The 72,089-nt window shown below is 31.7% G+C and overlaps 3 protein-coding genes across 3 annotated transcripts; all 3 read right to left on the reverse strand.

Moving 5' to 3' along the window:
- Positions 1-1,900: 1,900 nt before the first annotated feature.
- LOC124925749 (probable cinnamyl alcohol dehydrogenase 1) lies at positions 1,901-3,605 on the reverse strand. The gene is made up of 4 exons (XM_047465829.1): positions 3,356-3,605; positions 3,051-3,278; positions 2,521-2,960; positions 1,901-2,437 (listed from the first exon to the last, which is right to left on the reverse strand). The coding sequence occupies exons 1-4, from the start codon at positions 3,544-3,546 to the stop codon at positions 2,235-2,237; spliced, it is 1,062 nt and encodes a 353-aa protein (XP_047321785.1). The 5' UTR covers positions 3,547-3,605; the 3' UTR covers positions 1,901-2,234.
- Positions 3,606-19,434: 15,829 nt separating this feature from the next.
- Positions 19,435-28,701, reverse strand: LOC124923902 (probable phospholipid-transporting ATPase 4). Its single transcript, XM_047463897.1, has 11 exons — positions 28,379-28,701; positions 25,603-27,548; positions 25,404-25,514; positions 22,201-22,477; positions 22,034-22,122; positions 21,863-21,950; positions 21,565-21,774; positions 21,305-21,430; positions 20,742-20,840; positions 20,436-20,627; positions 19,435-20,343 (listed from the first exon to the last, which is right to left on the reverse strand). The coding sequence occupies exons 2-11, from the start codon at positions 27,396-27,398 to the stop codon at positions 19,678-19,680; spliced, it is 3,654 nt and encodes a 1,217-aa protein (XP_047319853.1). The 5' UTR covers positions 27,399-27,548; positions 28,379-28,701; the 3' UTR covers positions 19,435-19,677.
- A 28,767-nt stretch (positions 28,702-57,468) lies between these two features.
- LOC124924474 lies at positions 57,469-58,892 on the reverse strand. The gene is made up of 4 exons (XM_047464508.1): positions 58,703-58,892; positions 58,581-58,594; positions 58,301-58,465; positions 57,469-58,143 (listed from the first exon to the last, which is right to left on the reverse strand). The coding sequence occupies exons 1-4, from the start codon at positions 58,890-58,892 to the stop codon at positions 57,469-57,471; spliced, it is 1,044 nt and encodes a 347-aa protein (XP_047320464.1).
- Positions 58,893-72,089: the final 13,197 nt, after the last annotated feature.

Raw genomic sequence — 72,089 nt, forward strand, 5'->3', positions numbered from 1 at the left:
AGTAAGGGCATTGTGGACTTTTCACAATGCACTCGGGTGCGTCACGCAACTGGAGGATGCGTGACGCAATAGGAGCATTTTCGTCAGAAAAAAAGAGGGTCACCAACGCAATTTAATTTATGCCCTCACACTTTCCGCATTTCCCTTTTGTGGAGGCTAATGAGTCTCCAAGTTTGATTGTCACAAATAAACTGTTCATTTGGTATTTGGTTCTCTTGATATTCTTATTTAAATTTTTTATCTATACTTTATTTGGAAGTCTTTTAATTTTGAAAATCATTTTGTTAAAAGAAGTTTGGAATAAAATTATTTTTTATTTTATTTTTTTTTATAATCAATTCTTATATCATTAATTAGACTAAAGAATTAAAAAAAGTTAATATAATATTTTTTTCAACACATATATAAGATGAAAAATCTATTAATAACAATATTAATGTCTAACAATATAATTCTAATTAGTACACCACTTTTTATTCATTAATTCATATTATTGATTAGTAAAACACTCTTTATTCATTAATTCATTGATTCATATTGTTTTATAAATACATGACATCATGGTCATTATTATTTTACAATTTTACTAAGACTGTGTTAAATAAATTATATTCCAAAAATATCATATCATTCTTTCTCTTCTTCGTCGTATTATTTAATTCAATTTATTATCCAAAATACTAAAATATCTTATATTTTAAGTTTTTATTTTTATTTTATTATTATATATTAATATAAATCTTTTTACTAAAATTATACCACCTCAAAATAAACTTCAACCATTTTAATAACCAAATTATTTAAATAACCTGAAATTTGAACCAAATTATTTATATAACCTGAATTTGAACCAAGTCTTAATTGATTTAAATAATTTATTATCATAAATGTACTTTTTTTTTATTCATTGAAAAAATAGAAAGAGAGAGATAAATCTTTGAATAAAAATATCAATGGTACAACTCTTCAAATCCCATTATATAGTCTTATTGTACAAGTAATCCAAAGGAAATGAACTAGTCATGCCAAACTTTTACATAAACAAAAGATAAATGAAGAAACAAAAATGTAATCATAGATGTGAGGTGTGAGATCGTGATAAATGAGATATTTGTGGTTAAAAAAGTATGAATGAAATTTTAATTAATCAAAATGTGAAAATGTGTGAACTCATTATACTAGATATCGATAGAGATTAGTAGTTGGTTTTCCGAGTGTGATAAGAGACATGTGAAAAATGTGAGGTCATGATATGAGAGGTCGATTGAGATTGGTGGTTGATTTGACGAGAGATAATAGGTGTATGAAAGTGTGTAAAGTCATGACATGAGATGTGGGTTGTGTGATTGGTTTGTCGAAGTGGTGGTAAAAAAAGGTCGCGATAATAGATAAGAGGTCGGTAATAGTGTAAAACACGTCTAAAATTACTATAGATAAGACCAAAATATATGACAAACTTTAAGTAAAATATCTGAATCGATCTATATAATAACTAAAAAGATAAATGGTGTAATTGACCGGATCTTATTAAGAATAAATCAAAAAAAAAATTAAGTGTTTTCAAACTCGTAAATTTTTTTATTTTTTTTATTTTAGATATTTTAAATATTTAAAATGTAGGTTAATATTAAATTTTAAATTAACTTAATTTTTATAAATTAAAAATAATTTTAAATTAATTTATCTAAAATATTTATAAATAAATAATATTTTATTTATATTTTTACCCGTGCAAATGCAACCATCTCTACATAAAAAGAGAATATGAGATTCATGTTAGTTTCTTTTAAAACCTCACTTTGACTTGAATTTGAATGTAAAATATTTTGAATAATTTATTATCATAAACATTCTTTTTCTAAATTCATTGAAAAAATAGAATGTCGAAAAAATAGAATGAGAGAAGATAAATCTTATGAATAAAAATACATCAATGGTACAACTCTTCAAATCCCATTATACAGTCATATTGTACAAGTAATCCAAAGGAAATGAAACAGTCATGCCAAACTCTTACATAATAAAACAAAGATAAATGTAGAAACAAAAAAGTAAACATAGATTAATGACCCAAATGATAAATTAAGGACAAGTTTCCAAATAATATCATCATAAGTCCTTGTTGATAGATACATCAAACCATTTATTCTCATTTAAATTAGGTTACATGAGCCAAATTATTAAAGGTGGATTGGTCCACAGCCCATACCCAACAAATAAGTGACATCCAAGTCTTATGGTTGGTCCACACTGCCTGCAACATCAATGACAAATCGATAACGGACATCGTTCTTCTCTAACCTCTCAAGAGCTGTATTGACATAGTCCAATTTAACAACTTCAACCATTGATGTCACATCTTTCTCTTTACATAGTTCCAACATCTCCTCAGCCTCCTTCATGCTCCCCACCAATGTTCCCACTATGCTTTTCCTCTCTGTTAATTAGTCATCGGTCATTACTAAAATGTCATAAATTTTTAAGATTTAAAATAGGATATGGGTATGGATATGGTGGTACCAGAAATGAGATGGGGAGAGTAAAACTCAAGTGGTTTTCCAACTACACCAATCAATATCAACTTTCCATCATGGGCCAAGAGAGAAAGATAAGGATGTATCTGATGAAAGGCAGGGACCGTATCAATAATGTAATCCAATGACTCGGCAGCCTCTTTCAACCGAGTTGTGTCTGAGCTAACCAGGTAATCATCTGCACCAAGATGTTCAATCGCTTCCTGCCTCTTCTTCTCTGATGAACTTATCACTGTCACATGATGACCTAAAGCCTTAGCAATCTTCACACCCATATGACCCAATCCTCCAAGTCCCGCTATCCCCCCTCTCAACCCACTTTTTTTCAGACCGAAGTGACTCAGTGGACTGTACACTGTCACTCCGGCACATAGTAGAGGGGCTACCTGGTAACCCTCCATCCCATCCGGTATCTTTACCACGAACCTGAACAAGTAATCAACAGTTAACTTCATTTATATGTTGATCAAGTAAGAGATCAATCTATTGGAATCTAGTGAAAGGTAATAAATTTACTTTTGATCAACAACCATGTGGTGGGAAAATCCACCTCGGGTTGGTGTTCCATCAGGGTGGAAATCATTGAAGGTTAAGATCTTCTTCTTGCAGTATTGTTCTTCTTCAGTTATGCAGGGTTTACACTGTCGGCAACAGTCGATGATGTAACCAACTCCGATTATCTGACCTGTATGGTATTTGGTGACATTGGATCCAACCTCCAAGACTTGACCGACAACTTCATGGCTTTGAGAGATCAGAACAATTCAAATCATGATCAGAAACTAAATTATATGAACATAGAAATACATAAGATTTCATACCCAGGGACCATGGGGTAATTGGTCATGCCGAAATCATTTTTGGCCTGGTGAAGATCAGTGTGGCAGATTCCACAATAGAGTACTTTGATGTATACATCTTCAACTCCAGTCTTCCTGAGAGTGTAACTATATGGTGCTAGAACTCCAGATGAATCTCTTACAGCCCATCCAGTTGTTGTTCTTTCTGCCATTTCTTTTCTTCCTTCACTAGATGTATGTTTACAATAGTAGAATCAGTCAAGTAAGAGAGAGGAGCTGAGATGGATGTGGCTAATAATAGGAGGATGAAAAGGCATGTAAGTTCTAGAAAGAAGACCAATCACATTATTTTTATTTTTATTTTTGTAATTCTTTTATAAAAAAATAGTGGTTGAAAATTTGAATTGTGTATACCGAACTCCAACTACCAACCATTATCATTTTAATTCAATTTAAGATTTTGTCTTCTATATTATTATTTTTTACATTTGTAAAAGAGTTAGTTCATTTTTTTCTAACTATTCTCCATTAACAAACCATCTCTAAGCCATTTAAATTTCATTTGAAAGTTGAAACACATATATTTCAAAAAAGCACTAAATTTATAACATAATACAACCAAATTAGTAAACATTAAGTTATATTGTTATAAATTAATGTAAAGGATAAAATAAAATCGATATATTTTTAAATTGGCCAGATACACATTTTTTTAGTCATCTAAATATTTATGAACAATTTTAAATGTATAAATTAAAAAAAAAACACTTTATTTTAAAAAATTAGAATACATCCTAAATGTTTGTAGATATCATTTATAAACATGTCAAATTAATTTAAAAAATGATATATTAGAATTAAAAGAATGACATTTATACATTTAATAAAAACATGAAATGATTAATAGTTTGAATCATATCAATTCAAAATTCGAATTTCGTCTAATAAAATTACTAAAGTTCGAAGTTCAAATAAATAATTAAGTCTCTAGTTGAAATGAATTAGTTTTCAAAAAATTGTGTATAATTTGATGTCTTAATTTTTTATTTAAAAATTTGATTCTATATGAGTGAGGTATCCAACCTCATATTTTATAGGACATAATGGTCCATGACTCTTTAATTTCAGATTTGCGTAAACCTAAACTTGACTAAGTCAATAAAGCTAAAATATCTGCTAAAGAAAATGATTGATTAGAAATTAAAAAAGTATGTTTTAAATGTGCGTTAATTGAAAGTTTGAACTACTAAATAAGTTAGGAAAGTGTTATTATGTATTTAATAAAATTGAAAGTTAAGTGTAAATCAAATTATATAGTTGAAATATTAATTCTAGAATGAGACCTGCACAAGTTAAGATTTGAGATATTTGAATAATTCAAAAGATTATTCAGATAAGATTGTTACAAATAAATAGACTTAAAAATATTAATATTATAAATAAAAATATTTTTATATATTTTATTTATAAATTAAATGGTATCTATATATATAATGATACTTAATTTTTAAAGTGTCCGGATTACCGGGTCGAGAGCTGTGGATAATTTGGATATATATGTGAAAGTAATGGATACTTGGGTCGGATTGTAGGTTGACCCGTCTATAAACTTAAAACGGTTAAAAATAAAATAAAAAAATGTTATAGGTATATTTTGAACTTGCAACCTAATAAAATAAGTACAACAATTTAACCAACTAGACTAATAACACTTTATATTTTAAATTCAACACCAAATTAGATAAACACAAGACATTTTAACAATACAAGTTCAACTTTTTAACTAACTAATCTATATATATATATAATTATGCTTAATTTTTAAAGTGTTCGGATTGCCGGATCGAAAGTTGTGGTTAATTTGGATATATATATGTGAGAGTAAATAAATACTTAGGAACACCTAGTGATTCATGTGAATTATCTTTCTTGTCAACTCCCATTTGAAGGACTCTTGACAAAGAATTTTTTTTGCGTAAACTTATCAATCGAATGAGCGATTAGATAAGTGATCACATTTTTAGACAAATAAACTTATCGATCAAATGAGTGATTGGATAAATATCAAGTCAAATTTTACGATTAAACGAGTGATCGAGTTTTTGTGAGGACGACCACCAAGGTGCATCCATGTTGATAGAAATGATAAACCAAAGGCTTATTGATCAAGTGAATGATCGAATTTAGCCAATCAAATGAGTGATTGGAGTGATCAAGTGAGTGATCAAGTTTCGCCAATCAAATGAGTGATTTGGGTTCTTGCCAATCAAATGAGTGATTGAATTTTATCAACCAAGTGAATGATCGAAGATTTATCAATCAAATGAGTGACTGAGGTTTTTCCAATCAAATGAGTGATTGAATTTATCAAGTGAATAATTGAGTTTAGGCAATCAAATGAGTGATTGGGTTTTAGCCAATCGGATGAGCGATTGAATTTTTATTGATCAAGCGAGTGATCGAGTTTGTCCAATCAAATGAGTGATTGGATTTTTAACAATCAAATGAGTGATTGGATTTTTAACAACCAATTGAGTGATCGAAAATTTGTCAATCAAATGAGTGATTGGATTGATCAAGTGAGTGATTGGGTTTAGCCAATTAAATGAGTGATTGGATTGATCAAGTGAGTGATCGGGTGTTAGCCAATCGAATGATCGATTGAATTATTATCAATCAAGCGAGTGATCAAGTTTATCCAATCAAATGAGTGATTAGGTTTTGTCAATCAAACAAATGATTGAAGTTTACCAACAGACTACGACCCTATGGGAGATTTAGAGTTAAAGATTGTGATTCAAGAAATGAACTAACTACGATCCTATGGATGATCCAAACTAGATAGTTGTGGAGAAATACAAACCAACTATGATCCTATAGGGATCTAGAGTAGAAGGTTGTGATTACAGAAATGAACTAACTACGATTTTGTGGGGGACTCAAAGTAGATAGTTGTGAAGAAATACAAATCAACTACGATCATATGCGACTTCTAGAGTTAAAGGTTATATCTAGATGATAAGATAAATGAACTTCACTACGATCCTATTGGGGATCCTGAGTAGAGAGTTACATCTTTAATGTGTAGAATTACGGGCATATCAATCAAGTGAATGATCGGATAGAGAATCTTGATTAATCAGAAAATTTGTTTATCAATCAAGAGAGTGATCATATAGGGGATTGTGGTTAACTAGAACAGTTGGTAATCGATCAAGTGAGTGACCAGTTAGGGAATCATGGAAAAATTGAACAACTATCTATCAATCAATCAATCAGATAGGGAATCATGGATAAACTAGAACAACTACCCATCGATCAAGCGAGCGATCATATAGTAAATTGTGGAAACTACAACAGTTTCTTATCAATCAAGCGAGTGATCTCATATGGGATTGTGGTTAACTAGAACAATTTTCAATTGATCAAACGAGTGATTAGATAGAGGATTGTGGAAACTAGAAATTTTGTTTATTGATCGAGTGAGTGATCAGATAGGGAATCATGGATAAACTAGAACAACTACATATCAATCAAGCGAGCAATCATATAGAGAACCGTGGAAACTTGAATAGTTGCTTATCGATCAAGCGAGTGATCACATAGGGGAGATTGGATTGGTGTTCTGTGTACTAGTGGTACAAGATCAAGTATTTCCCATGTCTTGTGGTTAAATAGAACAATTGTTTATCGATCAAGCGAGTGATTATATAAGAGTTCGTGATGAAAAATGATCATCTAATCGTAGAGCCTAGGATTTAAGTTGTGAATTTATAATCCAACGAGAATTTAGAGCATGATAATTTCCTAAAGAGTGATTACATGAACATCCTCCGAATGATATTAATGATGAAACAGAACAAACAATACCTCGTATATCTTATAAAAAATCAATGAGGTCCAAGAAACACACATTAACGTATGGCACTAAAAAGGAAGTAAATATTTTATATCACGAGTGCCCTAGTATCAAAAGGCTAAGTTTATGCTCCTTGAAATGGCAAGGTTGTAGCCTAATTCTTGAGAATTAAGTCTTAAACGATGGGTTTAAAGAGCTGTCATGAAATTCTGATAAATGCCCCTAGTATGAACTAGGGCATTGCCATTCACAAAGCTCTAGGATGATCTCTTAATGCCTAGAGATATCGCGATAAATTATGATGTACTCTACCTTGAACTAGGAAAATGGTTTTGTAAGCCTTGAATGACTGAACATATCTTAAAAATGCCCCCTAATATAATTAAGGTATTTAAATTCCATAATGCATGGACGTATCGTTAGTTTATGGCTAAAAGAGGATGAATGCATGCTCGAAAAATGCCCTTAGTATAGACTAGGGCGTTTGATTTCTAGATGCAATTAATGTGTGAATTGTTAGTTCAAGGTTAATCATGATGGAATGCATTTTCAGAAAATCCCCCTAATAAAGACTAAGATATTTCGATTTTGCATGATGCAAGGATACAAGAGTGAGTTACTAGCTTTGGGCTAAAATAATTAAATGCATTGCTCGAAAATGCCCCTAGTAAAGACTAGGGTATTTTAATTTTGTATGATGCATAAGTACAAGAGTGGGTTGTTAGCTCTAGGCTAAAATGATTGAATGCATTTTCATAAAATGCCACAAGTAAAGACGAAGGTGTTTCGATTTTGCATGATGCAAAGATGCAATAAGATCTTGATATCGTCATCACGTAACTAGAAATCGAAACGTCTTCAACATTTAAGACTCGTGAAAAGTTTTGGATGATCATTGTGAATTGGTCATTGGATGACCGAGTTTTAGGATTATGACTAGTTCTATTTTGGTGGGGGGGGGGGGAACCACCTTAAGCCAAATGTTTCAGAGATTCATCTACTTCCGACATGTTGTTTTTTAGAAAGAAATTTTTGAAAACTCTAGGTTTGAGTGAGTTTATACTTAGGGTATATCTAATAGAATTGATATCTTTGCGCTATAGAGACAATGTCTATGTAAAAGACAAAGGGTGATTTCAATATCTCAACCTTGAGAAGTATTTATGACTACCGGGGTGTATGTAGAAGAATCGGTACACCTAGAGAGATTTCCCAATGATTTCAATACCTCAACCTGCACAGAAGCATCTAACAAAATCGGTACACGTAACTCCTAGGTTGGCAACCTGAACACGCATCACTTTGTTTTGTATGGTGTAAATTCTTAACATAAGTCTGGGAGATTTTCACTGGGGCCATTAGAATTAGAAGAGTATGGGTGTTCGCTTGCACCACAAACTGGAATCACCTACTTTTATCAATCACAACCTCGGAAAATAAGTTTATTAGTGAAGCCTAGTCAGTTTGGATCTCAGTTGGGAAGCCTTCATTGTTTTTAAATTTTGTTCAGTTCTAAAACTCGAATTTATGATCCATTTTCACATGGAGATAGAGGACTCTCATATCTTTCCAACCCAACTGGAATCACTCAAAAATGTTAGGAATTGAGCCCTAGGGAGAATTTTTAATAAAGGCTAACATTTTTCCATTTTATAAACGTTTGAACGTTTTCAAATAACCCAAATGAAGAACATGCTCTTCCCATCTTCAAACAAACCAGATTCTAGTGGCTGAGCGCGGAGACTCCGATGACCGACGACGACGTGGCCTGTGGTGGGAAATCCACATTGGCGCCAAAACTTGAAATTTCAAATTTTTTAAAAAAATTAAAAAAATGATATTATAGTCAATTTTTTGTTTCTTCGACATTCCGAACATCATACACATTAATTTTTGCGGATTTCGCGTTTTACGAAAAATGTTGCGTTTAGGTTAAATTTCAAAGAATGACCATCGGGGAGGCCTTTTCGTTGAAAATGTCTAATAATAATATTATACTCAAAATTCTACATTTTTCGAGCGGTCGTTGTAGAAGCGTCAAAATGCTAAATTTTTTATTAGTTTTGAATAGTGACGTTTGAATCAACCCGGAATAGACCAAAAATGGTCGATTTGCGAATTAATTATGTATTTTAAATATTATGGTTTATCAATCAAGTATGATCATCATGTTAGACCGAGTATATTTATTTTAATTATTTGTGTATAAAGTGGGGTGTTTACACCCTCATACTCACTTTCTTCACTACCACTCTATAAATATGTCCCTGGTTCACTTTCATCAAAATGTTCAAAAAAACTTCATCTTCATATTTTTCATCATCTATATCATTTTCTTCATATATATTAGTAGTATAATCTCACTCAACTTGAACTTCCTCTTCATAAGTAGGGTAATCTTCTTCACCCTCATCTTCACCTTCAAACTCACTTTCAACCTCACATTTATCCTCAACACTGTATTGAATTGGGACATCTTCTATACTTATCTCAATTTTAATATCTTCTTCAAAATATTTTTCTTCATCATCTACATATTCATTCTCCACATCTTCAATATCGACATTTTCAACATCCATCTCTATAACTTGTAGAGGTATAGGAGAACAATTTGATTGAATTTCATAATCTTGGAGCATAGAATCATATTTCATCCCCTCTTCTAGCCTAGTGGCAACAAGAGGTGGATATTCCCCAGGCCTCCATGAGGTCCTGGGTTCGAGCCCGTCAGGCGGCAAGTTCTGCGCCTAGTTAATTGGTTAAGTATGTTTGCGGGCTATGTACTTAACCAGCGGGGATTAGTCGCACTCCATAGGAGCAGCGGAACTCAGCGTTCTCAAAAAAAAAAAAAAAAAAATATCAACCTCAAGGCACGTCTCAAAAAGAACTTTAATATATTTAGCAAATGTTGATCATTGTTAAAAGCCATTAATTGTTTATTTGGTGGAAGATACCAAAACTCCATTTTTTCTTTATTCCTATATTAGAGAGGAACTGTAAAGTCTATTAAATCACAAGAAAATCGATCAACATTTTTAATTGGCGTGAGATGTTATTTACCATAGTGCAAAACTCGAAAAAATCGGCAAAACATTAATAAAAATGTAATATTAAGCTAAAAAAATTTACAACTTTTAATGCAAATGAATTTTAAGAATATATTATCGATCTAGAATTTGAGAGAGTTTCTTTAGAGTAAGATTGTATTCTTAGAATGACGGCCTTTAGAACTTTCACTTGAATTTTTTTTCATTTTTCTTAATATGGATAATCTCCATGAGTAAGTTTTCCAAAATATTTGAAACAAAATGTGCATAATCATACTTATAAAAATTATTCATGCTATATTATGAAGTTAGTTTTATTTGCAGTCAATATATGAGAAATTTTAAATGAATAAGAGGCCAATAACAACTAAAAAACAAACCAATATAAATCATGAAGGTCCAACCAAATAAATATTATATTTACAAAAACTTCATGATTTAAATTGAGGAAAAACCTGAATAACAAAAGACAAACAGATTATTCATGATCACCAACCCATTTGGGAGCAGACTAGAAAGAGATCAAGATTAATATGAGATATTGATTCATCTTCTTTTTTAATAGAAGTCAATGATAATAAGCCCATTCTTACTTAGACCTTACCTTTAAAGGCATTGCATTAACTTTTTCATCATTTGACACGTGTCAATTATTTTTTCAGTGTTCTAAATGACGGTCGAGGCAGCCGCCTAGGCGGTAGACGATCCTATACCGCCTTATCTATACATGAGGCGGTCAGTTAATTATTAAATTATTAATTATTTATTTGTAATATTAATATATATATATATATATATATAATAAAAAGACTATTTACCTTTCACTACATTTCTCTTATTCACTTGTCTTCTTCATTTCTTATCTAGTTTTTCTCCTTCTAGTTGTTTCTCATTCACCTGGTTTGGTCATCTACCTCTTTCTTCAAGTCATCTACATCTTTTTTCAGGTCATCTATCTCTTCTTCAGGTCATCAATCTAATAACATTAATATTTTATAAATATTTTTTTATATACTTGCTTTTTCAGCTTTTGATTATTTATATTATGTTATTTAAATTTATTTATACTTATATAGTGAAAATATTTCAACCGCCTAGGCACCCGAGGTAGTAGGCAGACACTTACTGCCTCGCCACCCTCTACCGACATTTAAAACATTGTATTTTTTTAGGGTAATTTGTTAGAGTAAAAGTATGTTCTAATTTCTGGAAAAAAATCTCGCTGATCTTCTTTGTGGATCTTCTTCAACGTCGCCTATCTTTTCGAATCATCACTGATCTTCTTCGTTGTCGCAGATTATTATTTTTATATTGTTTGAATCGCTCGCTGATCTTTCTTTTTGGGGGGATATTTGAGTTTTCAGAATCGGCAACTACAGAAGCGATAAAAGATAAGGCTTCAACATTTGTCGATGATTCAGTATTTAAAGGAGTATACTTTATCTTCCACTTTCTTTGATATTGATTCTTTAAACTTTACAAATATATATATATAACAAGAAAATTCAATGCCGCTACTTCAAATGAGAGTGTTTGTACAGAAATGATGTGACCAATTTAACTAGACGAGCACTACTTATCGTCTGACAGGCTCGAACCGAGTACCTCAAAGAGACTGGGGACCTAGGGTATCCACCTCCTTTTGTCGTTAGGCTAGAAGGGGGTGATATTATTGTATTTGTTGTTGTTTGTTTCCTAAATATTACCTCCCATTAAGTAAAGATTTTTGCGAGCTACAGAGCTTTTTTCTGACAAAGATTCGTGAAATTTTGCGAGTTATAGAGCTTGTTTTTGACATAAATTTATGAAATAGGTTTGGAATAAAGATTCATGAAATAGGTTTATGGAAAAATATCGTGAATCGTCTAGAGAGAGATATTATAAACTTAATAAATAGTGTAATTAGAAGAGATTGAGACTAATGTGAAATGATTATGGAAGATGAAATGACATAGTAGAAAAACATTTGGATTACAAACGAAACGGGTCAGGTTTTATTTCAATTTTTTTAACCCAACTCAATTTAAATAATAAAAAAAATGAAAACATTTTGATTGGATGGAAACAGAGGAACATGGATCTTCCGTGTTGTGCGGAATGCAAGAAAGTGATGAATAATGAAGTATAATAAAAAAGATGAAGAAAATTTTCTTATTGTCAAAGATAAAAAAAAAAGAATACAACTATAAAAATGTTGAAAACAAGAAAACGTAAACACCTAACTTAATTAAGCGTAACTGTAGAATAAATGTGATGTAACAGAATTAATATTAACCACGGACAATCAATGGTTGATATTAATTCCTATACTAAAGTCAGATCGTTACAAATCTTCATCTTTCCTTAGTATCACCTAACAAGAAGAGCTTGATCAAACTACTTCCAACTGTCAATATTTAGCAAGTCTGTTGAGTGGGACTGACTTCATGAACATGTCAGCAAAATTATGATGCGTGTTGATCTTCTTTAACATGATTCTCCTCTCAGTACGAAGAAAATGATAATGAACATCAATATGTTTGGTTCTATCATGATGCACTTGATCTTTGGCCAAACATATAACACTTAAGCTATCACAAAAAATAATTTCCTAATCATGATGGATACCAAGGTCACTGATTAATCCTTTCAACCATATACCCACTTAGTTGATTCAGTTAGCGCCATATACTCAGTCTCGGTAGTGGACAATGTCATAGTCGACTGTAATGTTGTCTTCCAACTAGTCACAGAGTCACCAAGGGTGTAAACATAACTAGTCATTTATCTTCTACTATCGATATCTGCAGCATAATCTGAGTCTGAATAACCAGTTATGAGACACTGGTTATTACTCCCATAAATGAGACCAACATCTGATGTGCCTATCAAATAGTGAAATATTTGTTTTATCGCTTGTTAGTGTTCCTTACCAGGTCGAGACATAAACCTGCTAACAATACTAAATGAATACGCAATATCAGATCTAGTGCATACCATGACATACATTAAACTACCCACCACACTAGCATACGATAGATGAGACATGTATAACTTCTCAGCTTCAGACTGGGGTGTGAATGCAGACAAATGATCAGTAATAGTTGCAGGAGTATTTAGAGTCTTTGATGTACTCATCCCAAAACGAGACAACATTTTCAAAATATAACTCTTCTGTGAAAAATATAACTACTTTTGAACTCGATCTCTTACTATTTCCATGCCGGAATTTTTTGTGCTCCACCTAGATCTTACATATCAAACTCGAAACTGAGAAGGTCTTACAACTTTTGAATCTCCGACATTTTTTTGGCTGCGATTAACATGTCGTCTACATACAGGAGTAAATAAATCAAAGAACCATCACCGATTTTGTTGTGATAACACCACAATCATATGCACTCCTATTATAACCATGTTCAATCATGAAATTGTCAAACCGCTTATACCATTGTCGAGGAGACTGTTTAAGTCCATACAAAGACTTCTTCAAACTACAAACATATGTTTCCTTACAAGAACAAGAAACCCTTCAATATGACTCAATAATATATCTTTCTCAATCTCACCATGTAAGAAAGTTGTCTTCATGTCTAATTGCTTGAGTTTCAGATTTTGATGTGCTACTATAGCTAGTAGTACCCTGATAGACGTGTGTCGGACTATAGGTGAGAAAATATCGTTGTAGTCTACGCCTTCCTTTTGACTGAATCCCTTTATAACTAATCGTGCTTTATATTTGGTCCCTTTAGTAATAGAGGTTCCATCTTTATTTTTGAAAATCCATTTGCACCCAATGACTCTTCTCCCTTTAGGTAAAGTAATCAGCTCCCATGTATTATTCTTGTGAAGTGATTTCATTTCCTCACACATGGCAGCAATCCATTGCGTAGAATCACCACCGTTAACAGCTTCACTGTAAGAAGATAGTTCATTATGTATGACATCTTTAGCTACCTGAAGTGCATAACTTATCATTTCTTCAGTATCATTCATAGAGGGACTGATTGTCCTACTTCTAGGACCAGATGAGATTTTTCTTCCCTCGATTGAATGAATTAACGTGTCAGGAGCTTTAATTTGCCTTCTAGGTCGTGTTGCAATGTTAGATTGACTTTCAGGTACTCCAAATTGATAAACTTCCTCAGATGGTTTATCAGTATCGTGTGTCATGTCAGTTCTCCCTTAAATTGGAGTCACCTCAAGTTCCACCAATTTCTCGGTACTATCATTTTCTCTAGAAAGTGATGGCTTGATAGAGGAGTTAAGTATAAAAATCTCATTAAATGTGACATCCCTACTGAGGATTCCTCTACCTTTAGAAGACGACCATATTCTATATCCCTTGACTCCATCTCCATAGCCCATGAAAATACCTTGTTTTGCCCTTGGTTCCAACTTCCCTTCATTAACATGATAGTGAGATGTGCACCCAAAAACCTTCAAGTGAGAATAATCAACTACGTTACTAGACCATACCTCATAAGGGATTTTGCAATCAATCCTAGTATGTGGTGCACGATTTATCAGATAGCAAGCTGTTAAGACAGCCTCGCTCTAGTACTTTCTAGTCAATCCAACATTAGAGAGAATGCTTCTAACACTCTATAGTAGTGTTTTATTCACCATTTCTGCTACACCATTCTTCCGTGGTGTATCTCGGACAATGTGATGTCTTGCAATCCCCATATCCCTGCAGAACTCATTAAGCTCAGATGAACAGAATTCAAGTCTATTATTTGTTCGCAGACTCTTAACCTTCTTTCTAGTTTGATTCTCCACTAGTGCCTTCCAGTGTTTGAAGGTTTTAAATACCTCTCTCTTATGTCTTAGAAGGTACAACCAGGTCATCCTTGAGTAATCATCTATGAATGTTATAAAATAGCTATAACCTCCTACACCTTCAACTTGAGTAGGACCCCAACAGTCAGAGTGGATATAATCTAGTGTGCCCTTAGTTTTGTGAACTCCCTTACTAAACTTATTGCGATGCTTTTTCCCGAAAATGCAATGTTCACACAACTCAAGGTTGGTAACCTTATGGCCATATAGAAGATCCCGTTTGGACGGAATTTGCATCCCCCTTTTCCCCATATGTCCAGTCGCATATGCCACAACTTGGTTACATCAGGGTGCTGATTCACAGATTTAGATACGACCGCAGCGAAACCTGTCAGCGTCTAACCTTGTAGTATATATACAAGGTATTCTGTTTAATATCTTTCAGTATTACTTTTACTGGTGCACAATGTTACTTCTTCACCGCTAAACTTGAAACCTTTAGCATCTAAAATGCCTAAGGATATTAAGTTCTTCTTTAGTTGAGGAAAATTTCGAACGCTAATTAAGGTCCGTATTTTTCAATCATCAGTTAGAATCTTGATAGTCCCAATACCCATAGTTCTACATATGGCATTGTTTCCCATGACAACGTTTCCACCATCATAATCTTCATAGGTATCGAATCATTCTTTGTTCGGAGTCATATGATATGAACAACTAGAATCCAACACCCACATATCAATAAGATGTAGAGAAGTGTTAGCTACAAGGGCAATGTCCTCCTTATAGTCGGTGTCTCTATCTTTATGTGCTATAGCCGCTGTGGAATATTTGCCCCTTTTCTTAGGACAATTGTTCTTCCAATGACCTGGTTCTTTACAGTAATTTCATATGTCTTTAGCACTAGGGCATTTAGCTTTGTACTTTTGATCCTTCTTCTTTCCAGACCCTTTGTAGTTGACTGTGCTGGAAATTAACCCAGATGCTTGATTGTCTACAATTTCACCACTTGCCTTATGGCGCAGTTCTCTAGAATGAAGTGATGACCGAACTTCCTCTAGAGTCACAGAGTTTTTACCCACAACAAACGATTGAACAAAATTTTTAAATGAGTTGGGTAAAGATACCAACAGAATTAATGCAACATCTTCGAAACATCGATATTTCTCAATTCAAATAATATAGTGTTTAATTTATCAAGATATTCACGAAGAGACTTATCTTCAAGCATACTAAGATTGAACAGACGTTGCTTTAATAACAACTTGTTAGTTAGTGACATTGTCATGTACAAAGCCTCTAACTTCGACCACAGACCGATTGCGGTATCTTCATCTGATACCTTAGTAATCACTTCATCAGCCAAACATAGTAAAATCGTTGAGTGTGCCTTCTCTTCCAAGACCATAAGCTCAGTAGTGATTTTACCAAAGGTAGACTCCTTTGTAGTTGTAGGACCTACAACAACTTTCACCTTTTCCTTCGCCAATGGTGTCAAGACGCCTTGTTGTTTAAGCAAGACTCGAATTTTGATCTGCCATAGACTAAAACTGTTTTGCCCTGTGAATTTTTCGGTTTTCAAATTAATTGAAGACATCTTCTCGCCAGAATACAAATATTGATAAACTAATTGAATCTAACCCGCTCTGATACCAATTATTGTGAGGAATGCACAAAAGTGATGAATAATGAAGTATGGAAAAACAAATGAAAAGAGATTTCTTATTGTCAAAAATAAAAAAGATTACAGCGAATAACAAATGAAAAAATAATACAACTATAAAATGCTGAAAACAAGAAAACGTAAACACCTAACTTAATTAAGCGTAACTGTAGAATAAATTTGATGTAACAAAATTAATATAAACTACGAACAATCAATGATTGATATTAATTCTTATATTAAAGGCATATCGTTATATTCCCCAACATAAGATCCAGACTAGACAATGACACCCCATTTTGTCAATTCTGACGGTTTAGGTTTAGTTGACATTGATAGTCAAAATATTTTCATTGACTGTCTTTTAGTCTATCGGTTTATGTTGTATTTTTACTCCGTGGTAGGTATCGTGTACAATGAGACAAGTAGGAGCGAAAGAAAAAAAAAATTGGATGAGTTTCAGCGAAGGTATTCAAAGAATCTGTTTCTAAAATATTAATATGAGTTACACCGAAACTAAGTTTAAGTGAAAAATGTTATTAAATTTGTTAATATATAATTAAAGTACTTTTTAAACATTATTTAAAAAAAAATATAATTTTATTTTAAACATGAGAAAAGAGAATTGATAATTATATTGTAACTTACTCTTTCATTAAAAAAAAACAATATAAAATAATTAAACACCAAAAAAATCTTTATAGTAATGTGACTATTAGAATATAAGATAATATATATGTAAGATATTATCACAATATTATAAATTATAATAATATCATTAATATATTATATTATATTATATTATATTATATTATATTATATTATATTATATTATATTATATTATATTATATTAGTTTCCTTATAAGCTCAATATAATGTATATATAATAGACTTGACCTATGTAACCGAAATATACCATTCAATACAATCTTTTTTCTTTATTCTAACATGGTATCAGAGCCTTATTATCGTTCTTGAGGAGGGATATTAGAATATATATTATTCAATACAATCTCATTTTCTTTATTTTAACATGGTATCAGAGCCGAAGTTTTGTTCTTGAACTACAAAATCTAGTCTTTCGCTGCCTTCATCAATGATATTTTAGCCATTGATGGAGGGCTCTACTAAATCTCTAATAATTATTATTATATTTTTTAATAATAGTTTTTTTTTCAAATAATTATGTTGTTGTTCTTATTTTTCTGCGACAATGATATTCTCTGATTTTATTTTTTAAGTTGTTGCTTTATCCCAGTAGTTAATGCCATATTTTTTGGTGTTAATCCAATCATATATGCTCATTTACTGATTATTTAGTCAACACACTGTTATTCTCTCGTTAGAATGGGTTTTACAGGTGTTGTTTCACTCCAACATTCTATTCCCATGGGATTCTACATACCTTCTTCGCTGGTTTTCTTTAATGCAACACACTGCCATCCCGTTGTTGGATGGATTTCGAGACTCGCGAATAACTTTGGAGTTTATTTGGTTGTTGTTTCACCCCAGCATTTTATTCCCATGAGATTTTACCTATTCGTTGGTTTATCTGTCAACACACTGCCATCCTTTAACTGGATGGAGCTCATGAGTTTTTAAAGTTTGAAAAATACAACATCAACATTTCATCATCACGTCTTCAACCTCAAGTTGATCAAGCGTTTTTCATCTTGAGTTTGAGGAGGGATGTTAGAATATAAGATAATATATATGTAAGATATTATCACAATATTATATGTTGTGATAATATCATTAATATATTATATTATATCATTTTATATTATATTATTAGTTTCCTTATAAGTTAAATGTAATGTCTATATAATAGACATACTCTATGTAATTCGATATATACCATTCAATACAATCTCATTTTCTGACCATGAGGTCCATAACAATGGGAATACATTGTGGATTTCTTTATTAACTTGGATCATTGAGTGAGGTTAAGTAATGGTTCTTGGTTTAAAATATCAGATTCTTGGATGAGTGGTGATAGTAGTTTGATATGAGGGCTCGTTTAACTCTTTAAAACCTGTACTATTGGAATTGGGACAAGTGCATGGTGATTGGAGCAATGTAAGCTGAACCATTTATCTGATATTTTTGTAAAAATGATTTTATAATCCACCCAACATAGAAAAAAGAGTTTGGACTTGAAATACATTAACCAAGTGAGCGTTGTAAAGGTTTAAATTATTGTGCTTTACTCTAAAAATAAACATTAGTGCAAAAGAAATAGTTAACTTATGATGGTGTTTCTTATAACAAGATTTGAAAAATAAAATAAAAAATACACGTTAGTGAGCTTGAGGAAGCTACATAAGAAAACCTGGGTATTCTGATACAATTTTAGGTTCTATAGTATAGAAAAAGAGGGGAAAGAGGAAATGGGTACAGGACCATTGTCAATATGCTTGGTTATTTGACTTGTAATTGTATTCGTGTGTTCGAACACTTATAAACATAATTAAAAATCATAATTAAATATATAAATCAACAATATATTTATTTATTCTTTATAATACATGGTGCCCCGTGAAAGTTCCTTGAGACCGAATAGAATAATATGGTGCCCCGTGAGAGTTCCTTAGACCGAATAGAATAATTTTCGATGTAGAACAAGACGAGTTAGTAATGCACTGCCGTCCCAGTGACAGCCCCATTGTCACTAGTAAGATGGCCAATAACAATGGGATTGGTGGATGGAAACTTTTATTTTCATTTATATAAAGAATACAGGCAATGCAGGAACTGAAAAGTTTGGACTGTTAGGGGAGTAACCATTTTGAAAATATCTATTACAATTGTATTTATCATCAAGTACATACAACAAACAACTTCAATAATCTTCATATCAAAACCTTCAACAAACACACTACTATAATGGCCATATTCACATGAGGGAGGGGAGAATGAATGTGAAGAAAAGAATAGAGGCTAAAACACCAAAACCCCCTAAAAACCTTTAAGCTTGAAAAAACCCAAGAATGAATCAAGTGAAAATCTTTACTGATTTGAACGATGTGAGTCTATGGATGGATAGTTCTTCATCAATTTGGATTTCAAATGTCTGATCTTGGCATCCACTGTAGCCGTAAACCCAATCTTAGTCTTTTGTCTTGCTTTGGTTCGTTCGCGAGTCCACATAACCCGGTCCGACACATCTGTCTTACAGTATTTGATTTCTTGGATCACATGATGATCCATGGGATGAAAGCATCTTTGGTAGGATATATGAACAAGGTAAGGCAGATTGCAGAGAGCAGCTACAAGGAGGGCTGAGGACCAAAATATGGGAGCTGGTGAAAGAGCTTCGACGAGAAGCTTATACCCATCTTTAGAATAAACCGGAGAGATCATTCCATAGAGAATGAGGAACAAGTACCATCCAGCAACACTCCCCCACACAATAAAGTGTTGAATCCATGTGAAGTGGCTCATTGAGAGGGCAATCTGGAGATTCACCGCCCACACAAGGGAAGTAAACATGGATGTCCCCATAGCCGACATGTCCGCTGTCTGCCCATTTTCACGGAAAGCTTGATTGTAGAAAATGAAGATGTTAAGGAAGAAGATAATTATAGAAGAGTATAGACCATTTCCCATCCATCCAAATATCTTCTTCCAGTCAAAAAACAAATTTCTTTGTCCTTGCTGATAAAGTGCTGGGAACTGCAAATAACAAAGCATTTCTTCTTGAGGAGGAGGATTGGGACGATACAAGGGAAATAAAATACTATGAAAACAGTAAACAGTTTAATTACCTGTAAGCAAATCTCAGAAGAAACGTCCTGCTCAAAAACCCCTAATGAAATGACCGGCAATGAGGTGAGGACAACATTGAACAGCAGCATATACCAGTTATCATAAACTGATTGCCCAGAGAAGCTGGCAAATGCTTCGAAGTAGAAGAGTGTGAGACCGAAAGTTATGTTCTTGTAAAAGAAATAACAGATCTGCATGTTAATAAATTATTATATTAAAACAGGATACAAGTCTTCCATCTGAGTATGCCACATAAATTAATTATGACCACAAATTACATTCTCAAGTTTTTAGTAATTATTTACCATTTGAGCAATTCTCTTGTAGCACCAGTGTCCATGGACAACTAGAAGTCTTTCCAGAAAGCGAAACTGTGCAATGGAGAAATCACTAGCCATCACAGCCTGCAAAAAGACAATAATCCTGTAAATTGACCACAAAACAAACACTGAACTAAACAAAAGGAAAAAGAAAATAAGACCATAAAAAATGAATTAAATGAAATCTTTAGCACTACTATGTTTAAGTTTTAACAGGCAACTTGATTTGACCATTTTCTTCCTTTAAACAACTGTCTTTCTGAAGAAAATATTTGAAGGACATTGGCCTAAGCCATCTCGAAGAGTCGCATCATGCAACATATAACTAACTTGGTACATAAATCAAGAATTCAAAACACCAAGAAAATTTCATAGCCAAATATTGTAAAAGTATTTTACAGTGCACACCAACCATTATATATATTTATAACAATTTTTTCTTTAGGTAAGGGGTATTTTTTCCTGCAGGAGACTAGAACAACATCTCACCGACATGACCCCCACTCGATAATGGGTATATAGATTTATAATAGTCAGACATAACAAACCTGCATGCCTTCCACTCCACTTATTCCAACCCCAATATCTGCTTCTTGAATCATTCCAACATCATTTGCCCCATCTCCGATTGCTAAGGTGGTCTTTCCAGTTCCTTCTTTCACTAATCTTGTCACCTGACACCAAAAATATAATCATACTATCAAATTGGGGCAGGTAAATGTTCTATGTATATGCAAACTTGATAAACTAGAAAAGCGAAGTCGTGGAAGATATACAAAACTATTCAATTCATGGAAAAGAACATTACCAAGGCCTTTTGTTTAGGTGAGACACGACAACATATTACAGATGCACAGTCCACAGCTAAGTTTAAGAATTGATGCTTCATATCCTCCTCCAAAGCATATGTTAATGTTTTCCCATCAATTATCAACGCAAATGCTGCATTAGGGTCGTTCTCGAGCTTGACCATTTGAGATGCATTAGTGATTTGCAGCAAAATATTTTCCCTTGCAGCCTACTCGTTTGTTGTTAAAGATAGTGTGAGGAAAGGACAAAGGATATTATTAAGCCAAGGATACTGTTCAAATAGTTTACTCGTGTACCTTTTGGGGATCTTCCGCTAGTGTATCTGTATTTGTTGCAGATATACAAATCTGTCTCATACCCTGTCGAAGCAGACTACAGGCAAACCTGCATCAAGAACAGAAAAGAACATGTTTCAGTTAATTCTATACAATGTTAGCTCTTTTATATTTAATTGTAGAGATACAAACCCAATATTGATTGCGGTCTCCATCTTGTCTCCAGTCAAAACCCAGATTTTGAGTCCAGCTTGAGCCAGTTTATCTATACATTGTGGCACCTTAAGAAAGAGAGAGAGATATTATGTAAGCTCAAAATACAGTAAACAAAAGAGATTTCTGGAAATGTAAGCAAGTACCCCTTTCTGCAGTTTGTCTTCTACAGCAGTTGCACCAACTAGCGTCAAGTCCTTCTCTATAATATCTGACAATCTTTCAAGCATTGCCTCCCTTTCACCTCCAATGGTGGTCTTCGCCTTAACAAACTCACTGTTCCAACCAGCATATTCCTCTTCTCCGAGCTTCCTGTAGGCAAGTGCCAATGTACGCAACCCAGACTCTCCATAATCATTTAAGTGCATAGTGGTAGCTTTCTCAAATATTCTTCCATTCTTTGCTAGTCGATCAAAGATGATGCTGATAAGGAAAGAATAAGTTAGTGACAATTCAGTGTGCATTTAAGGGCATAATAGAGAAGGATCCTGCTTAAATCTCTATTTATGACATGCATAGAGTCTAAGCAACGGAAGACCTCTGGTCTCTACCCCATCCAATATGGATTCCTTAATTGAATTTTCTTTCTATTTCTCTAGAGCACTTAAGTCTCAAACAATGATAAGCTATTAACTCTTGTCAACCATATTCACTTTGTCTCAAAGTGAATTACAAATTTAATTTTTCCATACATTTGAGGAGTAATTTATTTTGACCCCAAATGAGTCAAATCCATGCATAAAATTTTCATTTCTTTCTATTTTTCTAATGAGTGTATTGGAAGTACAAGACTTGTATCTTATTATACAACTATACCTCGTATATAGTATTTCCACATAATAATGTAATGAAATCTTTGATTTTGTATATAATGTATAAAAATAATTTTATTTTATATTATGCTTTTTAATTTTTTATTATTATTAACATAATGTTTTATAACAATGAAGTAAGATAATTATATCTTCACATGATGTTGTAAATGTTAATGTAATGTATTTATTTTATTTTTGGAACAACCAACCGTCTTGATCTCACACTTCAAAAGTTTTCTGAGAATTGGTGATAGTAAGTCCATTAATCTAAACATCTTGTCACAATTGCCAATATTAATGTTAATGTATTTATTAAAATTAACATTTGTACCAATATTAAAATTATATAAACTTTAGTTTACTAGTATATTTTGTTGTTATTAAATTAATATTTATAGTAAAGCTCTATCTTTAGTATTATTAGTATCAATACCCTATTATCATTTTTTAAAAATTATTTTACCACTAATAATATATTAAAATACTAATATTACTATTATAATAGCAATAACTATTATATTTTCAATATTCTAACTTACCTATAGTGAAAGGATTTTTCTTTCTTCTTCCATTCCATTGGAAACCCTCTTGTATACTTGAAATTGCAACATTTGTGATTCATTCATTTATACAAGTTTACCTTTTGAAGAACATTATAATAACAAACAAAGCAACAACTTATAGTAAAATTAACATTTGTACCAATATTAATGTTAGTGTAAATTACTAAAATTAACATTTGAACCAATATTAAAAGTATATAAACTTAAGGTTACTACTATATTATGTTATTAAGTTAATATTTATAGTAAAACTCTATCTTTAGTAGTAGTATTATTATAATTATTACCAATACCCTATTATTATTATTTTCATTTTTTTTATTATTTTACATCTAAAAATATATTAAAATAATATTATTATTATAATAGCAATAACTATTATATTTTTGTTTATTTTCAATATTCTAACTTACCTATAGTGAAAAGATTTATATTTTTCTTTCTTTTTCTTCCATTCCATTGGAAACCCTGACAGAAATGATGCAAGCATGGAGGAAAATCAGGATCCAGATGATGATCCAGTACAGAGGCAAGATATCGAGGAAATATTATTGGACATAAGTCTGGGTTTGAAGGTTCATGACTGCGATCATCGCATGGATACAATCATACAAAGATAGATGATGATGAAACTGAAGAGAGAAATTTTAGTGGTGCCAGATATTGATGGATATGCAGTTTCATCAAACAAAATTTGGAAAAAAAAGGTATTCTGAGTTGATAGTGTGCCGGTCAGGTTGTTGTTGACGGAAGAACCACTATTGAAATCGAGGATTGACAATTATTAGTGATATAATTGTACGAATTCTAGCCAAAGAAAACCTAAACAATTCATTTTTTCTTTTTTGGAATGCCATTTCCATCTTTGTGACAAGCAGGCATATATTATTAGAATGTTATTTGGTTGGCATAATCAAATTGGTTGGCATGGATACAAAGAGAGATGATGATGAAACTGAAGAGCGAAATTCTAGTGGTGCCAGATATTGATGGGGATATGCAGTTTCATCAAACAAAATTTGGAAAAATGTATTCTGAGTTGATAGTGTGCCGGTCAGGTTGTTGTTGACGGAAGAATCACTATTGAAATCAAGGATTGACGATTATTAGTGATATAATTGTACGAATTCTAGCCAAAGAAAAGCTAAACAATTTTTTTTCTTTTTTGGAATGTCATTTCCATCTTTGTGACAGGCAGGCATATTAGAATGTTATTTGGTTGGCATAATCAAATTGTGAATCTTTCAGGATCCCTAATCTGGTCCTTTGTAGGAGCTCTACTGATAATATTGCTAGCTCAATATTAAATAAAAGAACTAATAATACAATCAGATGTAAGGTAGGCCTTCTTAGTATGAAATCTAAATTCATTATCAGATACTTTACTCTCATAGAGCACCCTATTATTTATCACTCTCTCGCATAAGCATTAATGTATAACTTCTATCTACTACAATCATATACATAGGAAGAGAATAAGTTGTTACAAGAACTTTGTAACTCAAATGTATATTTTGTTGTCTGGTAAGATATAATCATCATACATTTATCTATAATGCTACCACCATCCAAATCCAAATATATATATGATAAAATCCAACAAAAGATTGGTCAATATTTCATTTATTTTATCCATAATACTTCCAAAAATTCATTTCAATTTATTAAAATTGTCCTATTTATTGACATTGAGTTTTTATAGGGGTAATTTAAGAAATAACCAAAGGTTTTCCATGCACTCTTCCACATTATTTATAATAAACCACTTGGTCCTTTTTAATAAATTCTCTAGAGCTATGTAGTTTAGCAGTGTATGTCAACAAAGACTATCCATTCCTAAAAGAGAAGTATTCAACTAGTTAGCTTACATCTGGCATATAACTTTCTCAACGCACACATCACCATTCAATGCAATCAAATTGGTTTTGGATATTCCTTATGTAGAAGTAGTAGGGTTTTGTTGAAATATACCTGTCTGCCCCTTTGCAGAAGAGAAAGATCTCACCATCCTCATCCCGAACTATAACAGACATTCTTTTCCTCTTGCTAGTGAAATCCAATAGATTCAGAATTTTGAATTCCCTGAAAATATGGAAGACAGAAAGAGGTTAAAAGACCAGAAAACAGCATTAGAATAATTTACACATAGTAAAACCAAAATTTAATTGACCTCTCTACTGGCTCATTATAAGAGGAATGTCTTTCACTGACATATATGCTTGATGGTGTTCTTCTACAAAACTCAAACCCAAACTCCCTTGCTGCTACAAGAAAAGCTCCTTCATCAGGAGATTCAGCTTCATAGGTCAATTCACCAGTTTCTTCATTTCGTTCAGGAATTGCAGTATGACAAATAGATAAAATCCTGAAAAATAATAGGATGACTTCTGAATTTGATTCCCTCGTCCAATTTCCATTCATTAGGCGATTGTCTTCAAAATTAAAACCCTTTATCACATGCTTCTCAGGTTGTTCAACATTAGTTCTAGTGATTGTCTCAAGTTCGATCTCGGAAGTGTCTGCGTTAATTTCATTACTACAAGAATCATGTCCTTCAAGGTCGTCAACAGCCATCTTCTTTGCAGCAGCAAGTTCAACTTCACTTGCTCGTTTTCCATATGCATTCCCAGCAATTGAACATTTGAGAAAATCCATTTGGTTGCATGTCAGTGTGCCTGTCTTATCCGAAAGGATGGTGTCAACCTGGCCTAACTCCTCATTCAAGTTAGATGTCCGAGCTTGAGCATGTATTCCTGTTTCTTCATCAAACATATTGAGGTCCTTGTTAATGAAGATTGCTTGCAGAACCTTCACTACTTCGATCGAAACATAGAGAGATATCGGAATCAAATACCCATAGAGGATAAGAGCAGTAACTAGATGAAATAAACCTGACAATGCGGGTTTATCTGGATTGTAAGAAGAAGAATAATCAGACTTGGCATATGGTTGCAAGTACCACCATTTTGGCATCTGATATGTTGTCTTGACTGCAAAACCTATTGAGCTAATGATTGATATTAAGAGAAGGAAGCTGAAAAGAAAATAAATGATCTTGTCCATCTTCTTTTCAATTGTACTCCTTTTTGACGGGGATTTAGTTGAATTTTGCATGACTTTACTGTCAGGGCCTGTGAATATTACCACCCCATACACGTAAGATGTATTTCTAAGTTTTGAATCTCTAAGTAAAATCTGATTTGGATCAAGAGGAAACATTTGACGATCATACTCAAGATTTCCCACGAAATTGTAGAGGTTGGGATTAGGATCTTCACATCTTATTCTACCAATAAAATCTTTAAATGCCGTATCATCATCCAAAGGTAATGTTACCTCCATAGCTCTCTTTACTTTCAGGTTTGTTTCCCCATCCAAATTCATCGTCTCCACATAACAGATCCCATCCTCATAGGTCGAGGACAGTAGAAGTAAGTCAGCAGGGAAAAAATTATCCTTTTCAACTCTCACCACATCTCCAACTCGAAGTTTCATCCACGGCTTTTGACCAAATACGCCATCCCCCCTATGAACATTGGCTTTCCGCACATTGACTTTCATATCCTGAATAAACCTTCGTGAATCTTCCAATGCCTCCTTTAACATACTAAGGCCAATGACAAACACCAAGGGAACAATCATGCTAGCAGCCGAGAAAGGAGAGAGTGGTGTGAGGGACAAAAGTGCAGTGAAGAGGAAATACACGTTGGCGACACGCCTGAATTGTTCAAAGAGGGCTTTAGGAAGGAAAGTGATGATGTTATACTTTGTTGTTGAGATGTAGTTGGAGCAATACTTAAGAGGCTTCTTTTCATGGAGCTTTGGTTGATTACATTGAACAATTCTAGAGAATCCAGGGCCAATAAATTGATGAGGCTCATCACCCTCTTCAGCATGGGGTCGAACGCATGCAAATGTGTAGAGATGACTCCGACGAAGCCTTGACCTTATTTTCCCACGTGCCATTTATTTATTAGCTGTCAACTGAATGGGTTTATTATTAGCATCAAATATAATATCCAGAACACTTGTGAAACAAAAACCAAAAATCTCTCTTCCCGAATTGTTTTATGTATACGACAGTCACAGGCCTGATCTACTGCTCAAAGGTCAAACCTGTTCGTTCAAGAAAACCCATGAACAACTTTAGTCTTTCTGAATTTTCAAGAAATTCAATTGTAAATACAGGGAACTGTAAAAAAAAGTGAATGTTGGCTATGGTTTTTAGTTAATTAAATTATTGCAGAAACATAACTCAACAAGGTTAACAATACTTTAAATGAAATTCTGACTAATCATTTTACTGGATAAATTGACTCTCAAAATAAACAAGAGAACTCAATTCTGATCTGGAAAATCAATTAAGAATTCTAAGAATGTATATCTGTACAAAAATAAAATGCCAATTCAGATAAACAAAATGCGAATTTGTCATCTAAAGAGTACAAAAATGAATAGAAAAGCTGATTCACTACACATATATGTGTATAAAATACTCATAAAACAGGAAGAAAAAAAAAGTAAATGATCGGGATGGAAATGGATCTCCATTCCAGAGCCTGTTATTGCCCCATACCAACACCCACTGACAGATTTGTCTCAACCACATAATTATGTGAGTACTTTATCTTCCATTGACTAGCTGATTATCAAGATGTTACAAGTCTATTGCACAAGATATAGAAATCAAATTCATCAATTAGGAAACAGTAAACCATAAGGTGTTTGTCAATGTTCAATTATAAACCAAGAAAAAATGCACAACTATTCAAGAACTTAACTTGAAGAAATGGGGACTTTAGCACCTAGTTGTTCATCAGAAAACACATACAAATGCAATGATTTATCCCACGTCCAATCATTTGTCTATTGCCTCTATTGATAATCACATATATCATAAATGCAGTGCTTAAACAAAGAAAGGGATCGGATTAACCACCCATTACCTGAAGACCGCTCCAGCTTCATCAAGAAGATTTCTTGATATCAGTTCAGCAACAACCAAGGACGAAATCTCAAGCAATAGAAAGATCTGCTGGAATGGAATCAATTGAGAAAAGGGTAATCCAGTAAGTTACAAACAGGGTTGGCCTTCAATCTTTTGAAAGGTGTTTGGAAAGAAAGCTGTTGTAGAAAGTGTATGATCAAAGAAACATGTGTGAGGTATGAAGTTAAAGAGATCGTTAAAAGAGACAATCTGAAAGGAATGAGCGAAGGTGTTAAGGTGCTTTCTCTATTCAAAATCGAAGCAAATTCCAGGATGGCAGGAGTCGTCCGTCGTCTTCCGCGGGATCAAGAAAGCGCCGAGTAATCTTTTTGACTGTAGTAATTTTTTCTAGAAGAACGGTCCTTTTCGCCTTGGGCCTTGTTTGATTTTAGGGTTGTGATTTCTCATCAAATCAGGATTTTAAACCTTATTTTATTAAAATATATTATTAATTTTATGAAAATATAATATAGTAGATACTTTTAATTATTTAAATAATTTTATTGGAAATATAATTTAGTACCAATAATTAGATACTTTTAATTATTTAAATAATTTTATTAATTAAAAAGAACAATAAATCTAAAAAAAGTTTAATTTAACAACCAAAAAAACTATTTCATTAACTTATCAAATATCATTCTGCTCATATTAAAATTATTTGATTCACACACGGATAAAAATATATTGTTACAACGTCCCACGTTTATTAAATTTGGTGTTAAATTTAAAATATAAAGTATTATTAGCCTAATCGGTTAAAGAGTTGTATTTGTTTTTGTTAGGTTTTGAGTTCGAAACATACATATAACCTTTTTAATTTTATTTTTAACCGTTTTAAGTTTATGGGCAAGTTAACCCAGAATCCGACACAAATATTCATTTACTCTCACATATATATCAAAATTAACCACAGCTCTCGACCCGGTAATCATCTAGACACTTTCAAAATTAAGGATCACTATATATATATAAAATCTAGAGAATAAAAAATAATTATTATTAATAATTTTGAATAAATATTTTTTTTAAAGAAATTTAAAAGGTATTAATATATATAAATAAAATAAAAATGGATTTTAATATTTTGATTAATGAATTGAGTGACGTAATAGATGAAAATTAATATAAATAATGTTTTATTTTATTTAAATTATTAAAATAATAAAATACAACGGACTAAAATATAGAAGGAAGAACATTCAAAAGTCATTTTACAACTACGTCCACATGTTACAATTTCAGTTTATTGACCAAAAAAATTTATTTATAATACCAATTTTTAAACTAGATTACCCTCTAAATCTTGTAATGAGATTTGACTAAGAATGTTTATGTAATTGAATAGACTAGACAGATGTGAAACAAACAAAAATTAAAGAATAGACAATAAAAAAAATACTAATATTCTAAAGTCACCTTCTAAAGTCTCCTTGCTTATTTATTTTGCACGTTAGGAATTATATAAATTTAACAACTTTTATTGTTGTTTGTTTAAACAAAATTAGATTTTTCTATATTAGTTTATTTAATTTTTATTTTAAAACACATTATCTTTTTATTTATTTATCCCAAAAAATAAATGAAGAATATGGTTTGTTAAATCAATAATATAACTTATTTTTTGTTTTTTTTTATCATTTACTTCAACTTTAAATATTGTTTAAGTTTTAAACGACAAATTCCGTGATTTGAAATTTTCTTATTTGCTTTAATATTGCCTTTAAATATTTGTAGCTTCTTTAATTTAAAGATGTTAATTAAAATATAATATAAAAAAAACATAAACAAGGGAAAAAAAGGAAATTATGCAATAATAACATTATTTATAGTGAGTCATTTATTGTCATTAAGAAATTAAGATTGAATATCTTGTTTGTTATTTGGCTATTGGAAGGTTTTTAGTGAATTTTTGTTAAAAAAAATATTTGATAAAAAAAAAGTTTTTTGAGTTTTTTTTATTGATGGTTTGAATTATGTAATATTTTTTAAAAGTTTATAAAAATAAAGTAATAATATTTTAGCATTTTAATAAATTGAGTGTTTTAATAATTGAAAAGATATATATAATGAGATGATTGAGTTTTGAATAAAAATTTCAAAAATATTATCCTAAATGTTGATTATTTGAGGATTTTTTGGAATTTTATCAAAATTTAATATATTTGATGAAAAAAATATATTTGAGGTTTTAATAGTTTGATTTACTAATCTCATTGTGTATTTAAAATTTAAATTTTATAAATATAAAATTAATAAAATGATAATAATTATGAGAGAATTTATAAAATAAAACTAGATCCAAATATTCTCAATTCTAATGAGAGTAGTTAACTTCCTAACAAAAAAAAATTATAATAATACAAAAAATTTAAAAAATGGATAGTAAAAAATAAAATAATTTGATTTATATAATTTGTAAAATATTATTATCTTGGAGCATTCATTCAAATTTGGGCGCCTGAATGATGCCTGAAACAAACAAGCGCGTAAACGTTGACAGCTACTTTTATTCGAATCTCATTTGTATTATTGCCTACAAATTTGACTATGGATTCGGCTAAATGGGATTTAGATTTTAAGGTATATTTTATTAGCTTATTTATAAATATTTTTTTTTTGCTGGCTAATATTTTAATGTAAGCAGTAAAATAATTAACATGTAAATCTAATTATTTTGTCAACTTGTTGGATTATTTAATAATTCATACAAATACTTAAATAATTTTAAGATAAAAACACTTTAGTAATATGTATTTTAGGAAATAAAATTTATCCCCATGTTTAAAAAAATTAAAAATTAAAAAAATAATTGTGTTTAAATTTTCGAAAATCGACACTGACGTGACAACATAGATAGGGACAGACCCATAATTTTAAACCGGGGTGGGCATGAAAACTATTTAAGGTAGGCTTAAAATAATAACGATTTTTTTTTGAAAAAAACAAGTATATAAAAGTAAAGTTTTACCATTTTTTTAATAATTAGATAAAAAAACAATAAATTATATTAAAAAAATTTAATAAATTATATTAAAAAAAATTTAATAAATTAAGGGTAATGTCATATTTCTACCGTAAAAAAAAAAATTCGGGATGGCTTCAGCCCACCCGAGCCCCTACACGGATTCATCCCTGAACATAGAGTATAATATATTGATTTTTGAGGAAAATTTACAAATAAAGTATTCTCCGTCGTAAAAAAAATATTGTAATTCACTGATGAAAAATTATTCGCGGTCGAAAAAGAATTGTTTAATTGTTCAATTCAATGTGGTGTTTTTAACTTAGTTTTCGGTACGAAAATGATTGAATTATTGTGATTTTTTAATTGATCACGGTTTGATTGATTTGAGCATTATTTAATTTAGCTATTTTAATTGCTTATTTGAGAATGTAACTAGTATAAATTTTGGTTGACATCAAGTCATTTTTGTAAAAAAGTAATATAATTATATACATTAATTTTTGAAGACAAAGTAAGCTTAAAATGTAATATAGGAAAGACAAAAACTATTCTTATATACAATTTCCATTTTATCGTGATCAATAATGTATACCCATTTTATCTTCTTTCTTTTTAATTAGCTTGTAATGTTGGTGCTGAACATGAAGTAGATGCATTTGTGTCATTTTTATTTTGTTTCTTTGTTACAATTTAGTCTTAATTTAGAGTTAATTTTATGTTTTAAAATTTAGTAGAGCTTTAACTTATTTGAATATATATATATATATATATATATATAATTTATTATATTAAGATCCACCGAGAATTATTTTAAAAGTTTTTGCCAAATTATAGTGTCAATTGAAAGAATCAATGTACTTTAATAAAAAAAAAGGTTATTGTAATAAAATGATAATAATAATAATAATAATAATGGGTGGTGGGGGAGATAAGTTACTTTAGACATGTTTATTTGAATTTCATTATTAAATACTATTCAACAAAAAGAAAAGTAGTGAAAAAGGATAACTCCTCAACTTTGATTTTTAAAGGAAATATATAAATACATGTTGCAATTTTAAAATTAAGATTTAATGGGGTTGTTTTAATTAAAGAAAACAATTATAACAAAAATTATGGATAGTTGTAAGGATATTGATTTTAATCCACCTCAATGAAACTTGGTAGAATCAAATTAATTGAATTTGATATTTTTTAATTCTTTTAATTTTACTGCTGATTTACAAAACAAATATATATTTTAATTTAAATATTTGGTGAGCTTAATAAAAGAATCATTTTAATTCAAACGGTTATCAATACTTTATATATATATGTATCCAAATTCTTTTGTAGGGACAATGTGTCATTTTGGTAGTGGTTAAAAATTTAATATTAAAGATACATTTTAAATTTTCATTTCAATCATAAAATTACATGGATCAATATTATAATTAATACATATAAGTAAATCCTATTCAATTTATATATTTTAAAATAATTATTTTAAATAAATAAAATCAAAATAACTAAGTTAAGATCAAAACACAATTAAATAAATAATTAAATTAATTATTGTAATAGTTAAACACCTATTATTTAAAATAACGGCTAAGAAAAAATAAATCAAATAAATTGGAATAAATATTGTATTCATTTTATCTCAAATTAATTTTAAAGGATTAAAAGAAATTAAAATAAATAATTTAGGATAAATGTTATATCTATTTTATCTCAAATAAATTATTTATAAAACCCAAAAAATATACAATAAAATAAAATTCATATTTTTAAAAAATATTTTGTACGTGAAAAATAAAGTCAAAGTGATAAAAGAAAATTTAATTTCAAACAAGCTATAAGAATGAAAATAGAGTGTTATCCACTGTAGTCGAAATCGGGAGGATTCAGTGCAGCAGACCCTATAACCATTTGATGAACGCTAGAAACTCATTCAACGCACAACAGTTATCCGCGTCGCCCACTACAATGGAGAAAGCACACGTTCGCGAAGCATCAGAATGCTAACGCGCGCTTCAGCGTCGTTAGCCCGAACGTTGACGGAACGACCAGACACAACAGTGCGCTAACGGAACACCTGAGCATTCACATTTTAGCTCAAAACGATGATGTTTTGCCTCTGGGTTTTCTCCTTCCTCGCGATAAACAACCATGATGATCGGTCGAAACTTTTGATTTTTTAAAAGTTAAACTGAACCAAAATTTTTGATTTTTCAAAAGTGAAACTTGACCGATACTCAACCAAAATGGCTTATTCGAAAGCTGAAATGATCACCCTAACACGGTGATCATTTCACCTACAATCCTATGCTTCATCATCACCTACGTCGATCAACTAGATGGAGAACAGACAAATTGCCATTAATGGCTTTTGACTAAAATTCGATCCACTTGGTCGATTAACCGACCTTGTGAGGCTATAAATAACTCCCTCTAGGTAAATTGAAGGTAATGAATCCAATCCCAAACCCTCAATCAATCCAACACAAAATCAGCCTTTAAAATTTTCAAGCTTTTCTTGAAAATTTTGAATATTTGTATAAGGCTGTAAAGCTCAGATCTGGTCATTCATAAATTTTCTAAAAGAGTTTAGAGTGTTTTCCAACTCACAATAAATTTTCAATCATATTATAATTCGATTTACAAGTGTAAATTGAAAATTTTTTACACTTCAGTTCGTCCAGTTTCATATCCTTCTTGATTGTTTAATTTCATGAATGGAAAACGATTCTAAGATCATTTATAAACTTTCTATCAAAACAAGTCTGAATCAATCAATCTAAATCAAGAATATCCAAATTTGATTTAAAAAAAATTCAAAATCAGATTTTTGTTATTGAGTTATAACTCAAGAACAACGACCCAGAAATCTTTCTAACACGTTTCTAAGGATGTTAGGAGCATATCCAAACCAATTACAAGTCATCCCGATCATGTTTGATCAAAAACTAGATTTTTTTATATAAACAAAAATTTCAGTTCTTGAATTGGTTAAAACGAACAATTAGTGTTCATGTTTTGGTTTCGTTCGATCTTATAAGGTATAAAAAATTAATTAACAAACTCCTTACACTTCATCAAACCTTAAAACTAAAAAACTCGTTTTTTACCTTAAAACTATTTGAGTTGAATGGAACATCATTCCAATCGAATGACGCATCAGGATGATATTATACATGATCCTAGGAAATAGGCGAAGTTCCCCATTCCCTTGGATTGAAGGATCATGGCCCTAATTGAAATCATCAAATCTATATTTTGATGTTCTTGACGACCAACCGAGGGTTTGACTTGGGTTCGATTTCCGACCGAGAATTTCTTACCCTGACTGAGGAAATATAGCCTAGGACCGAGATCTCCTCACACCCAGATAGAGGAATCTCGCACCCGACTAAGGATTCCTAGTCCATAATTGAAAGCACTCGCACCCTGATAGAGGAATCTTGCACCCGATCGAGAATTCATAGCCCATGACTGAGAGCTCCTTACACCCCGATCGAGGAATTTCGCACCCAACTGAGAAATCTCTCACTTGATCGAGGATTCCCAACCCAAGACTAGGAGCTCCCCGCACCTTGATCGAGGACACTCCACAACCGACCGATGATCCTTAGTCCATGATCGAGAGCCTCCCGCACCTCGATCGAGGGTTTCCTACACCCGACAAAGAGGTCTCAACCCACCAAGGGTTTTAGTCTGATATCGAAGGATCGACACCCTAGACAGAAAGGACCGGTCTTAGGGTCTGCTTGGTTGGAATTTTGAATTTTAATTTTTTTTTTAATTTGAACCCCTAAACCATTTTTTAAAAACTTAAAATAATTGAAAACATTTTCAAAATATTTTGTAGAATATTTTCATAAAAGATATTTTGATAACAGTCTGTTTGAGATTTATTTTTAGATCCTAACACCTTAAACTAATATTTTTAAGTGATTTTCTCAACAATCATCGACATCAATCGCATGTACAAACATTTAAATATTATTTTACAATTTTAAATGCAAACAAAACCTATGCATTTCTAGGACTTGGAAAATAACTGGTTAAACAAAACGTAATAAAATTATTTTTTTTAAAGCCAAGTTTTTTAAAATAGAGACGGTTCTTTAACGGGTGCAGAGAATATAGTGAAAAAGCCTTTTCCGAGTATTACTAAATACCGAATTGAAAAGAATCTCTAATTAAGTATACGTTTGTATACATATCTAAAATATTTTATTCATTTCAAATTAAAAATTAATTAGAAACTCTCCCTCACAACAAAATAAAAAATAAAAAATAAATTCTTAATTCAAAAGTTTTTTCCAAATACATCAATAAAATCACATTCACATCATAGTATCAATTGAAGGAATCAATATATTTTAGTAAAGAAATGCTATTGTTATATAATAATAATAATAATAATAATGGATAGTGTCGATAAGTTACTTTAGATATGTTTATTTGGTGTTGATAGGTTACATTAGATATGTTTATTTGCATTTCATTGTTAAATACTAATCAACAAAAAGAAAAGTAAGAGAAAAGGATAACTCCTCAACTTTGATTTTTCAAAGAAATATATAAATACATGTCGTAATTTTAGAATTATGATTTAATGGGGGTTATGGATAAGTAAAGATATTGATTTTAATCCACCTCAATGAAACTTGGGTAGAATCAAATTAATTGAATATGATTTTTTTTTTCTTAAAATTTTACTGCTGGTTTTAAAAAAAATAAATAATTTAATTTAAAAATTTGGTGATCTTATTAAGAGAATCATTTTAATTCTTATTTATTTATTTATTTATATATAATATACATCCAATTTATTTTATAAGGACAATGTGTCATTTTGTTATTGGTTTAAAATTTTAATTTTCAATATCATAAAATTACATATAAATATTTTTTCAAAAATTCTCCAAATTTATCAATAATCTAACACTAAAATTTTACCTACCAAATTTATATATTTTAAAATAATTATTGTGAATAAATAAAATTAAAATGATCAAAATTATGACAAAACACAATTAAATAAATAATTAGATTAATTATAAAAATAATTAATCCCCAATTAATTAAAATAATGGCCAATAAAAAAAATAAAATAAATTGGGATAAATAATGGGTTCATTTTATCTCAAACTTTTTTTAAAGGATAAAAAAAATTAAAATAAATAATTTAAAATAAATATTGTATCCATTTTATCACAAACAAATTATTTATAAAACTCCAAAAATATACAATAAAATAAAATAAAATAAATGTCATATTTATTAAAAATATTTTGTATGTGGAAAATAAAGCCATAGTGATAAAAAAAAATCAATTTCAAACGAGCCTTAAGGCTAAAAATAGAGCCTGATCTGCTGTAGCCGAAATTGAGAGGATTTAGTGCAACAGACCCTACTGCCATTGGATGTACGCTGGAAACTCATCCAACGCACAACAGCTAGCTGTGTCGCACATTGAAAAAGAGAAATCACACGTTCGCAAAGTAGCGAAACGACTAATGCGTGCTTTAGCGCCGTTAGCCCAGGTGCTGACGGAATGCCTAGACACAATGACGCGCTGCCGGAATGCCCACATTTGAGGCAAACCATGATTCTGTTTTGCCTATAGTTTTTCTTCTTCCTCGCGATGAACATCCATGATAATCGGCCGAAACATTTAATTTTTCAAAAGTGGAACTCGACCGATACTCAACAAAGATGGATGATTTGAAAGCCGAAATGATCACCCTAACACGGTGAATATTTCACCTACAACCTTATGCTTCATCATCACCTACGTCAATCAACTGGACAAAGAATATACAAAATGTCATTAATGATTTTGGACTGAAATTCGATTCACTTGGTCGATTAACTAACCTTGTGAGACTATAAATAACTTTCTCTAGGCAAACCAAAGATAATAAATCCAATCCCAAGCCCTCAATCAATCCAACAAAAATTTTGTCATTAAAATTTCCAAACTTTTCTTGAAATTTTTGAATATTTTTATAAGGATGTAAAGCTCGGATCTGGGTATTCATAAAATTTCTAAAAGAGTTTAGGATTGTTCTCCAACTCACAATAAGCTTCAATCATATTATAATTCGATTTACAAGTTTGAATTAATTTTTTTTACATTTCAGTTCGACTAGTTTCATATACTGCTTGATTATTTTGATCGGAAAACAATCCTATGATCTTTTTTAAGCTTTCTATCTAAATAAATCTGAACCAATCAATCTAAATCAAGAATACCCAAATTTGATTTTAAAAAATTTTCAAAATCAGATTTTTGTTCTTGAGTTATAACTCAAGAATAACAATCCAAAAACCTTTCAAACACTTTTTAAGGATGCTGGGAGCATATCCAAACCAGTTATAAGACATCCCGATCATGTTTGATCAAAAACTAAATTTTTTATAAAAATAAAAATTTTAGTTCTTGAATTGGTTAAAACGAACAACTAGTGTTCATGTTTTGGTTTCGTTCTATCTTATAAGGTATAAGAATATTTTTAGCAAACTCCTTACACTTCATTAAACCTTTAAAATAAAAACTCGTTTTTATCTCAAAATTGTTTGAGTTGAATGGAACATCATCCCGATCGAATGATGCATTGGGATAATGTTATAAATGATCATGGGAATTAGGCAAAGCTCCCCATGCCATTAGATCGAAGGATCATGGACCCAATTTAAATCATCAAACCTATAGTTAGATGTTCTTGTCGACATAATAAGGGCTTGAATTGGATTCGATTTTCGACCGAGAATTTCTAGCCTCGACCGAGGAAATATAACACATGATCGAGAGCTCCTCGCACCTCAACCAAGGAATCTTGCACCCGACCGAGGATTCCTAGCCAAGAACTGAAAGCTCTTCACACCCTAACCGAGGAATTTTGCATCTAACCGAGAATTTCTAGCGTAGGACTGAGAGCTCCTTGCACCCCGGTCGAAGAATTTCACACCCAATTGAGAAATTTCGCACCCGACCGAGGAATCTCGCACCCGATCGAGGATTCTTCACCTAGGACCGAGAGCCTTCCGCCACTCGACCTAGGATTTCCTATACCTATCTAAGAGGTCTCGATCGAAGATCGAGAGTTTTAGCCCGATACCGAGGGATCGACATCTTAGACCGAAAGGACCGATCCTAGGGTCTATTTGGTTGGAATTTTGAATTTCAAAAATATATATTCTTTTTAATTTGAAACCCCAAACCATTATCTAAAAATCTAAAATAATAAAAAATAATTTCAAAATATTTTTTAGAATATTAAAAAAAATATATATTTTGATTAGGGTCTGTTTGAGATTTTTTTAGATCTTAATACCTTAAACTGATATTTTTTAAGTATTTTCCTCAACAATTATCAACATTAATTGCATGCACTAGCATTTAAATATGATTATTTAATTTAAATGCAAGCAAAACATGTACATGTCTAGGACTTAAAAATAATTAGTTAAAAAAAACGTAATAAAACCATTTTTTTAAATCAAAATTTTATAAAATAGAGACATTTTTTAACGGGTACGAAAGATATAGTGCGAATGACTTTTCCGACAATCACTATACATTGAATCTATAGTTAATATACATTTGTATAGGCATACCAATTATTTTATTAGTTATAAATTCAAAATTAATTAACCTCTTTTATGTGATAAATAATATTATTTTAGAAGTTTTTGTCAAATACATCAGTATAGTCCCATCATAGTGTGAACTGAAGAAATCAATATATTTTAATAAAGGAAGGTTATTGTAATAAAATAATAATAATAATGGATGGTGGCGATAAGATACTTTATACATGTTTATTTGCATTTCATTATTAAATAATTCAACAAAAAGAAAACTAATGGAAAAGGATAACTCCTCACTTTGATTTTCCAAGGAAAAGGATAACTCCTCAACTTTGATTTTTCAAGGAAAAGGATAACTCCTCAACTTTGATTTTTCAAGAAAATATATAAATACATGTCCTAATTTTAAAATTAATGGGGTTGTTTTAATTAAAGAAAACAGTTATAACAAAAAATTATGGATGGTTGTAATGATATTGATTTTCATCGACCTCAATGAAACTTGGGTAGAATCAAATTAATTAAATATGATTTTTTTTTCTTTTAATTTTACTGCTGGTTTACAAAAGAAAATTATAATTTAATTTAAATATTTGGTGAGCTTAATAAAACAATATTTGAATTCAAACAGTTATCACTTTTGCGTTTCATCTCTGTACTCGTTTTGAAAACGGTATCTATTTTATAAAATCTTGGCTTTTGAAAATTAATTTTATAATATTCTATTTTAACCAATTATTCTTCCGGTTCTAGACATGTAAATATTTTTGTGTTTTAAAACTATAACAATATGTTGGTACCTATTACTGATGATGATGACTAAGGAGTAACATACCTGAAGAACATCAGTATTTAAAGACATTATGGTTTAAAAATAAATCTCAAACAAGCCCTTATCAAAATATTTTTTGTGAAAAATATTCCAAAAACATTTTGAAATCATTATCTATTTTTTAGTATTTTTAGAAAATGGTTTAGGATCCCAAAATTACAAAAATAATTTTGAAAATAAAAAATGCAATCAAATAGGCCCTAGGACTAGTGTCCTCATTCATGGGTGCTTTATTCTCAATCGAGGCTAATAGCCATTGGTCCTAGGTCGAAATTCCCTCGATCTTGGCTTAGGATTCTCAATCGGGTATTAAAGCATCCCGGTCATTGGCTAGAATTCTTGGTCAGGTGCTAAAGTCTCCTGATCCTTAACTAGAATTCTCGGTCGCGTGCAAGAATTCTTGTCGGATGTCAAGATCTTTGGTCGAACCTCTTGGTCCTGGATGAAATTTCTCGGTCAGACCTCTCGGTCCCAATTGAATTTTTTTGGTCGGGCCTCTAGATTCTGGTTGGAACTTCTTAATTAGACATCTCGGTCATAACTAAAGATCCTTGGTCGGACCTTTCGGTCCTGGTCGAACCTTTCAGTCCTGGTCAAACCTCTCGGTCCTCAAGAACATAAAAATTGTAGGTTTTGTAGTTTTGATTGAGGCTTGGATTATTTGATCCAAGGGCCTAGGTAACTTCATAAAGCTCCTAGGAAGATTATGAACATCATCCCAAGGTATCACTCGATTTGGTGATATTCAATTTTCTTAAAATAATTTAAAGGCTAAAAATCGAGTTTTAGGTTTTTAGAGTTTAATGAAGGGTAATTAGTTTGACAATAGATTCATTATATTTCATATGATTGATTTGTACCAAAACATGAACACTAGTTGTTCATTTGGACCAATTCAAGAACTTAAAATTTTAATTTTTTATAAAAATTTTGATTTTGATCAAACATGACCGGGATGGATCAAACATGATCCAAACAAGTTCTAACATCATTAGAAACATGTTGGAAAGCTTTCTAGGATGCTGTTCTTGAGGATTAGCTCAAGAATAGAAAACCCGATTTTAAGATTTTCCAAATTAAAATTCGGGGGTTTTTATTTTAGATTGATTGATCAGTTTTAACTTCAATAGAAAGCTTGAAAATAATCCTAGGATCATTTTCCAATCAAGAAGTTCTACAACCAGACAATATACAAACTTGTGAAAATCGAAATATTAGATTTCAATTTCAAACTAGAAGATTAAATTAGAGGGTGATTGGAAGTTTATCAGGAATTGGAGAACACTCCCTAGACCTTAAGGAAGCTTTGTGGATGCATGGATCCGAGCTTAAGGCCTTACACATAGTTTCAAAAAATCCAGAAATCTTGAGTTTTAATGGAGGATTTCTGAAATTTTCCGATTGAGGGCTTTGAGAGTTGATTTATTGCTTTTGGATTGATCAAGGGGAACTATTTATAGCTTCCCAAGGTTGGTTGATCGACCAAATGGGCTTCAATTAGTCAAACACCCATAAGTTTTGGCTGTTCTTCCGGTCAATCGCCGGTGTAGGTCGTAATGACGATCCTAGATGTAGGAGAAATGATCACCGAAGTAGGGTGATTATTTTACTTTTTGAAAGAGGGCAAATGATCAAGAAATTTTAGAGTTCCATCTTTAAAAAATCAAAGATGGCCACTGTTTTTATCCTTTTGATGTCGCGATGAAGACGACGATTCAGGGTCGAAACAACATCGTTTTAGGCGAAAAGGCGGACATAGGACGTACAATTGGCATTCCGTCCACGTTCCGTCAACGGCAAAGTGTTCCTTCACGTTTTAGCTAACGAAATTGGGTGCACGTTAGCTGATCGTGTGCTTCACGAATGCACCATTGCTTCGTTGCAATAGGCAACGTGTGCGACTCCTAGGCATTGGATGAAAGTCTAGTGCCTATCTGAAGGCTGTAGTTCTGGTTGTAGCGATGCTTCGGGGTTTCGGCCGCACTAAATTACATATATATATTTTTTTATTTAAATCTTAAGGGTTTTTTTGAAATTGATTTTTCTTTTACCCTTATGACTTTGTTTTAAATCTTTTAAAATATATTTAAAATAATTATGACATTTATTTTGTCAATTTATTTATTTTTTTTTTTTTATATTTTTGGGTTAAATAAATAATATATTTATGATAAAATGGATACAACATTTATCCTAAATTATTTATTATAATCCCTTTCATTTTTCTAAAATTAATTTGAGATAAAATGAGTACAACCTTTATCCCAAACTATTTTATTTGGCCATTACCCTTTATTAATTATGATTTTATTATCACAATAATTAATCCCATTAATTATTTAATTAGGTTTTTGCCTTGATTTTAATTATTTAGATTTTATTTATTCAAAAATAATCAAAATAATTATTTTAATTTTATAATTGGGTATTTAGATTTTTAGAGCTTAAATATTACCTCTCTCGAATCAAGTTTGATTACAACAAACTAGTTTTGAAAATGCAAATTTGAGTATGTCATCAAGCCACTAAGTTTTTCTTATTCAATTTATATTATCGAGGGTGATGGAAATATAGAACCGGTAGCAAGCTTATGTTGGAGTGACTTGATGTTGTTATATATAACATTCGTCAAGGTTCTTCCAAGCATTGATCATGGATCTTTCCTTAGTGATTATCCTAACAAGGATAAATCCTAGAATCCTGTTTCACAATACTTAACAAAGTATTCGGAAATTCCATCGGATAATGATATAGAGATAATCATAGGCATTTGTTGAAAAGTCAACTCCTATTAAGCATGAATATCAATAGATTAGTCAAGATAATCAAGTATAATTGACTAAGGTTAATATAACAGGGGACATGAAAGTCTTATTAACTTTTCATATGGGTTACTAACAAGTAACATCTTATGTATATGATCGTGAGACTATCAACAGATTAGTTTAAGTGAAAACTAATGAGCTTGTCACATGGTTTACTAACAAGTAATGCTTAGGGCGATCATATACAAATGATCATGATACTATCAACATATAGGTTTATCGCGGGAGTTAACAAACTTGCCACATAATTTACCAATAGGCAATTCTTAGGGCGATCATATATAAATGATCGTGGTACTATCAACAAATAGGTTTATGTTTGTAATTCATGAGGAAGTACCTATTGAGAAATATGATTCTTGTTGGATACATATAAGGGACAGGGTTTGGGTACCTATTAAGAAATAGGATTTTGATACATATTCAAATGATATGATTTATGTACCTATCGAGAGATATGGTTTTGATACATATTCAAGTGATAGAGTTTTTGTAACTATCAATGGATAGGATTTTGGTACTTATTCAAATGATAGAGTTTTTGTACCTATCGAGGAATAAAGATTTTGTACTTATCGAGAAATAGGGTTTTAGTACATATTCAAGTGAAATGTTTTTTTGTACCTATCAAGTGATAGGGTTTTTTGTACCTATCAAGTGATAGGATTTTTGGTGGATCATCTACGAATGATCTCTTTACTTGTCGACAAACAAGATTTTGGATATCTAGCAACAAATAATGTTTTTTTGAAATCATGTACATATGATCTTAGTACTTGTTGACATACAAGGTTTTTACAATTATCAACATATAGAGTTTTGAATGGATACCTATTGAAAAATAAGGTCTTGAATGGATACCTATCAAAAGAGAGGGTTTTGAATACCTATTTAGAAATAGGGTTTTGAATGGATACCTATTGAAAAATAGGGTTTGAACAGATCATGCATGAATGATTTCTGTACGGTTTTTGATACCTATAAACATATATGATTTTTCTTGGATACCTATCAAGAAATAAGGTTTTTGCTTTGAGTATCTATCGAAAGATAGGAGCTGAATTGGATCATGTACAAATGATCTATGTACATGTCAATAAACAAGGTTTCTAGGTATCTATCAATAAATAGGGTTTTAATACCTATCGAGAGATAGAGTTTTGCTTCATATCAAGAGATATAGTTTGGTTTAGAGTATCTGTCAAAAGATAGAGTTTGGTTGGAGTACCTATCGAGAGATAGGGTTTTGACGGATCATGTACGAATGATCTTTGTACTTGTCGACAAACAAGGTTTGGGCGCCTATCGACAAAGAGTGTTTGGATACCTAACGAGAGATAGGGGTTTTGACAAAATCATATAAAAATAATGTCTCGATACCTATCAATAGATAGGGGTTTTGGACCTATTCAAAAATAGGGCTATTAGACCTATTAATAAATAGGAGTTTTGACGGAATCATGTACGAATGATGTTGATAGGTACCTATCGACATATAGGGTTTGATGTCTATCTAAAAATATGAGTTTTTGATAGAATCGTGTACGAACAATATCTCGTACATATCAATAGATAAGGTTTTAGTGGATCATGTAAGAATGATCTCGGGTACTTATCGACAAATAAGGTTTTTGTACCTATTAACAAATAAGAGTTTGGACGAAATCATGTACAAACTATGTTAGGTACCTATCGACATATAGGGTTTTAGTGAATCGTGTAAGAATTATCTCAGGTACTTATCGACATATAAGGTTTTTGAACCTATTAACAAATAGGAGTTTGGGTAGAATCGTGTACAAACGATGTCTCATACCTATCGACAAATAGGGTTTTAGTAGATCATGTACGAATGATCTTAGGTACTTATTGATAGATAATGTTTTTAAACCTATTAACAAATAGGAGTTTGGGTGACATTGTGTATAAACAATTTCTCATACCTATCAACAAATAAGGTTTGATGGATCATGTACGAATGATCTCGATTACTTATTGACATATAAGATTTTTGGACCTATTAACAAATAGGAGTTTGAATAGACTCATGTACAAACGATGTCTTATACCTATTGACAAATATAGTTTGATGAATCATGTACGAATGATCTCGGTACTTTTCAACAGACAAGGTTTTTGGACCTATTAACAAATAGGAGTTACGTACGATGTCTCGTACCTATTGATATATAAGGTTTAATGGATCATGTACGAATGATCTCAGGTATTTATCGATAGATAATGTTTTTGGACCTATTAATAAATAGGAGTTTGAACGAAATCGTGTACAAACGATGTCTCGTATTTATCGACAAATAGGGTTTAAGGGATTATGTATGAATGATCTCGGGTACTTATCGATATATAAGGTTTTTGAACCTATTAAAAAATAGGAGTTTGAATGGATGTGTACAAACGATGTCTAGTACCTATCGACATATAGAGTTTTATGGATTATGTACGAATGATCTCGGGTACTTATTGACATATATGATTTTTGGACCTATTAATAAATAGAAGTTTGAACGAAATTGTGTACGAACGATGTCTCGTACTTATCGACAAATAGGGTTTGATGGATCATGTACGAATGATCTCGGGTACTTATTGATTGAGAAGGTTTTTGGACCTATTAATAAATTGGAGTTTGAACGAAATCATGTAAAAACAATTTCTCGTACCTATTGATAGATAGAGTTTGATGGACATGATTTGCTTATTTATTTTTGCAGTATCGGTCTTGGCTCTTTTGGTCTTTAAGAGAATATTTCAACAGAATCTTTTTTTTCTTTTTTGTCAAATTGACTTTCACAACTAGTTGAAATTTGGTCAGTGAATTCAAACTTTATTTACGAACATATGACTCATGTTTTTAGATAAAGGGACATTTTTTATTCCCCAATTTTTATCCTTGTTTCTTTTTTTTCAAGATTGGTACGAACCTTGATCCTTCTAATGAATCATAATATTTTAAGATTCGAAACGTGTTCAGGGCTAGGCTTTGAACACCTCTTCCTATCATTTGTGATGATTTTTCTTTCATCAATTAATCATATTTCTCTTTCCCCAATTTTGGGATATCGGCTATAAATTCAATCTCATGTATAAACGATTATCCAAAATCATTACTCTCGAAGAAGTTAGTCAAAAATCCGATGTTTTGACAAAGATACAATTGTTTTTGGTTGCTTGGCCATAAACCATATTTCTTAAAAGTCCACTCATTGTAAAATATCTTTTAGAGAGGTTTATCAAACTTCTACTTTGAGTTTCCATTTGTCATTTTCTTTATTTTTTCTCTTTCGTTGACTTTGGGTATATTTGATAGAATTTGTACATAATGCTATTACCTTAGAAATCAATACTAGAGTCTAAGTGAACACGAATGGTGATTTCAATAACTCAACCTTTTTGAGCCGTTTTTTATTTTTTTTTTATTTTTGGGATATATCTGGTAGAATTAGTATATTCTGCTATTGTCGTAGAAATAAAGACTATAGTCTGAATGAGCACGAATGTTGATTTCAATACCTCAACCAACACATAAATATTTTTCTATTTTTTAAAAGATTTTCGGGTTTGTTCCGGTTCTCTTTTTGGCATTTTTATTTTTTAGTTTTTTTCTTCCCAAACCATCGAGTTTCAAACCTCTATTTTCTTTAACAAAAGGAGTGATGAGGTGTCCTTTCTCTATTTGTGTCTCTTGGCCTTGCTTTTATGAGGTATATTTCGGTTCTTTTTTTTTAAAAAATCTTTTATGGAGGGTTACTCTTTGGATAATCGCTTACAACGAAAAAGATCTTATGACCAATATCTTTTCAATCGGGATTATTGAGAAATCCTTAGTTTTATTTCTAAGAATATGACTTGGTTGGAAGTGATGCTCATTTGTTTGCCCCTACTTATTTCCTAAATTCCGTCACATCTATTTTAGGCTAGGATCAAGGTTTTCTTCATTTATCAAAATATTTTCCTTTTCCTTTTTCCTTTTTCTTTTTTCCTTTTCCTTTTGAGGAAGGGACTGAGGTGTTTTATTTATTTAAGACCGGGCCTACAAATATGCAAATTGCCTACGTATCTTCTAACTTTTTTTTTGCATGAGAAGAATCAGGTCTATCGTAGTTCAATCATGAGTCATTTGTCCATGGTGCAAATTTTACAAAACTTGGGATTTGATTCTGTTGAAATAAGCTTCTTTCAAGGTCGAGCTTAGAACCATTCTGCACGTAGCTTGATATTATACAAAATATCTTTTAGGCACATCGAGATTTCTTGGTGCAATAAACTCTTCGCCTTTTATAATAAATATATGGATAATTCATATATAGAGGATTTTCTTGATTAGGAAAGGTCCTTCCCATTGGGGACGAAATTTTCCCTTGGGGTCTAGGAGTTTCCGGGTTCATTTGAGAACCAAATCATATTCTTTGAGGTATTGGGTTTCACATATCTATTGAAGGTGTCTAACATTCGTTTTTGGTAGGCTTGAGTTTTGCATAAAGTGTTTAAACTTGTCCTCCATTAATGTGAGTTGATCACATCGAGATTTGAGCTAGTCTTCTTTAGTAACGTCGTTTTCTAAGAGTATTCTTAGAGTTAGAATCTCGATTTCAATAGATTGTACGACAACCATACTGTAAACTAGTGAGTATGGAGTTTCATTCGTCAATGGTCGAGCGATTGTACGATATCCCCATAAGGCATATGACAGTTTCTCATGCCAGTCCTTATACGTGCTGGTCATCTTCTTAATGATAATAATCACGTTTTTGTTCACCGCTTCGACCACACCATTGTTTTGGGGTCTGTAGGACGACAACTTATGATGCTCGATCTTGAATTCGTCGAGCAATTGCAACAGTTTTCCTTGGAAGTGTTGACCATTGTCTTAAATTAGAGCATGATGGACTCCATATTTATCGATGATGCTAGTGCGGATGAATTTTGTCACTTGAGATGATTTCAAGACTTTCTAGGAGGCTGTTTCAACCCATTTAGTGAAGTAGTCCATGGCTACGAGTATGAAATTGTATCCATTTGAAACATGGGGATAAATTTTTACGATGACATCGATGCCCCCATGTAAAAAAGAGCCAAGGGGACGTCATATTGTAGAGGAGCGAGACCGGAGTATGCTTTAGGTTGGGACTAATGAACCACAGACCCAATTAATTTTGGGTACCAAAAACATAAAATGTTATTTGCAGGTTGAACAGGAAAGCTGCTTGTAGGAATCGGACTGGTACCTAGACAGTGGATACTCCAGACATATGACCAAAACAGACAACTATTAACTAATGTAGTCACTGTCCCACTTTAATCTTTTCCTAACTCATCTACTCCCACATTCGTAGAATCCACACATATTCCTAGAAACTCTCTTCCTTGTACTTCACCTATTCGTGCCCCTACATGATCCTTTCATCCCATAGTCACTCAAGTCAAAAGCTGGATTCATTCTTTAAATATCAACTTTTCCTCTAGTGTTGAACCTACATGTGTTTCATCGGCCAAGAAAGACCCTACTTGTAGGGCTGTCATGACATCCAAGTATAATTCTCTACTCCAAAACAACACATGGAGTCATGTTCCGCAAACTCAGGCTCATAATGTGGTTGGATGCAAATGGGCTTTTAAGCTCAAACGAAAAATTGATGGGTCAATTAAATGACACAAAGCACTACTTGTTTCAAAAGGTTTTCATCAACAATCTGGAATTGATTATGAGGAAACTTTTAGCCCGGTTGTCAAACCAACTACTATTCAAACAATTCTCTCACTCATTGTTTAACGAAATTGGCCTATCCACCAACTTGATGTGAGTAATACTTTTCTTCATGGAACATTATATGAAGAATTTTATATGGCTCAATTGCCTGGATTTATATATCCTAATTTCTCATATCATGTATGTCATCTACAAAAGGCCATTTATGGAATAAAGCAAGTCCCTGTACTTATCACTACATGTTATGTAGGGATTTATTATCCATTGACTTTATTAAATCCAAATCTGATACATCGCTCTTTCTCTATCACAAATGCGATATTTCGGCTTATCTACTATTTTTATGGATGATTATATATTTACGGGAAAATCTTCACCCCATCTTATGTCTACGATATCTAAATTGTGTAAACTATTCCTAATAAAGACATGGGTGATATTCATTATTTCTTGGAGTTGAAGCTACTCGAACTCCTACCGATTTGTTTCTTAGTCAAGTTAACTATATTCCATAATCTTCAAGAGAGCTAATATGATGGATGCAAAGCCATTTCACACTCATGTTTCCACTAGGTCTTCTCTTTCCAAACATGATGGTGAACCCTTGAGTGACCCACTTCTCTACCTAAGCATTAGGGATAAGGAGAAACTCCCATGCCCTTCGATCGAAGGATTAAGGCCCCAATTGAAATCATCAAACCTTGATGACTAACCGATGGATTGACCTAGGTTCGATTTCCGACCGAGAATTTCTAGCCCCGGAACCAAGAGCTCCTCACACCCTGACCAAGGAATCTCGTACCCGACTAAGGATTCATAGCCCAAAATTGAAAACTCTTTTCACCTGACCGATGAATCTTGCACTTAACCAAAAATTCCTAGCTAGGACTGAGAACTCCTCGCACCCCGACCGAGGAATCTCACACCCAACTGAGCATCCTTAGCCCAAGATCGAGAGTCTCACGTATCTCGACAAAGGGTTTCCTACATCCGACTAAGAGGTCATGACTTAGGAACGAAGGTTTTATCCCGATACCGAAGGGATCGACACCCTAGACCGAAAGGATTAGTCATATGGCCTGTTCATTGGAATTTGATTTTCAAAAATAATTTTTTATTTTATTTTGAACCCCCAAATTATTTTCTAAATATCTAAGATAGTAAAAAATAATTTCAAATATTTTCATAAAAAATATTTTGATAAGGGTTTATTTGAGATTTATTTTTAGATCCTAATAACTTAAACTAATATTTTTAATAAGTATTTTCCTCAACAATCATCAACATCAATCGCATGTACCAACATTTAAATAATATTATACAATTTTAAATGCATGTAAAATATGTACATGTCTAAGACTTGAAAAATAATTGGTTAAATAAAATATAATAAAACTATTTTTTCACAAACCAAAATTTTAATAAAGTAGAGACCGTTTTTAATGGGTATGGAGGATATAGTACGAAAGCGTTCCCGAATATCACAAAATACCGAATTCAAAAGAATCTTTAATTAAATATACGTTTATATATATATATATATATATATATATATATATATATAATATTTTATTAATTTTAAATTAAAAATTAATTAACTACTCTTTAATTAAATAAATAATCTTATTTTAAAAGTTTTTTTTTTCAAATACATCAATAGAGTCACATCGTAGTGTTAATTGAATGGATCAATATATTTTAATAAAGAAATGTTATTATAATAAAATAATAATAATAATGGAGGGTGGCGTTATTGTAGACATGTTTAATTGCATTTCATTATTAAAAAAATGTAGTTGAAAAAGATAATTTCTCAATTTTGATTTTTCAAGTAAATATATAAATACATGCTGTAATTTTAAAATTATGATTTAATGGGGTTTTTAAATTAAAGAAAACAATTATAACAAAAATAATGGATAGTTGTAAGGATATTGATTTTAATCCACCAAGCTTGGGTAGAATCAAATTAATTGAATATGTTTTTTTTTTTCTAGTCCAAAACACTTAGCTGTAAATTGAAAGTTCTTCTTAAGACCTCCAATAGGCGTGATAAACATGTCCTAAATTAGTTCATAGTTGCATAATCAGCAACCATTACATTTTGATTTTTAAATTCTTGACCCAACCCACCATATATATATTTAATCCTTAATTAAATATATATAAATATATATGTATATAAAAGTTATAACTCAGCTTTTCTCTATTTCTAACCATTTAAAAAACTCCCCACCTCTTACAAAAAGTAAAGTTACCTTGTTTGATATGTATCTCTTAGCAAGCAAGATAATCAACTTTACTTTATTTCTAAAATAATATTTTGATCTTATTAAAATTAATACTTTTAAAATATTAACATCTAATTTTCAATAAAGCTAATTCTCTTGGAATCATAAAAGCAAACCTCTTCTAAATTTCTCTTCTTATCCCCAGCCTAAGTCCAAAGTCAATATAAATTAGGAATTCTGTGTATACCTCAATTACTAATTGACTCATTCTAACCTTCAATTTAGATTAGGAACAAAATTCACCATAAAATAGAAAATATTTTAAACTAATTAGGTTATTTCGATAGTAAATTAACTTATAAATACACCTGAAATAACAACAGTTTAACTTATAAATACACGTAAAATAACAATGGTTATTTAGTTATATATATATATATATATATATATATAATTTTTTTTTATAAATTCTTATTAAGGCGATACTTGTACCATTAAAATATATCGTTAAATTATTTAATATTTTTTTTACTTAAAAAAAAAAATCAAAGAAGGCCCCTACCCAGTTTAAAGATTACCTTTAATTCCCATATTATTTTATATTTACTATTACAGATTCAATTATCCATTTTTAACTTAATATTTGTATGTTGTTGAATGAAGGATTTAAAAATACTAAATAGTCCATAATTATATTTTTAAATGACATATAACCCTAACTTTTATTTATAAAAAATTACAGGACCAATTGTGAATTACATATCGGTAATTAAATATTTATGTGAAATTAAATACTATTGATCGAAACTAAATAATTTAGCAAGAATCAAAACTAACTCACCTCGAACAATGAATTTAATGGACAAGAGAAGATTGTCCAATAGAATTTAGAAATCTTATTGATAGTCATTTAATGTCTTGAAAGGATTAATGGGTTAACATGAGTTTTTAGAAAGGATTAATGGGTTAACATGAGTTTTTATCAGAGTCGTCAATTTGGGTTAAGCCCGTTAGGTTGACCCGTCCCACCAAACAATTTAGACGGATTTGGTTGAAATATAAGCAACTCATGAAGTGAGCCTACACGGGCCAGGCCCTCTCGGGTCGCGGGCTTAGACGGGTCGGGCTTGAGTTGGCCAGCGGGGTGGCAAAAAATTGTATAAGCTTTTTGGCCAGTATTCTAACAATAACGAAACAAATTCTTCACAACCACGATCTTCTATCACACATATCTCTTCAAAGTGTAAGAGCAGTTAAAGGAAAAAGCAAAATAATCTTTGATGTAAGTTTTCTAATATTTTTTTTACTTGTACTCTCTAATTAGTTTCTATTTTCTTATTATAACTATTTAAATTAATGTAGGAAATGATAGCATATGAGAGCCAAACAATTACAAGTGTTGGAAAATCTCAATTAGATCTCTATTTGGAGGAGCCAAAACTTGAATTTGTATATTATCAAGATTTGGATATTTTGGAGAATTGGAATAATCAAAAGAAATGGTACCCAATCCTTTCACTTATGACATGTGATGTTTTGACTATTCCTATAACTATTGTTGGATCAGAATCAGTTTTTTTCATTGGTGCTCGGGTGCTTACCTAGTATATAGAAGTTCCACTCTTCCTGAAAATGTGTAAGCTCTTATTTGTACTCGCAATTGATTACATGGATATGATATCGGTAATTTAATTTACAAATTTTTAATAATGTTCTTGACTTATTTGTGACTTGTGACTTCATATATTGGTTTATTTGGATTTGAATTTTTAACTACCTTCATTTTTGTGTATTTCATATGTAGATAAAAATAAAAAAGACAACGTAATAGTTACATCAATATTATCCAAGTAAGGATCAAATGTTCTAGAGGATGCTGATACAGACATTGAAGAGAAATGCGATGAAGGAGAAGAATTTGACATGGATTATATCTCGATTGATGATATTTAAAAAATGTTAACTTTATTGAAATTTCTATTTTATAAATTTTTCTAATTTTAGTTATTTTTTTGAACTATTTGGTCAATTAACGTGTAACGATAAACAAAACTTTGTTTGGTGTGTATTATGACTATTTGATCATTTCCTTGAACACTTATTTTCTAAAACTATTAATGATTTTTATTTATTATTTTTTGTATAGTGAGACAACCCGCAGGCTGGCACGCCTAACCCCGCAACCCACCTTGGGTTGGGTTGGGTTGGGTTGGGTTGAGGATTTTCAGCCCATCAAGATGGGCGCCAGGCACGCACTCGACCTGTCAAACAATGAGTTTTAGTGGGTAGACCCACCCACCATGGATTGACCCGTCTGACCGCTCCAGTCTTTATACCTGTATTTTCATCTTCTATGTACATAATTAAAATACACCATTATATTCTTTGGTCATATAAATATATTACTCTTGTTTAAAATGTAATTTATAATATATTAAGTCACCAAATATTCTGCATAATTCATGTAGCAAACATATTAGAATTAAAGATTTAATAAATAAATGCTTATCTTTCTACTCCCCTCAAGATGTTTGTGATCTAAGCACCTCAAATTGTGTTATATCAAGTACCTTTATAAAAATATTAGCAACCTATTTTTCTATGTAGACACATGCTCATATTTTCGAAGTGAGTTAAAATTTGATTTCTAACGACATAAATGTCCCGTTGTTTTGTTCTCTCATAAAAAAAAATTGGGGTTTTAGATATATGAATTGATGTCTTTTATACAATTATTCTCTGTTAAAAACGCCCAAATTCTCAAAACTTCTTCACTCAAAATTAGCCATTCGAGTTTCAGCTCTTTAATTGCCTCCCCTAGGGAAGTATTAAAAGAAACCTCAACCTTTGAGATACTTCCTAAAAAAGTTAATTCATCATTTAAAGTTGTGTTCTTGAACTGTCGGGAAAATTTATCATTTCAATTGAATGACTTTTTCTAGAATCTTTGGAGATATGATCTCTACCCATTAACGAACAAATCCTTTCAAATATAACTGGATTTGGTGGCTCTAATCAAAATTTGTTTTTAAAGTTAAAAAAGAAAAAGAAAAAAACGTTGTATTAAAAGTTGTTGGGTTGAAGGTGATGATAGGTTTAGGCCTTGTTTTGATTTGGAATTTTTTTCAACACATGCAAAAATAAAACATAAATGATTATATTTGATATTTTATTCTATTGTGTCCTATTTATTTATTTACCTATTACTCACAACTATTTCGTCTTAATTGAAAGTAATTAATTTGGAATAAGCAATTGATACACGTAAAGTCAAATTATTTTAATTTTCAATAAAAAAAAAACTTGTTTAAAAAACTTATGTTTAAGCTTTACCTGCATGAACATGAATTCATATGAGGAAACATAAATATGGTATATTTAATTTTGAGTGATTTATGTTTTTGGTTTGTTTGGCATTTTTAATCGTTAGTAAATGCCTAGTTTTCACTAATGGGTACAACAATGTCACTTAATTATAATGTGTTCTTACCATGACAGCTAGTTTGTTGAGTTGTAATGACAAACTCTTTTTAGCTATAGGAATATGGTTAGAATTTCTTTGTAATCTAATTATTGAAAAATTTAAAGGATCATTAAATTAATTTTGATTTGAGTAAGCATAAATTAATTTTGATTTGAGTAAGCATAAATTAATTTTTAATAAATATTTTCATGAGATATTTTTGTTTGATCTTTAATGTCCCAGTTAAATCCTTCAACTATACATTAATAGTCCTTGTGTTGAGTTATATCAAGTACTTTATAAAAATACTAGGAAAATTTCCGTGCGCGATACACACGGATAAAAATAAAAACAAAATAAATTAAAAAAATTATAATAATATTTATTCAATGTTTAAAATTATTAAAATAAAAAAATATAACGCTCTCATTTCACATTTTATTCACTTCAATAAAACAACTTATTTTCTCACATGTTTCATCACATATTTTTTCTGAATGAATCTCTTTACACTTTCACTTTGTCAATCAAATATTTGATTCATATTTTTTAATAATTACCATCGTGACCTCACACTTTGGTCAATCAAATATTTGATTCATATTTGTTTAACCACTTTCAAATGATACCGGTCTATTATCCCTCGGCAAACCACATCTCAATCACACTTGTTTTGTTAGGTTGCAAATTCGAAACATACAAATAACATTTTTAATTTTATTTTTAACCGTTTTAAGTTTATGGGCGAGTCAACCCACAATCCGACCAAAATATCCATTTACTCTCACATAAATATCCAAATTAATCACAACTCTCGACCCGACAATCCGAACACTTTAAAAATTAAGCATCATTATATATATATATATATATATATATATATATATATATATTAGTTAGTTAAAAAATGGAATTTTTATTGTTAAAATGTCTCGCGTTAATGAAATTTAGTGTTGAATCTTAAATATAAAGTGTTGTTAGCCTAGTTCGTTAAATAGTTGTACTTGTTTTGTTAGGTTGCCAGTTCGAAACATACAAATATCATTTTTAATTTTATTTTTAACCTTTTTAAGTTTATGGGTGGGTCAACTCACAATCCGACCCAAGTATTCATTTACTCTCACATAAATATCCAAATTAACCACAACTCTCGACCCGACAATCCGGACACTTTAAAAATTAAGCATCATTATATATATATATATATATATATATATATATATATATATATATATATATATATTAGCAACATGTTTCTAAGTAGACATATGCTCATTTTTAATGAAGTTAATTAAAATTTTATTTCTAACGATATGACAATTAATGTGTTTGGTTCTCTAAAAAATGAATTTTCGGATATATGAATTGATGTATTTTTTATAAAATAAGTGTCTAAAAAATGCCCAAATTCTCAAAACTTCTCCACTCAAAAATAGCAATTCGAGTTTCAATCGCTCTCATGCTCTCTAATTGCCTCCCCTCCCCTAGAAATGTATTAAAATAAACCTCAACCTTTGAGATACTTCCTAAAAAAAGTTAATTCATCTTTTAAAGTTGTGTTCTTGAATTGTCGGTAAAAATTTGTCATTTCAATTGAAGAACTTCTTCTACAATCTTCGGAGATATGATCTCCATCCCTTAATGAACTAATCTTTTCAATTGTAAATGGATTTGGTGGCTCTAATCAAAATTTGTGAATTTTTAAGTTGTTTTAAAAGTTGTCGTGTTGAAGCCTGAAGGTGATGATACGTTAGGCCTTATTTTGATTTGGATTTTTTTTCTAACGCGCACAAATAAATTTTTAATGATTATATTTGATATTTTATTCTATCATGTCATATTTGTTGAATTAATTTATAATTAATTCAATAAATATTGGACCTTTAATGAAATATTTATAGTGTTGGGTTATTATGTAATAAATCTAACTAAAGTGATTACATACGGTATTAAGGAGACTTATGGGGTACATAAGTTATGGATTAAATATATAAAGACCAAAGGATTTTTTAAATATAAATGAGGGGCTAATTTATAAATAACCGAAATCTAAAAAAAGATGGTTATGATCCTCAATCTACACAGCGCTACACTGGATCAGGCCCATTGGACTTAATACATGTCGATTGGTATTAATAGGGTTATGACATTCAGTAGAGAAAAATATCTCTTGTCTCCTTATCGACAGAGAGGATTCACAGAGTGAGAAATCCCAAAGTGAAGTTAAGGGCTGTGCTAGATTGGAAGATCCATCAACCGAAATTCATCCCAAGGACAATCAATAACAATGGAAGCTAAACGTATGTTCCGATTCTAGTAATTGAACTGATCTATTATCTCAAATCCCTTTTTATCATTTGATGGCTATTTAAAGTTTATATAAAATATTATTAAATTTGTTTTATAAAATCTAACAATTGGTATTAGATCCTACCATCCATTGATTCTCAAGGAATTGATAATTCAATTCGTTTTTTAGGTTTTTGATTAAATGCATGTTGGTTGATGGTTTATATGATTGGTTAATGATATTATACATATATATTGTTTTAACCATCATAAAAAGTGATATTAGGTTTTTATCATTAATTAAAGTTTTAAAAAAACTAAAAAATATAGAAAATTGGATTTTAGGAATTCCATATAAAGAAAAAATATATACCAAATATAGAAGATTAGATTCTAGGAATTCTATATATAAAAAAACTTACAGAATATAAAAGATTGGATTCTAGGAATTCCATATAAGGAAAAGCTTACCAAATATAGAAAATTAGATTATAAGAAATCCCTAAATTTAGGATGATTGCAATCATCATTATTGAATATAAATTGCATTTTAATGTAAAAGATCAATAAACATTGAATATTTGGTACATCTAGACTTGTTTTTAAGTTTTCTAATATTCAAAAGAGACTCATTGAAGTATGATGTCAAGTGACATCTCTTGTGGAAAATGTCTAAGAAAAGTATTAGATGTTGGTGTGTTTAAACACTAATGAATATTAATCGGCCCAAAGTAGGTTAATATTTGACTAAATTTATACACACACTTGTGGTGGTAAATATGTGACAATTATAAGGTAATCATGTTAATAATACGTCGATTCAAAGATAGGCCTATTATTTTTTTTTGTGAAAAACGACGTAGCGTCAATATAATAAAAGCCATAAAAAAGCAAAGGAGTTACATGAGTTTAAAGGAAATCAGAGTAAAAACAAGCTGAATGAGGTACAACAAAAGAGAGATAACAAATGAAAAATGAGAATTGAGAATTAAAGTGCAATGAAATTAGTAGTCATGGTGACTTTCTCGTAAGCGATGTTCCAGTTTTTACAGATTAACCAATTCTTCTCGCCTGTGGGAATACGTCTCGACGTTCGGATGAGGGAGTTGTCGTCAGTGATAATATTGTTTCAGACTATATCCGCATTGTTGCGGACACCTAAGAAGGCTCTAGCGTTCCTCTCTATACAAATGTGATAAACAATGTTGGCGAAAAAACACTTGAAGGTATTGGAGCTGAAGTCGTTACTTTTGGTCTTTATGATGGCGAGGTCCTTGATGTCGGTCCATTCGTTTGGGAAGCTGGGAAGGCTCATTGATGCGGAGAATCTGCGCCAAAACAAAGAGGCAAAAGGGCAGTTCCCAAGGAGATGTTCAATGGACTCCTCATTTACCAAGAAAAGTAGGCAATTAGGATCTGGGATTCTCATGTACTTCTTTATCCGATCATGGGTATTGAGTCTCTCACGGAAGGCGAGCCATAAAATGAATTGGTGTTTGGGGATCACTTTGGTAGACCACACTAAGTGGGACCATGGGACAACGTCCCCATGATCACGAACACAATCCCAAGTAGACCTTAAGTTGAACCTACCATTGTTCTCAACACTCCAAACATGAAAATCCTCATGGTTATTCAGATGATAGGATGAAAGTGCGTCAAAGATTCTCACACCTTTTGGAATAATCCTTAGAAGGCTGTTCCAATCGCCGCTTTTGACTTGTTGAACTGTGGCCAATAGACATTCTTTCCTGATTTGAGTGATGGAGATGATATTGTTATGAAGGATGGGTGTGTTTTCGAACTAGGGGTCATGCCAAAATAGAGTGTCATTACCGTTTCCAATTTGAATGTTGATCATCTTGCCCGAGTTGTCTTTAAGCTTCTGAATTTTTTTAAGGGACCACTCCATATCTATTCTGATCTTGCATGTCCAAATGCTGATGTCTTTTCTAATGAACCTCGAGTGTACCCATCTGATCCAAAGTGAATCCTATTTCTTTTCCAACACCCAAAAGTCCTATAGGTGAGAGTTTTGTTCTAGGAGACACTATCCTTGATGCCGATTTCTCCTTCGTTTTTGGGCTTGCATGTGTACGTCCATTTGATCTTTTTCCCACCACGCCCTTGAGTCCCTCAAATGAAATTCCTCATAAGTTGATCCAATTCTTTCATGACTTTCTTTAGGAGGACGATCTGCTGCGCCTAGTATCCGATAATACCCATAACGACTCTAGTGACCAGCTCAATGCGACCTGCATAAGAAAGTCTTTTAGTAGCCCATCCCAGAATAACATTTTTTACCTTTTCAATTAAAGGTCAACAATGTGAGATCTGGAGTTATTTAGAGGGGAGTTGGATGCCAAGATATCGGACGTGGAGCGATCCTTCTTCAATGCCCATGATCCCAAATATGCTGAATTTGGTTTCCTCCTTGACACCGCCATAGAAAGCAAGGTTTTTGCCCTGATTAATTCCGAGACCTATAAAACTAGAAAAAATGGTTAAAGCCTCCTTGATAATTCTAACAGAGTTAGCGTCAGCATGCGCCATGATGAAGAGATCGTCTTCAAAACATATATGAGTGATAGATTCTTGCTTGCAATAAGGGTGGTGAGTGAAATGTCGGTACTTTAGGAGCATTTTAACAATGCACTTAAAGACCTCCATAATAAGAAGGAAAATATAGGAGGAGAGAGGATTCCCTTGTCTAACCCCGTTTTCCCTTTGAAAAACCTATCATGGATACCGTTCACGCTCACAATGAAGTGGGGGGGGGGTCGAGACACACTACATAATCCAATTAATAAAGATACAAGGGAAACCAGAGGCGGTTAAGAAATCATGAAGGGTGATCCAATTGATGGAGTCAAAAGCCTTTTGGATGTCCACCTTAAAAGTCACACGCGGTGAGTGAGATGGACTTCCTACCATAACCTTTAAGAAGACCCTGCATTAGTAAGATATTATGGGAGATAGACCTGTCAGGGATGAAAGCTGATTGTCCAGGACTAATGAGGTTTGAGATAACAACTTTAAAACGTTTGTCAATGATTTTTTAAATAATTTTATATGTGATATTATAGTAGGAAATGGGACGGAAATCTTGAATCATTTTAGGGGAGGGCTTTTTTGGAATTAGGTTGAGGACAGTTGTATTCTATTGCTTAAGCATCTTGCGGTTCCAAAAGAACTCAGTGACAGCCTCACAAACACTATGTCCGACATTGTTCCAATTGTCCTTAAATAAAGTGGCATTGAATCCATTAGGCCTAGGGATTTTATCACCTTTCATGCTAAAGGGGGCGTCTATGATCTCATCGGTACTAACAATCTCAATGAGTTTACTACTGTCAGTACTGTTGACTGTCTTGATGATGGTCTGGTAAAGGAAGCTCACGTGATTTAAAGGATCCTTTCTAGTACTGATGAAGCCACGATAAAAGTTGATTGCCTCCAAGTGCACCTGTTTTTTCCCCTGGGCCATACTTTCGTCACTCCACTTAAGACGAATGACACTATTACGAAGTTTCTGGCATGGCATTTTCGATAGAAGAAGGTTGTGTTCTTGTCGCCAAGCGGGAGCCAATTTTGCATGTATTTATGGCGGGAGAAGCTTTCTTCATAGGAGCTGAGATTGTGGAATTCTGTGAGGGCCTCCTTTTCTTTGTCGTACCCTTGGCTCGTACTATTGTGGCGGAGGTGGCTATTCTAGATGGCTTCCAGCTTTTACTTGGCTTCAAGGACTCGGCGCGAGATATTACTGTACTATTTCATGTCAAGTTTTTGAAGTTTGGTTTTGAGGAGGGCAAGGTTTTGGATGACTTGGTACATTTTTGTACCCTGAATCTGTTTGGTGCAAACGTTTTTGACAATATCACTGAAATCGTTACTTTTCATCCAGAAATTGAAGAACTTGAAGAGACGTTTGGTTCTTTCCTTTCTATCGCATGAAAGCATGATGGGGCAATGATCGGAGATACCAGGACTAAGAACTTGGATGTGGGTTTTGGGGAATTTGATGGCCCAAGTTTCATTGATTATCCCCCTATTGATTCGTCTCTTTTTCATGTCATCGTTACCACGCGTGAATGACCATGTGAAGAAATTTCCAAAGTATGCTGGTTCTATGCAACTTAAATCGCGGATACAGTTGTTGAAGTCTAGTATACCCTAAGAGAGCTCAGAAATCAGGAGTCTTTCGTTGACCTGTCTAGTGACATTGAAATCGCCCAAAATAGTTCAAGGCTTGTTGTCATCGATGTGGTTTCTAAGGCTATTCTAGAGCGCTCTTCTACTACTATCTGAATTGTCACCGTATACAACCGCAATGTTGAAATGGCTGAGCGTTTTCTTTCATTTGACTTCGACCATGATGACTTAGGAGTTGTTATATGTTTCTTTTATATCTACCATGTGGGAGTCCCAGCTGACCCAAATTCGACCGGATCTATTGTTGCAGTTGTGAATGAATTTCCAACCGTCCGCGAAGCACCGTGAACCAATATTCTCAACATTACTAAGCTTGACTTTTGGTCTCAAGAATTCCAATAATTATGATTTGCTTTTTTTCAATGACTCTCCTGATTTCCTTGCTCTTGAGCGGATCGTTGAGACCTCTAATGTTCCAGGTTATGATAATCATTAAAGGTTGTTTAATTAAGTTTTCTGACTACCCTCTCCTTTCTTGCTTTTAGTTTTCTTCCTTTTGTCATTCTTCTCAACCTGTGATGTTTTTGATTCTGATAAATTTTCTTCGGTAATGGTAGGGGGATCAGCGCTGCAACCCTCTATTTAGGACCATTAGATTTTGAGGTTGTTGTGTCGGTGGTGTTGCATGCTTCTCCGAGATGCGGTGATGGCTCGTTGTGCTCAGTTCTTGCTTGTATAGTTGTTGGGTTTTCAGGGTGAGCTTCACCACATTCATTGTCCTGCTCATCATTATGTTCATTGAGGCTGTTAGTTTGATCATTAGCTCTTTTGTTTGACTCATTATTTAATCCACTACCATTATTCTTGCTGTGAGTGTTACTAACATGCTTGACTACCGTGGTTTCCATTGTATCATCAATATTGTCATTACCTTTATCACTCCTCGGTTCAATTAGCTCATGATGGGTCTTGTCGAGTTTCTCATTAGCATTCACGCCCACCCCATATGTCATTCATGTCTTATCATATTCCTTCTGAGTTTCGGGTAATTGTGTAATTCCATTGTCTAGTCTGTCATTGTCGCTTCCTTCGTTTCCTATTTTAGTAGCCCCAATGTCATTACTGTCCCAATCGGACCTTTTCAAGATAGATATTTGTTTATTGTTTCTTTACTTAGAGTAACATCTTCCTCTTGGTTGTTCTGTTTTATGACTTCGACATTATCCATCTTAGTTGTGTCAGCATTGAGATTTGTGGAATGTTTGTTTTTTGTACATTTAAGGATTGAGTGCATGAAGGTTTTGTAGTTGGTGCATCTGAGAGGCAACCACTCGTAGTTGACTCCAATATGATAGATATTTCCCAATTTGTCCACAAGTTCCAATTCCTTAGGAAGGGTGCATTATGGGTGGATCTCAATGTTGACTCTGGAAGTAGATGCTCTATTGTCTCCTTCGATATCGGTGTCAAGTCTAAGAGGTTTTCCAATGAGGCTTGCGAAGTAGCTAATTGCCTTAGCGTTACATAAGTGTAGGGGTATGTTCCGAAGAGTTAACCAAATTTGCTCAAGTTTTGGGGGCTTCTTGTCTAGTACCATACCTTCCTTCCACTTACACATTTTGAAGCATTGGTTGGCTATAAAGCAGAAACCGCTGTCAAGGATCTTCTTAGTTTCGCTGCCATTACGGAAGTGGAGGAAATAATATCCAAAGTCGTTGAGCGTGAGCCGCTCGAGTCCTTCCTTCTCCCAAAGGCCAAAGAGATGGTCTTTAACCACTTTAAATGGAGTTGTTGCGCCCCCGACGAAGTGACCCGCCACGACAAAATCCCATGCCCGAACGCATTCTTCTTCGATCTCAGAGGGGAGTTCGAAATAGAATTGGTGGCTAAGGGTGGTACCTCTAGGAAGGGAGTTGTCAATGTAGACTTTACCCTTGTTATGGTTGGAGATTCCTTGCCACACATAAAGATAGGTCTATTATTTGACAGCACTTATTGTCAATGTTTGATCATTACACCAAGATTACTACTATACATAATATTAATATCTAAAGACTTGATATTAATGCTGCACCGGTGTCTTGAGATATGATTTTGTCAATATTTGATTTTTGTTTAATGATTTTAATTTTAAGTATGATTTAATTATGTTTCGTTCTATTTTTCAGCTAATGTTACGATATTTACTAACATGAACTCCATTCCCATTCTAAATGGGACGAACTTTAAGAATTGAAAGAAGAATATTTATATTGTTCTAGGCTGCATGGATCTAGATATTGCGTTAAAGATTGATACCCCCATTAATCCTCTGGAAAATAATTCTTCTTTCAATATCTAAAGATATTATCAATGAAAGGTGTGAAGGAAATATGTCCTTTAATTTAATGTGCAATGACTAAACCCTGATAGGACAATTAACGGTAATAATTTAATTCGATTATGTTAGGAGTCGCAGTGCTTTGCTAGAAGCCAACTACGATTAATGAGGTTAAACTCATAACTATTATAATTGGGTCCTATGAGGTCACACACTTAGAGTTGGCAGAATAGATTTATGGTAATGAAATCCAATTATTAATAATATATTAGATATTATTAATAATTAGAAATAATATTTTATTTATTAAATAAAATAATTAACCATGGAAATTGATTATGGAAACATTATAGAAATAATATTTTATTTATGAAATAAAATAATTAACCATGATAAATTGATTATGGAAACATGATATATCAAATTAATTATGAATATAATGATTTGAAATAGATTTTATTTAGGAAATAAAACGTTTATCATGAATATTAATTGCAAAATGGAGGAATGCCAAAAGATGGTCTTTTGGTTTTATTTTGCCATGACTCTCTAATTTAACAGCTTAAAATAGGGAGCTGAGAGAGAGAGAAACGGTGATTGAAAAACTCATTTTTCCCATAAGCAAATAGATTGCTTCTGTTTATTCTTTCGTCCTAGCAGTCGAAGTCAACTGAATCTTGACGAGCTTGTGTGGACCAACTGGAGGAGCAACACGTGGGGCTCTCATCATTTATACTACAAGATATACCGAATTCACGCATCAAAGGTATCACCTTTTCGATAATGCTTTAGGATCATATCTTAACATCTATTCAGGATGTTCATACATTTAGCGATTAAAAGCATTTTCGTAAAGGTGATACCTTTGATGCGTGAATTCGGTATATCTTGTAGTATAAAGGATGAGAGTCCCACGTGTTGCTCCTCTAGTTGGTCCACACGAGTTTGTCAAGATTCAGTTGACTTCGACTACTAGGACGAAAGAACAACAGAAGCAATTTAATTGCTTATGGGAAAATTAGTTTTTCAATCACAGCTTCTCTCCCAAATCCCTATTTTAAGCTGTAAAATTAGAGAGTCAGGGCAAAAGAAAACCAAATCACATCTTTTGGCATTCTTCCGTTTTGCAATTAATATTCATGATAAACGTTTTATTTCCTAAATAAATTCTATTTCAAATCATTATATTCATAATTAATTTGATATATCATGTTTCCATAATCAATTTATCATGGTTAATTATTTTATTTCATAAATAAAATATTATTTCTATCATGTTTCCAAAATCAATTTTCCATGGTTAATTATTTTATTTCATAAATAAAATATTATTTCTAATTATTAATAATATCTAATATATTATTAATAATTGGATTTCATTCCCATAAATCTATTCTGTCAACTCTAAGTGTGTGACTTCATAGGACCCAATTATAATAGCTATGAGTTTAACCCTGTTAATCGTAGTTGGCTTCTATCAAAGTACTGCAACTCCTAACATAATCAGATTAAATTATTATCGTTAATTGTCCTATCCAGGTTTAGTCATTGCACATTAAATTAAAGGACATATTTCCTTCAAGGTGTTCCTTATGAAAATAAAAAAATGATTTGTAAGGAATGATAAGGCGGAAAATGGCGCAATTTTAGCGCGCCTTATTACCTTAAAGTATAAAGGCTATGGTAATATAAGGGAGCACATCTTGGAAATTTCCCATATTATTTCAAGGCTAAAGAAACTTGAGCTTGAACTTTCTGAAGATCTTCTTGTGCATATGACACTATTCTTGCTACAGCTCACTATAACCAGTTTAAAGTGAGCTATAATTGTCAAAAGGTGAAATGGTCTCTTAACGAGCTCATTTCTTATTGCGGACAAGAGAAGGAAAGGTTGAAATTGGACAGGACCGAAAGTGCTCGTATAGTTAATAACCTAAAGAGAGAAAAAATAAGGAAGTTGTTAAGGGTCCCGAGCAAAAGAAACGAGTCATATCCGAGGTATAGGATAGAAAGTGTTATTTTTTTGGTAATGTGGGACACTCGAAGAAAGAATGTAACAAGTATCGTGCTTAGGTAGCCAAGAAAGATACTAAAGGTACATTTCTTAATTTAGTCTGTTCAAAGATTAATTTAGTTTCAGTACCTAGAAATACTTGGTGGGTAGATTCCGATGCTACTACTCATATAAGTATCTCTATACAAGATTGCTTGAGTCATCAGGTTTCAAGTGATGCTGAAAGATTCATCTATGTGGGCGATGGGAAAACGGTGCTCATGGAGGCAATAAGGCATTTTAAATTATTGTTAAAAATTGGTTTTTATTTGGATTTAAAGAATACATTTGTTATATCATCTTTTAAACGCAATTTGATTTCTATTTCAGTTTTGGACAAATCCGGTTACTTTTGTTCATTTGGAAATTCAAATTTTGATATATCTTTAAATTCAAATATTGTTGATATTGGTTTGTTAAATACTTACGATAATTTATACTTTCTTGAAACTATTTCATCTTATAATGAAACCCTACACGTGGAATCACACGGTACTAAAATAAAAATTAATAAAGAAAATTCGACAACATTATGGCACAAAAGGTTAGGTCACATATCTAGAAATATAGTTGAAATACATCATATTTGCGGTCCATTTCCTTCGGCTTCTTGGAATGGACAACAATATTTTATATCATTTATTGATAATTATTCTAGATTTAGATACCTATACCTTATTCATGAAAAGTCACAATCTGTGGACATTTTTAAGTTGTTTAAGGCTGAAGTTGAGAAACAGCTCAACTGAAGCCTTAAATGCATCAGATTTGATCATGGTGGTGAACACTACGATAGATATGACGGTTCAAATGAACAACATCCTGGTCCGTTTGCTAAATTTTTATAGGAATCTGGTATCGTCCCACATTACATTATGCTTAGGTCACCTAACATGAATGGTGTATCTGAAAGAAGAAATGTGACTCTTAAGGATATGGTAAGGAGTATAATCAGTCATTCTACCATACTAGAGTCACTTTGGGGAGAAGCATTAAAAACAACATCATATATTTTTAATAGGGTACCCACTAAAGCATTTAGTAAAATACCTTATGAACTTTGGATTGAGCGAAATCCTAATTTAAAGCATTTACATATTTGGGGTTGTCCAGTTGAGACAAGGCCTTTAGAAAAGAAAATGGACCCCAACACAGTAAATAGCTACTTTATTGGTTATTCAGAGCGATTAAGGGACTATAAGTTTTACGATCCCACACTAAAGAAATTTTTTGAAATGGGAAATACGGTATTTTTTGAGGATGTAGAGTTTAAGGAGAGAAATAATATAAGGGACATTGGTTTCGAGGAGGAATCTTTGACTTAGTATTCGACCGAGTTAACTTCTCTTGGTGATTGGTAGGTTTCCATACTTGTCATTATTCGAGAAGCGATTCTGAATCCTCATATGGACAATGTCAAAATCCCCCTTATTTAGGAAGAAGTAATTCTTTCTATAATTGAAATTCAACAACCTCAAATTCAGGAACAAGTGCATTTGCGAAGGTCCACTAGAGAGAGAAGAAGTGCAATATCATATGATTTCATAGTATTTCTTCAAGAGCATGAGGAAAATTATGATACGAGTGAAGATGACCCACTCACCTTCACTCAAGCTATAAATTGTTCCAATTCTTAAAAGTGGATCGAATCATTGAATGAGGAGTATAAGTCCATGCAAGAAAATAAAGTACGGGAACTTGTCCTATTACCTGAAGGTAAAAAATCCATTGGTTATAAATGGATTTTTAAAACCAAAAATGATTCGAAGGGTAATGTGGAAAGGTTTAAAGCATGTTTTGTGGAAAGGGGCTTTACTCAAAAGGAAGGTATTGATTTTAAAGAGACTTTCTCTCCAGTTTCATCAAAACACCCTTTTAGAACAATAATGTCACTTGTAGCACATTTTGATCTTGAGCTACATCAAATGTATTAAAACAATGTTTCTTAATGTCAATATTGATGAAACAATTTATATGACGAAACCACAAAATTTCATGTCAGATAACTTTAAAGAAATGGTTTGAAAATTGACAAAATCCATTTATGGGCTTAAACAATCTTTTTGTCAATGGTACGATAAATTCCATGAAGTGGTTATCTCATTCGATTTTGAGGTGAACATTGTCGAAGATTGTGTGTATCATAAGTTCAATAGGAGTAAATTCATCTACTTTATGTCGATGACATTTTGTTAGCCACAAATGATAAGGGTTTTTTGCATGACACTAAGAAATTCCTATATAGAAATTTTTCCAAATAACAGATTTAGGTGAAGCTTCTTTTGTATTAGAGATCCAAATCTACCGAGATTGTTCTCGTGGTGTTCTTGGTTTATCGCAAAGAAACTACATCGATAAAGTACTTGAATGATTTGGCATGCTTAAAAGTAAGTTGATCGACACCCTTATCACTAAAGGTGATAAATTCAGTCTTAGTCAATTCCCTAAGAACAATTCGGAAATTAAGGAAATGGAGTTAATTCCCTACTCTTTGGCTATAGGGAGTTTATTGTATGCTCAAGTATGTATGCGTCCGGATATTGCGTTCATAGTCGGAGTATTGGGTAGATATTTAAGTAACCCTAGGATGGACCATTGACGCGCAACCAAAAGGGTTATGAGATATTTGAATAGAACAAAAGATTATATGCTCACGTATAAGAGATTAGATGATTTGGAGATTATCGAGTATTCCGACTCTGATTTTGCGGGATGCGCAAATAGTAGGAAATCTATATCTAGATATGTATATATGTTGTTCGGTGGATTGATTTCATGGAAAAGTGTCAAACAAACACTTGTTGTATCATCCACTATGGCGGCAGAGTTCATTGTATGTTACGAGGCATCAAATCACGGAGTATGGTTGCGAAGTTTTGTCACTAGTCTGTGCATTATAAAGGGTATTGAACGATCATTAAAGTTATACTGTGACAATAAATGAGCAGTTATGTATTCCAATAACAACATAAGCTTGTACAATTCAAAGCATATTGATATTAAGTTTCTAATTGTGAAAGAGAGAATTCAAGAGGGTCAACTTTCAATAGAGCACATAGGTACAAACTCCAAGTTAGCAGACCCACTAACTAAGGCATTAACACCTAAAGCGTCATGAGTGTTAAGTTATTCAATGATATATCAGTTTAGTGGGAGTTTGTATTTATTTTATTTTTATACTCTATTGTTTATTCTAGACGTATAATTTTATGTGTTTTAGTCAATAAAGTTATGGATATTTTACTGATCAAATTTATCCATTTTAAAGTATTCATTTTATTCTCTCAATTAAAATTTAAAGTTTTTTTAATCTCTTAAAGAGGACCAGTTGAAAATAGACATGTGGTGATCACATTAATTTATTTTCATGATATGCATCCATAATTGATCTATGTCATTTAGCTATGTTGGTAATGTTACCCGGGAATGTTTAGTAACAATGATGCTAACGAAAGCCGCTATGATCCTTTATTAATATAGTTAATGGAGGAGGTTGTAATGGATATCTTAAAGTTTATAATAATCATTGAAGCTAGCAATAAGGTTATACTATTGTGAATTTTCATATTCGGCCCTAGTGGGATATTATTAGATTAATTTATAATTAATTCAATAATTATTGGGCCTTTAATGCAATATTTATAGTGTTGGACAATTATGTAATAAATCTAAACTAACAAATACGGTATTAAGGAGGTTTATGGGGTACATAGGTTATGGAATAAATGCGTAGAGATCAAAGAGTTATTTAAATATCTATGAGGGGTTGATTTATAAATAACCAAAATCTAAAAATAGATGGTTATGATCCCCAATCTACATAGCGCTACACTGGATCAGGTCCATTGGACTTAATACATATCGATTGATATTGGTAGGGTTACGACATTCAGTAGGTAAGAAATATCTCTTGTCTCCTCATTGACAGAGAGGATTCACAAAGTGAGAGATCCTAAAGTGAAGTTAAGGGATGTGCTAGATTAAAAGATCCATCAACCGAAATTCATCTCAAGGACAATCAAGAACAATGGAAGCTAAACGTATGTTCCGCTTCTAATAATTGAAATAATCTATCATCTTAAATCCCTTATTTTATTTGATGGCTATTTAAAGTTTATATAAAATTTTATTAGATTTAGTTTATAAAATCTAACATTATTTATTTATTTATTTACCTATTACTCACGACTATTTCGTCTTAATTGAAATTGTCCTTTAATTAATTTGGAATAACCAATTCATATATGTAAAGTCAAATTATTTTCATTTTAATCACGTGGAATAAGCCAATCAAAAACTTTTTAAAAAAAAATAATTCAAAGTTTATACTTGGATTAAAACTTATAAAATAAAAGAGTAATAAATAAGTATCTATAAAATGCCTTCGACAAAATTTAGATAAAAAAACTTGTTTAAAAAAATCGTATGTTTAAGCCTTACCTGCATGAACATGAACTCATATGAGGAAACATAAATATGGTATAATTTAATTTTGAGTGATTTATGTAAAAATGGTTTGTTTGGAATTTTTAATCGTTTTCACTAATGGGTACAACAATGTCACTTAATTTTAATGTTTTTTTTACAATGACAACTAGTTTGTTGAGTTGTAATGACAAACTCTTTTTAGCGATAGGAATATGGTTAGAATTTCTTTATAATCTAATTATTAAAAAAAAATTAAAGGATCATTAAAATAATTTTGAATTGAGGAAGCATAAATAAATTTATAATAAATATTTTCATGAGATTTTTTTTTGTGTGATCTTTAATGTCCCGGTTAAAATCACTAATGAATTGTTTTTATGCATGTCTGATGTGAAGATTAAAATTTTCAACTATACATTATTAGTCATTGAGTGTGTTCAAACATTTATTTTTAATATGATGAAATATACATAATAGATAAACTTTATATATTTAAATGAGTTTTAAAATATTACCCTAATACATATATTTAATAAAATAATAAATGATATGCTTATTTCTACAAGAATATATCTTATACTTATTATAAATAAATATATATATATATATAAATATATATATAAACTCTTAAATTTTATACATGATTGAATCACTTTAATTAAACTTAATATTTATTTTAATAATAATTAATATATAATTACTAATAATATATATAATATTCAAATTAATTCAATAATCATACCACACAAATTTTGTATTTAAATTCTCTAACAAATTAAGATAAAGAATATCAAAATCTTGAATGTTTTAAATAAATTTTCTTTTTAAATATGATAGTAATGGCTAATTCTAATAGACAAACACGTAGTAATAAGATCCTTCTAAATCTTTTGAAATCCTAAATGAGAATATATATATATTAATAACGCTTAATTTGAATTTGTTTGTTTTGTTGGATCGAAAATTATGGTTAATTTGGATATATATGTGAAAGTAAATGAATATTTGGGTCGGGTCGTGGGTTGATCGATCCATAAACTTGAAACAGTTAAAAATAAAATTAAAAAGACTATATATATGTTTCGAAATTACAACATAACAAAACAAGTAAAACATTTTAACCAACTAAGCTAATAAGACTTTATATTTTAAATTAATACTAAATTTGATAAACGAACATATTCTTAATCATATAAGTTCAACTTTTTAACTAACTAATATATATATATAATAATAATAATAATGCTTAATTTGATTTTTGTTTGGTTTATCGGGTCGAGAGTTGTGGTTAATTTAAATATATATATGTGAGAGTAAATGGATAATTGAGTCGGATCGTGGGTTGACCCGCCCATAAACTTGAAATGGTTAAAAATAAAATAAAATATACATATATTTCGATGTTGCAACTTAACAAAACAAGTACAACATTTCAACCAAGTGTGATTGGGGTGTGATTTTTTGAGGGATAATAGGTCGGCAACAAATGAGAGTGGTTAAAAAATATGAATCAATATTTGATTAACCAAAGTGTGAGGTCACAAGGTTAAAATATTGATTGAGATTGGTGGTTTATTTTCCTAAATATGAGAGACGTGTGAAAGTGTGATTGAAATGTGGTTTACCAAGGGATAAAAGGTGGCTAACAAAGGATCGTGAGGTCACAAGATTAGAGGTTGATTGAGATTGATGGTTGATTTGTTGAAGGATAAAAAACGTGTGAAACTGTGATTGAAATTGATGGTTGGTTTTCTTAGAAATAATAAGCGTTTGAAAATGTGATTGAAATTGGTAGTTGGTTTACCGAGTAATAAGAGACATATAGAAAAATGAGAGTTATAAGATGTCAATTAATTAACTATTTGGTAATAAATATTAAATACAAAATATATATACATAAACAAAATTATAAAATTATTTCAACAATCTCAAGTGGTCTAGCGGTTAAGGTATTCACATTTCATGTTTAAGACTATGGTTCGAATCTCAAAAATTACATATTTAAAAGTGAGTATTATAAATATTTGAGAGATCATTTGAAAGTGTGAGGACGGATTTATTGGTTGGTTTGACGATCATTTCAAAGTGTGAGGTCATGAATTGGTGGGTTATTTGTCGAAGGGTAAAGAGACATATGAAGGGATAAAGAGACATATAAAAAAGTATGAGTCACAAGATGATGGTCAATCAGGGGATTAGTGGTTGATTTGATTAAGGGGAAAGAGGTTGAGTAAGATTGGTGGGTAGTTTACCGATGGGATAAAAAGGGGCAGCGTATGAAAAGTGTGAGTCACAATAGATCGGACTAAGATTGGTGGTTGGTTTTTCGAAAGCACACGAGATTAAATGTCAATTGAGATTTGGTGGTTGGTTTTCCGAAGTGATGGTAAATATAAGTGGTCTTCTTAACAAATTAAATATTAGTTGTTAAAATATATGAATGAGATTTTTGGTTGACCGAAGTGGTCAATTGGGGGATTGGTTGTTAATTTATTGAAGTGGGGGTAAAAAAAGTCGCGATAAGAGTAAATATGATGAGATGCGAGGTAGGGATTTGTGGTTAATTTGTCCGGATAAGAAGTCAATAATAAAAGGAGATGTGGTTTACCGAGGGGATAACGAGGCATATGAAAAATTGTGAGTCACAAGATGTCGACTAAGATTGGTGGGTGGTTTTTTGAGGGAATAAGAGCACATAGATTAAATGTTGATACCGAGGGCATAACGAGGCATATGAAAAATTGTGAGTCACAAGAGGTCGACTAAGATTGGTGGGTGCTTTGCCATGAAATAAGAG

Source organism: Impatiens glandulifera, chromosome 2, assembly GCF_907164915.1.
Source record: "Impatiens glandulifera chromosome 2, dImpGla2.1, whole genome shotgun sequence".
Taxonomy (NCBI): Eukaryota; Viridiplantae; Streptophyta; class Magnoliopsida; order Ericales; family Balsaminaceae; genus Impatiens; species Impatiens glandulifera.

Excerpts from the sequence above, each read along its gene's own strand:
- LOC124924474 (XM_047464508.1), bottom strand. The coding sequence starts at position 58,892 with ATGGCGCATGCTGACGCTAACTCTGTTAGAATTATCAAGGAGGCTTTA. Across the intron at positions 58,144-58,300 it reads ATCAGATGGGTACACTCGAG|TTCGAAAACACACCCATCCT; the intron begins GTTCATTAGAAA and ends CATGACCCCTAG.
- LOC124925749 (XM_047465829.1), bottom strand. The coding sequence starts at position 3,546 with ATGGCAGAAAGAACAACAACTGGATGGGCTGTAAGAGATTCATCTGGA. Across the intron at positions 2,961-3,050 it reads CACATGGTTGTTGATCAAAA|GTTCGTGGTAAAGATACCGG; the intron begins GTAAATTTATTA and ends TTACTTGTTCAG. Across the intron at positions 2,438-2,520 it reads CTCTCCCCATCTCATTTCTG|AGAGGAAAAGCATAGTGGGA; the intron begins GTACCACCATAT and ends ACTAATTAACAG.
- LOC124923902 (XM_047463897.1), bottom strand. The coding sequence starts at position 27,398 with ATGGCACGTGGGAAAATAAGGTCAAGGCTTCGTCGGAGTCATCTCTAC. Across the intron at positions 21,775-21,862 it reads TAGCGGAAGATCCCCAAAAG|GCTGCAAGGGAAAATATTTT; the intron begins GTACACGAGTAA and ends ACAAACGAGTAG. Across the intron at positions 21,431-21,564 it reads CACCTAAACAAAAGGCCTTG|GTGACAAGATTAGTGAAAGA; the intron begins GTAATGTTCTTT and ends TTTTGGTGTCAG.